This window comes from Bidens hawaiensis, unplaced genomic scaffold (genome assembly GCF_021521415.1).
Source record: "Bidens hawaiensis isolate Kalapana, Puna unplaced genomic scaffold, B.hawaiensis_p1.1 tig00007279_1, whole genome shotgun sequence".
NCBI classification, from domain to species: domain Eukaryota; kingdom Viridiplantae; phylum Streptophyta; class Magnoliopsida; order Asterales; family Asteraceae; genus Bidens; species Bidens hawaiensis.
Genome location: NW_027491504.1, coordinates 232,934 through 305,022, shown reverse-complemented (window position 1 = coordinate 305,022; position 72,089 = coordinate 232,934). Strand labels below are relative to the sequence as shown.

Genomic DNA, 72,089 nt, shown 5'->3' with positions numbered 1-72,089 from the left:
TACCCTTCACTCGAAAAATATAAAAAAAATAAATAATAAATAAAAAAAAATAAAAAAAACTGCCATAATACACATACGTATTACTGTGCGATACCGTTGTATTACACATGTGTATTACTATGTACTTTTAAGTTCAATATTGTTTAATTGCATATATTCAATATTTGTGTATTGTATATGTGTAGTATTGTTGTATTATATAGAAAAAAATATAATAATAAAATAAAAGTCGATTTAGTGCACATGTGCATTAATGTTGTATTACACATACGTACTAGTGTGTATTTGATGTGCGTATTAGTCTTATATTGCATATATGCAATAGTGTGTATCAAATATGTGCAATAGTGTTGTATTCTATGCAATACAACACTTGTGCATATATGTAATGCATACCATTACACATGTGCACTACACCGACGAGGTTACCGACAAGTTTTTTTTTTTTAACCAACAACATATAAGAAAAATGGAAAAAAAAAGAAACTTCAAAAAAAAAATTTAAAAGTTAAAAATAGTTTTTTAGAAGTTTTTAGGAGTTTTTTAGTTTTCTGTTTAAGAGGAGTTTTTACTAGACAAAAAGAAAAGGTTTGGTGGAGAGTTGTTGTATTTTGAAGAGTTATCTTTTTTGTGTGTGTGAAGAAATGGGATAGTGACCCTTTTATAGGGTCCTCATTTCTCCAAGATTTACAAAATAAACGTACTGAGTATGTAATACACTGGCTAAAAGTAAAACAAAAAGACATACACAATCCTAATAATAATATAGAATATTAGCCCTACAATCTCCCTTTAAGATTGAGTATGTCGAGGAACCTTCGTCAAATTCTTTCATTCGTCTTTATTTCTTGAAATTAGTACTTGTCTTGATCTAAGAGCTTGAACCAGATTGGATGTAACATTTGTTACTTTTCAAACCCGAAAACCCGACCCATGTTAAATTTTTGGTTTTGTTTATGAATATAAAATAATATAATATATAACATATATATATATATATATATATATATATATATATTAATGTTACTTAATCTCAAGTTTCATTCGCGTATTTTATGTGACATCGTAGTCTTTAAATCGAACCGTTTCTTCGTCTCATTATATTCGTGTTCGTTCTTTTTGTTTTATTATTTCGTTCATTTAACGAACTTCCGAGATTTTAAAGTCTTTATTTAATCGAGTTGCAACTAATTTATTTCTCAAAGTTTAAGGTCTAAATGGTAAATAAAATTTACAACTCAGATTTAAAGAAGCTTGTAACTGCAGGGGGCAAAGTGAAAGTTTACTTAAATTATAATATTAAATTAATATAACCCAACCCCAGCCCTTTCCCCCTTCTCGGTTTTCCCACGCACTCCAGCGACTCCAAAACAGTCCGTAAAACTCGTTTTGTTCTGTAACAGCTCTAGCTTTCAACAGATTACGGTAATCATCAACTATTATGCGATCAACGGCCTAAATCTACCCGTGAAACTCGCCGGAAATTCGGCCAAATTAATTAACAACTAATCGACTTTCGTTTAAATTTTTAGTATAAATAGCATCCTAGAACTCGTCTAAGCTCACTCGCAACTTCAAATTATCATAATCCACACTCTATATCGCTAACTAATCTGTCAAATAACCGTTTTCCGGCCAACCACGTTTCTCCGTCAATCTGCAACTAATCCGGGTAATTTTTATATGGATTCTGTTAGTTTTGTAGCGTCTATTAAAACCCCTAACATACAATTTCATCAAACAAGGAGTGGGTTAATCAATTGGGTTTCTAGGGTTTTATGAAGAAGAAGATGAAATCTGATTATTTTATATATATAATATCTTTCCACACATAAACAAAGTTATCAAGTTGGTCTAGTGGTTTGGTCATGAAAGTGTGATGCATCAGTCCCGGGTTCGAATCCGGGTCTGTGCACAATATGGTTTATTTCTTTTTAAAGCATCTGTATATTAATTATATAAATACTTATAAATCATTTTAAAACAATAAAAAATTATTTTTAATCAAATAAAAATCATTTTTGTCACATAAAAATTATTACAAATTAATTTTACCAAAGTTCATCCAAAAACCCAACTTTTCACACTCGTAATGCTTCGTAAGAAACCGATAAGATAATTTATTATTATTATTATTATTATTATTATTATTATTATTATTATTATAATACACTAAAGTAAGCGTATTCGAGATAATTTTGACCAATAAAGTTCGCATTCCATAAATATTAAAGTTCTTCTATTAATAAATAAATAATATTTAAATAATACATTTTGTTAAATTATTTATTAATATCAAATGTAAACTTTAAGTCGCTAAAAATATTTTCGTTAAAACATTAATTATAAAGTCGATTTATAATCTTTAGCTCAAGTTTTCCAATCATGTAAGCGTCGTGTCCTTGCCACTAAAATAATAATATCATAACAATAACCAAGTGTTCGTTAAAACATAAATATTAATATTAGAATACAAAATCCTTAAATTAATAAAATATAAGATGTAGTAATATTTAAATTGTTTACGTTTTTAGTTCCACTTTATAAAGTTAACATACATTATATTTAACGCTTTAACTATCCTGAATCCGTTATAAACTCATTCTATCATGTCTAGTTCGTTCATTTCGATTAGATGTATATTTTTACATACTTTAAAATTAGGGTAACTCGTCGGGACTTATCGTGAAACTAACAAGCTTGTTTAAGTCGTCCAACCATTGACGCTTTCCTATATTCCAAGTGAGTTTTCATAACCCCTTTTTACTTTTACACGTTTTAGGGTGTAGCACGTCCAAACTTGGTTTTCTTGTGTCAAACTAAAATTCACATACGTGTCTTGTATGTATTTGTTTTGTATCATATTGCTTGTAAACTATGTGATTATGTGTTAATTGTTTACTGTTTTTTTTTTGTGGATACACATACTCATAGCGGGAGGGTCCGACCGGACGTACCTGTGCAGTCCATTTGTCAATGGCGGTATCATACACATACTTATAGCGGGAGGGTCCGATGGGGCGTACCTGTGCCGTCCATTTTTAAATGGCGGTATCATTATTCTATACTCCAAGTAGCGCGGCGAACGGGGGTTCTTTAGTAGATTTGACTTTTGTCAAGCGAACGGGAATATCATGTATTTACTTTTATTTGCTTTATGATTTAGGCAATACATCTCGACTTGTGAATTTTACACTTTTCGTATTATATATATGCAAAAACTATATGAATTCTCACCAACATTATTGTTGACAAAATATATTATTTTCAACGTGCTGCAGGTTGAAGTTTAAGGATCGAAGAATAGAATAGTTGGACCATTAGGTTACAAGAGACGAAAATTCAAAGTTTATTGTATTAATATTTGATTGTGTACTTGTGATGTATTGAAATGAATTAAATATAATTATTGTCGCTTTAATAGCGTTACGAGCTTGTGAGTGATCTGTACGTCACACCCGGGCGTATTCCACTTTAGCCGAGGTGTTACATTGGATTTTGGACAATTCTTTATTTTCCGTTATTATAGACTTGAATTTCAATCTTATTTTCTGGGAATGATCGGCAACAGCAAATTTTAGAAACCTCAGATGCAAGAGGCTCGATCTAATTTTCTTTTATTAACTTTCTTGAGCCAACTAGTTTCTTTCCTTGTCTTCAGACTCAATCATTTCATTTTTGGGTTCAACCATCAACTTTCACGTTCTCGTTTTCTTTTAAGCGTTTCAGCATCTGCAACTTCAGTTTTTGCATCCAAGCAGACTTGATCTTGATCTACCTGTCCATGTACAACTGCACAAGATAAGATTCATTCACAGACCCTCTCAAGGGTCAAAGAAGAATTTTCTTTTTCAAATGTGCCCTTGGTTTGAAGTGTTTGCAGAATGCCTCTGAAATTTTTATTTTATCTTGATTTTTCATAAAATACCAATTACAGCCCCTTAACTTGTAAATGATTTGTTTAACTCCTAGATTTCCAATGAATTTTTGTATGAACAACCTTGACAACAAAACACATGATTTTGAATAGAATAAGGTTTAATAAAATATGTACGAAAGCAATAAAAACTTAAAATATTTTTGGCATTTTCATATATTTTAAAATTACGAAAAAATGAACATAATATTTTGAAGTTGAAACATAAAACAAAACAAAAATAAGATAGGATATGAAATTAATATTATATGTCAATAATATTTACAAAATTTTCTAATGTCTTTAACATTTTTGTGAGAAAGATCACAATATGGAATCATATTGATCGGTAACATCCTAGATCACACTGCTTTTTCAATATTTTTATGCTTGGAACCCAAAGTTGATTGTAGATATATTTTGTCCACTTTAAACTTAACAAGTATTTTGATGTCAAAGTGATATATTAAGGTATGCATTAAGCACAATACTTATGTGGTCCCCATTCAATCTAACAAATTACAGACTCCGGTATACATCGGGCATAATTTGTGTATATCACCTCAACTTGACTTAAATCTTTCTTATCTGATCACAATACACTTTTGACACTTTGGATGCTTTACTTTGTATACATGACTCTATCTAGAAAGATTAAAATACAGGAGAAGTTCATGGCCTTAACAATCAGGTCGGATAATATCATATTATCGCGCAGAGAAAGTCCAAGGCTTGAACAAAAAGAAAGAAGGCAAAACAAAGAAGAAGATTCAGGACCTTAACAATCAAATCTATGACTACAAACATAAAAAGTCCAAGTCTTGAATCAAAATAAAGAAGAAATAAATTAGAAGTTAAAAATCCTAAGACGGACTTCTTGATAGGTATCATTGAATCAGATCTTTTCTTGACTCAACAAAATTAACATTGATGCTTGATTACATAAGACAACTATGATCAGGTAAAGAGAGGCTTGGGTATGACGTTTTATTTCACAACATTTGGTGTAAATGAATCTAACTGCATAGTTGAATAAGTGACCTCTTTTGATCTTTCTTTTTTATTTTTATTTTTTTACCGTTAATGGACCTAAAAACGGTTTCTGAAGTAACTACTTGGTGACCTTCATAAGCCACCACCCAATAAGTTGGTCTACTGAAATTTAATTCATAAACCTCAAGGCCAAATATTAGAGTAGTATTGACTTTTTGTTGACCTTATTGATAGTTAAAGTTTGGTTTTTAGAAGACGAAAAACTAAACTTATACTGTATTCTTGAGTTTTTTATTTAAGGGTTTGGAAAAGAAAAGATAAGAAAATTTTCCTTGTTTCATTCTTAAGTTTTTTTTATTAAAAGAAAAGAAAGATAATGGAAAGAAAATTTAAGCTTTTTTTCCTCCAAAAATTTCCTGCCAAATATGGCCGGATTGTGTAGAAAAAGTTTATATATTATTAATTTACCCATCTTTTCCTTTCCATCTAACTAAAGAATGAGGGCATAATTGTAAAGTTATAATTTTTTTTTCTTATCTTTTTCTTCCTATCTAACTCAAGAATGTAATTAACACTTTCTTTTCTTTTATTTTAACTCGAGAATATCTTTTAAGTATATAATTTCTTTTCCTTTCTTCCCTTATCCAATCTTATCATTTCTTTTCCTTGTATTTTAAACCCGAGAATGCAGTGTTTCCCTAATCTTCAAGTTCTTAACTTGCTAGGTTTTAGTGGACTTAAGGATCCTAAGATCCTCCTTCTCAACCTCATGTTTTATGAACTAAAACGTACATATGTTGTATGTAGTTGCTTATTTGTCTTATGTTCGTCTTTCTTGCTTCCTAGTTTGTACCATAGCTCTCAATCAGGACAGATCTTATATGAAAGCATGAGGAATTAACCTTAAGGACTTGTCTTGTTTTATCTGGCCGGTTTTCATAAAAACCGTTTGTTATAATTATTATCTATATTTTTTTATATGCCTTTTCCATTCAGGATGGGAAGAAAAGGATTCAAATTTTGTGCATATTTCTTGTAACTAATTGACATGCCATTAAAATTTCTATTTGTTGCTTGTGTGTGGATTGTGACTTGTGAGAGGGTTTTAATATGTATCGAAGATGATGGCGTTGGTAGAGATGTTTACCGGTATGGATCATTGAAGTAAAGATGGGGTTTAATTTGCATGATCGGGGTTCCTCAAGTTCACAACTTTCATAATTTTGGTCGCATGAAGAAAACCGACCAGACCAAATTTCATGGGAACCGGATTATTCACCAAAACCCTCCGATTACTTGTCATTTTTTAAATGTATGAATGGTTTCACAAATTTGACCAAATTTCATGGGAACCGGATTATTCACCAAAACCCTCCGATTACTTGTCATTTTTTAAATGTATGAATGGTTTCACCAAATTTGACCAAATTTCATGGGAACCGGATTATTCACCAAAACCCTCCGATTACTTGTCATTTTTTAAATGTATGAATGGTTTCACCAAATTTCGAATGTATGTGATTTTACGCATTCTTGTTTCTTGACTTCACTCTTGATTATGGTACATACGTTGAGTCAAATTATTAAGTATCTTCAAGGGGATACTTAAATCAATCCCACTGTTAATATGATTAATAAATATTAAGCAATAAGCTTCTGTTTGTTTTTGCTTAAAAGGTCTGCAAGGGGCTTACGTTTGCAGAGGTGCAGACATAAGCTTCTGAAGGCTGTTTGTTTTTTTTTACGAAAAAGGATTTGAATTGCTTTTATGGTCTTAAAAAATAAGATATTGTTCAACTTCTTCACACATCTTCGCACTTTTTCACACTTCTTAACATCCTACCAACACCCAATGTCCAACACTACCACCACCACCACCCACCGTCTGCCGCCACCACCCACCCACCACCACCGTCCGCCACCACCACCCGTCGTCCGCCACCACCACCACCGTCCACCACCCATCACGATTCACCACCCACCACTACCACCATCCATCACCACCACCACCCACCGCCCGTCGCCGCCACCACCCACCACCACCGTCCGTCGCCGCCATCACCCACCACTCACCACCACCACTGTCTGCCATCACCGTCCATCACCACCACCACCCCACCATTGGCCACAACCACCGTCCACTACCACCACCCACCACCACCATCCGCCCCGCCACCACCCACCGTCCACCACCACCGTCCATCACCACCACCACCCACCGTCAGTCACAACCATCATCCACACCCACCACCCACCGTCGGCCACCACCACCATCCACACCCACCACAACCGTCCATCACCACCACCGCACCGTCCACCATCACCGTTCAGCTTATACAGACGATATCCAGTTTATAGGTAACTAATTTTCAGGTTATATAGACGATATCCAGTTTATAAAACAAACAGTATTATATTTTCAGATTGCAGACATTCAGACAACATATTCAATTGCAGACATAAAATCAGATGAAATAAGATTGCAGACAGTTTTTGTCTTTAAAAACAAATAACACCTAAAACTTCTAGAATGCATGTCTGGTTAGGTTGACCCAAAACACTTTATATAACCCAAAACACTTTATGTGTAAACCATTGTTAATGTGATTAATAAATATAAAGCAATAAGCAAATAAAACTACTAGAATGAAATGTCAAACTTGAAAGTTTAAACACAACAATAACAATATACAATATAATACAGACCTAAGTCTTATACAATTACTTAATAGTGTTAATTTTTTTATTTTTTTAAAATCTGATGTAAATATTTTACCTTTGGTTTTGCTAAATAGACTCGTGGGTGTACACCCCTAATGGGAAATACATGAAGATATTTATATCTTATAGCCTTCGATTGCAATTCATTGCAGATCGTACTATCAGTTTGTTATTTTTTGTGTAGTTTAGCTCGATACATTGAAATAATAAGCATTAATTAATAGTGTTGGTTTTTTTTTTGTTAAAATATGATGCTAATATTTACCTTCGGTTTTGCTAAACAGATAATTGAAAATGCATGAAGATATTTATGTCTTATACTCTTCTATTAAAGAAGTAGATATTGCAAACTGTATGATCTGTTTGTTATCTTTAGTGTTGGTTAGCTTGATATCTTGAAATTAGGGGTAAAAAAAAGAAGTAGATATTGCAAACTGTATGATCTGTTTGTTATCTTTAGTGTTGGTTAGCTTGATATCTTGAAATTAGGGGTGTTCTTCTGGTTAGTTTTTCGGGTTTCGGGTTTTTCGGGTCGGGTTATTTGAGTTTCAAAGTTCAAATTTTAGACCCGAAACTCAACCCAAATCTCTCATGGTTTCTTCGGGTTCGGGTAGGTTTAATCAAGTTTCGAGTATCTAAAAAACAAACAAAGATTCAAAAAACTACAACACAAAAACAAAAGCTAACATGTTCTTTTTCACTTGTAACGTAACAACCAATAACAAGACATCGTGAAATGTTTTTCTTCAATAAAACATGTGAAGACGGATTTGCGTAATTATTTGGGTGACGATAGTGTGAATGATTCTTATACTTGTTATATTAAAAAAATGAGCTCTTTTTTAAATTCGCGATTGAAGATATCATTTTCAAAACATAAAAGCGCGTAGGGAAGAATTATAATGTAATATCTTTTTATTAAGGGGAAAGTGAATATGGAGCTGTCACACATGCAAGCTTACATGCGAAACTCTCCAAAACTACGTCATTTTAAATAAAAGAAATTAAAGATTAAATTTCACAAATAAAAGTTACCTAAATTAATTGATAGTGTTTCCTAAATTATCTCGTCTGCCTTAATTCATTCACCTAGTTTCATATCTTTTTTGCAAATCCATTACTGGCCTACTCCAAGTAACCAGGCAACCAGATACTAGTGGTTTCATATTGTCATAAGATGATTTGCTTCAACAATTCTCCATGTATATATTTATAAAATTAATTTATAAAATCATATGCAATTTGTGGCGTTGGGTACATCATTGCATACTGAATATGTACTCCAATTCAATTTTTGGTTTTGGCTATATACAAAGCTAATTATTTTAAAATGTGAAGTTATACACAAAAACGTATGTGCTCCGATTCAAATGTATATTACAGATGCCGGATTACAAGATGATTTCATCTTGGTGAAAATAGGTGTAGGTTTAGAAATGAGGAACAAAGATGAGATAACTTAGGAAACAGTTTTATAAAATTTAATTTTTAAGGGGTAGCGGCGCAGCTTGTTGTCCGTTTGCCTTCTGTTTTGATGTAATCCAATAAATAATTTATAATTTAGTTTATGAGATATGTGATTATTTAAAAAAAAAATTAAGTATATTTGATCAAAACGACGTAGTTTTGAAGAGTTTCGCATATAAGCTTGCATGTGTGACAGGCCCATATTCACTTTCCCCTTTTATTAATATGACTTTGTATTTTATTGATTGTTAACAATATATTTTTGTTACGATAGTGATATTGCATTTTATTTATCTAAATTCTGACCCAATGATCGACCCGACCCATTTGTGCCCGAAAACTTTGACGCCGGAAAAAAAATCAAGCACCAAAAAATCCCGAACCCATAAGAAATAGTTCCTAGCTCCGCCACTGGAATTCCCACTAGTTCATTTTAAAAGAACAAATATTTATATATGTTAATTTTCCATTAGAGATGACGAGATGAAGTCAGGCCTTGATATGGGATGAACGTTATGATATGTAATTTTTAAGGTATACGAATGAAATATAATAATTTTAATATATATAATAAATAATACGTAAAAACATATGTTGGGTTACTTAGGTATATAATCAGGTAAATGAGGCTATGTTATCAAGTAATCGAGCCTGGTAATGATCGAGTATATTACAAATACCATACCCGCCCCAAACCTGGAAAAAAATTAAAAAGTAATCCAAACCCGTCCCATACTTTAATAGAACAGGTATTACCATCCCCAAATGTTTCAGGTTTTGGATTTTCTCATCGTGTTTGGGGTTTCATTACCATCGGGTTATTGTACTTTTCCCCCTTTTGATTTTTCATTTTATAAAGTAATTTTATTATTTTTATTATTATTATTATACGGGTCATGTTCACCCAAAACAATTTTCTGTGTAGAGCATTTATCTTTTAACATATAATTGATATGCCAAATGTGATTAAGATCCGGGCCGACCCTAGGGTAGCGCGAGCCGGATAACCGGTCGAGGCACGTAAATTTTGGGGGAAAGATTTCATTTATATATATATATTTTTTAATTTTATTATAGTGGTAGAAGTGTTTCTAGAGGAGGGGAGTTGCAGAGACAAATCGAAGAAGATGGCTGTTGGAGAAAAATAATACCTTTTTGTTCAATCCCTGTATTCTTTTTTCTATACTGACACGTGTCAGCAGTGAACAATCAATCACTTTAAATACATATTTTTTTCCCTTTAATTCAAAGTCTAAATTTATTTTAAGTTTTTATTTGTTACTAAGATGTAAATTTATTTTTAGTTTATTAATTACGAAATGGAGTAAATAATTTGATTGACTAATAGTTTTTTATTTTTATTTTTTTTTCTAATTCTATATGATTATTTATATTTTCTATCAAACTATTAACTTTACCGCCTATAATAAATTTATACAACTTATTCTATTTTTTTTATTAAAGATACATGTTTACTTCTTTCAAAATATTTTTATATGTTAAGAAAAACACTAAACAAAAGTTGGGTTCTGTACTCTCTTTTAAACACCAATGAAATCAATACTTGAAGAAGTTAGAAAAACCTTAAAAGAATAAATTATTGGTGATCTTGTTTTTGCGTAAACCAGACAATGATTATTAACATGCCTAATAAATAAGAGAAAGTAAAAAAGCAATACCTAATCATATGGTCTTGATGCTTACATGTAGCATTGTTGTGTTCGTGACCCTCTAGTTAAAATGCTCTAGTTCCGACACTTACCCAAATTTTAGACCATGTAATTTCAGAATTATTATGTGTATTTAGTTGCCCAATCAGGCCTCTCATAAATCCAAAAATGAACTTGATTTTTTTCTTTTTGGAATTATGCTATTTATTCGGTGAATATTTTTTTATGTGCAATATTTTTCGGCCCCCTCAATTCAAATGTTCAAGTTCTGCCACTATAGGTATGGATGTTAATCATTTTAAATATATTCACCCTAAAAAAATTTTATATCCAAACCTCTTTAAGCTATACGGGCCTTTTTTTTCTGGCCCGACCAGGATACATAAATCCTCGGGGCCGGCCCTAATTAAAATTTATTACATCCATTCTAATTTATTTTCTTGATTATGCAACTTAAAAGGTTTTCTCATTAAAAATACACTTCGAATTTCAATAATTCACATTGGGCTCGAGGGTAGTAGTACACAAACTGGTTAATGGTCAACAGTCAAATAACCGGTTAGACCGTTAAATCAGGTCGGGTACTAACCAATTTTGAGACAAGAAACCCCTACCTGGTATAACCGAACCTTTTAATAACTTGGTAAAAACCAGTTTTAAAAATGTAATAATAAAAACCAAATAATTGGTTTGGTTAACCGGTTTGTAACTGGTTTTGAAGATCAATAATATAAACTGGTTTCTTTAGTGGTGGACCGATTACTAACCAGTTAGAATTTCGGGTTGTAACCGATTAACCGGTTTGGCCTTGCACCCCTACCCGAGGCCCGAGGATATGGAGCTAGGTGATTTTATGCCATGAGATGGGCTGATGCCTCTACTTCTAGGGCCCATATGTGCAATATATATGAGAAGGCACACTTGCCTTGGGCTTGACTTGTATCCAGGCCCAATAAAAAATGCCAGTATTTTAATAGTGTCCCTTTAATAGTTTTTTGTTTTGAATTTGAGGATGCCTTTTATCCCTGTTATATCGATTTAACTACTTTGGGTTTGTATGGTTGGGGTACCATAAGTTGGCTTTTTGTGTCTATGTGCCAAATATGGTTATTGTTTACTTTCAGTCGTATTTTGAGCAGGGCGGGTTAGGAATCTAGTTTGGGGCAGTATTTTGTCTAGTGACATTACTCATGTAGAATTGTCGCACGCGGCATCATTATTTTGTCATGTTTGGTCACGTAATTTTGGGCCCCAAAGTTTTCTTCGGGTGATGGCCTTAGGTCTCCTTGAGGGAATGCCCTCTAGTTTGTTATAATTTTTTTTTGTTGTTGTTTCTAACACATTTTTGAAGAAAACCTACGACTTTTGTCGGAAGAAACATAAAACAGGAATGAAAATCTGTATGCCAATGAAATGATACGCCGACTCGGCTTCAAGTTCTCAAAACGTTAAATCTTTCAAGGCGGTTTTTCTCGTTGTTGTTTCGAAATTGAAGCTGGTGAGTTGGTGGCTATCGGCCATGACATTCCTTCGTCAGACGAAGCTGATCATGAGAACGATGATGTGTACCTCATTGATGAGGATTTTGCTAAGGAGTGGCTGCCTAAGTTTCATTTTAGGCATAAATGAATACTGGAATATAGTAATTAGGGTTTATGTCGAGCCACGGGACTCAGCTAGGTTTCTAGGGTTCCTTGTGATCTCTATATATTGTAACATGAGTGTTTAATATAATCAATCAAGTCTTTTACCATTGTCTTACAATCTTTTAGGATTATGCACTTGTATTATATATATATATATAAGGAAGGGATATTTTGAGAACTATGTTGAGTTTTAAGAACTTAAGAACTCAATTCTTAGCCACACATTTTATTAAATGGATTGGATTGTGTGGTTGAGATTAAATCTGACTAAAAAGTCAAAGTAGGAAAGAAAATAAAGTTGTAGGTGATTACACTAATTTTTACGTCCGTTACACATGTGTAATAAGTCGACTCGGTACGTAAAAAATTCTGTAATTTTTTTACGTGTATGTAACTTACATATATTACACATGTGTAAAAAAAATTCGAAAAAAAAAATCGTTACACTGAGTTCTTTCGAGTTCTTAAAACTCAAAGGTTATTGTTTTCTTTAAAAAAATCGTTACACTGAGTTCTTAAAACCACAAGTTCGCTTTTTGTGTATATGTGCCAAATATGGTTATTGTTTTCTTTCGGTCGTATTTTGAGCAGGGCGGGCTAGGATTATAAATCTAGCTTGGGACAGTATCTTGTCTAGTGACATTACCCGTGTAGAATTGTCGCACACGACACCATTATTTTGTCATGTTTGGCCACGCAATTTTTGGGCCCCAATGTTTTGTTTGGGTGGTGGCCTTAGGTCTCCTTGAGGGAATGCTCTCTAGTTTGTTATCATTTTTTTTGTTGTTGTTTCTAATACATTTTAGAAGAAAACCTACAATTTTTGTCGGAAGCAACATAAAACAGTAATGAAAATCTGTATGCAAGTGTGTTTATGGCCACGTAAACTTTCCCGGTTCATACATTATTTACAGTACCATGCACACTCTCCCTGACTCTCTCCTTCTCCAAATATGCTCGCTGCCGAGTGGCTTCCAAGGCTTTCAGTTCTGTGTTTCCTTGCGTTCGATCAGGGCCTTCTTCATGTTATTTGTTAATCTTTTAGAGGATAAACGAACGTGAAGGTTCACGAACTCCTAGCCGAATGAAATTTCTTGTTTATGCTAGTTCATTTTGTTTGTCGGTTTTCGGTTAAGTTAAACTTGGGCTAAAATGTTTTACTTAGAAATACAAGGAAAAACGAAGACTACAAAACAACTATAAATTATTAAAAAAAATAAAAAATAAAAAAAACAGGTTCATGCTTTTAACATTCCCTTCCACTTCAATTCAAATTCACCATTTACAATTTGGTGAGTTATGTCAATTCCTTATTAAGAGTGTTAGTAGTTTGCTTGAGGAAAGATGAAACATGCAGAGTGAAGGAAAAATGAAAGCTTGTTACATTATTCATTAAACACATGGTGCTATATACAGCCATACATATCACAAACATGGGAATAAAAAAACATTAAAATACTAAGTTCTATTCCTAAATGTGCACTTCCTCAAACGAACACTTCCACTACAATTGGTGAACCTCTGCCCACTCTTCATTATTCAACTAGTAGAGGAAGCATCTACCTAGGGGTGCAAACGAGCAGAACCGAGCCCGAGCTCGACTGAGCTCACTCTCGGCTCGCTTAACATATACAGAGCTCGAGCTCGAGCTCGGCTTGTTTTGAGCTATATTTTCAAAGCTCGAGCTCGGCTCGTAAGTAGATTTTCAAGCTCGAGCTCGGCTGGTCAACTATTTATCAACTATTTATCAATTATTTTTTTTGTATAATTATAATTATTTTTATATATTTTTTTTCTATTATAATTTTATGTATAAAATAATATATATTATTAAGTTATTTTCATTTATTTTTTCATAAGATTATATATATTAATTTATAATTATTAAATATATATTTAAAAAATTATATAGATGAAAGCTCGTTTAGGCTCGCGAGCTGACTCGAGCACGATAAGTGAAGCTCGGGTCGGGCTTGTTTATTAAACGAGCTCACTTTTAGCCTCAAGCTTGGGCTCGGGCTCGATTAAGTTCGGCTCGATCGAGCTTTTTAACGAGCCGATCTCGAGTAGCTCGGCTCATTTGCACCCCTACATCTACCTGATCCAAATGAACCAGTAACCTACTGATCCGCATGGCCGATTTATTTTCTATGGCCTTTATGCTGTAGAAATGACCGACAACCATCCATCTGCAAGTAACATTGTAGCATGACCTCAATCACTGTCTACCTACGACTGCCCAATCTGCTATGATTCCTATCTTGAAGAAATTACCACATAATGCAGTCACGTTTTCAGTCATGGCTAGGGGGAAAAGCACTTCTTATGTAGCCATGACAAAAAATGTGACCACATTTTGTGGTCATTCCTTCAACATAAGATTCATAGCAAATTGGGCAGTCGTTGGTAGGCGACCGCGACAGTGGTTGAGGTTGTCCTACATGTTGATTGAGGTAATATTTATAGCCAGATAGTAACATCATATTTTAAACAAAAAGGAAAATTAAATAACACTATTAATTAATGCTCATTATTTCAATATATCGAGCTAACTAATATAAAAGATAACAAATTGATCGTTCGGTCTACAATAAACTACTTCTTTAATCGAAGACTATAAGACATAAATATCTTCATGTATTTTTGAATTAGGGGTGTGAACCCATAAATCTGTTTAGCAAACCTGAAGGTAATATTTACATAAGATTTTAAACAAAGAAAAAAATATTAAATTTTAATTAATGCTATTAATTAATGCTCATTATTCAATATGTCGAGCTAAACGACACAAAAGATAACAAAATTATATTCAAACCCATTCGAACCCATTGCAGACCATATGATCAGTTTGTTATCTTTTGTGTCGTTTAGCTTGAAATATCGAAATAATGAGCATTAATTAACAGCATTAATTTTTTTTGTTTGTTTAAAATCTGATGTAAATATTTTCTTTCGGATTTGCAAAACAGATTCATGGGTTTGCACCCATGATGGGAAATACATAAAGATATTTATGTCTTATAGCTTTCGATTACAGAAACAGTTCATTACACACCGTATGATCTAGGGCTGAGCACGGTTCGGTTCGGTTATTAGGCGAAACCCAAACCGAAACTGAAGTAATCGGTTAATTGTATATGCCAATCGTTCAGTTTTCCGATTTTCAGTTTTTAGGTTAATGTCGGTTTCGGTTCGGTAATTTTCGGTTTTTTTTTTCAATTATGTGTTGACATTGCAAAAAAAAAAAAAATGAAAACACATATTTTAAGCTTGTATATGAATGCGTTAGAGTACCACAGTCCACATATATATTGAATTCAAAAAACAAAAATAGACATGTGCTACGTGTAACTATACGAATACAAAGTTGCTAAATAGAGTTTAAAAATTAAAAAGCGTTAAAAGTTTAGTCCTGATCTTCATTCATCATCTTATTTATTTATCTTAAAATTTTAGTCAATTCCTCATCATCTTGATAATCTTATCATCATCAATTGGTTCGGTTCGGTTTTTTCGGTTTTTTAAAAATGGATAACCGAATCGAAACCGAAATTTCAGTTTTTCAAAAAAACAAAAAATTAACCGTCAGTTAATGCTTCGGTTTGGTTTTTTCGGTGCGGTTTTTCCAGTTTTGATTCGGTTAATTCGGTTTTCTGCTCACCCCTAGTATGATCATTTTTTTATCTTTTGTGTCGTTTAGCTCGACATATTGAATAATGAACATTAATTAATAGCTTTAATTAAAATTTACTTTTTTTTGTTTGTTTAAAATCTTACGTAAATATTACCTTCAGTTTTGCTAAATAGATTTATGGGTTCACACCCCTAATTCAAAAATACATGAAGATATTTATGTCTTATAGTATTCGATTAAAGAAGTAGTTTATTGTAGACCGAAGATCAATTTGTTATCTTTTATATTAGTTAGCTCGATATATTGAAATAATGAGCATTAATTAATAGTGTTATTTATTTTTCCTTTTTGTTTAAAATATGATGTTACTATCTGGCTATAAATATTACCAAAGAAGACGCATTGACACTACCCACACCCTCCCAATCAACATATAGGACAACCTCAACCACTGTTGCGGTCGCCTACCAACGACTGCCCAATTTGCTATGATTCTTATGTTGAAAGAATGACCACAAAATGTGGTCACATTTTTTGTCATGGCTACATAAGAAGTGCTTTTCCCCCTAGCCATGACTGAAAACGTGACTGCATTATGTGGTCATTTCTTCAAGATAGGAATCATAGCAGATTGGGCAGTCGTAAGTAGACAATGGTTGAGGTCATGCTACAATGTTACTTGCGGATGGATGGTTGTTGGTCATTTCTACAGCATAAAGGCCATAGAAAATAAATCGGCCATGCGAATCAGTAGGTTACAGAGTCATTTGGATCAGGTAGATGTAGGGGTGCAAACGAGCTGAGCTACTCGTGAGCTACTCGAGATCGGCTCGTTAAATAGCTCGATCGAGCCGAGCTTAATCGAGCCCGAGCCCGAGCTTGAGGCTAAAAGTGAGCTCGTTTAATAAACGAGCCCGAGCCCGAGCTTCACTTATCGAGCTCGAGCCAGCTCGCGAGCCTAAACGAGCTGTCATCTATACAATTTTTTAAAATATATATTTAATAATTATAAATTAATATATATAATCTTATGAAAAAATAAATGAAAATAACTTAATAATATATATTATTTTATACATAAAATTATAATAGAAAAAAATAAGTATAATTATATGAAAAAATAATTGATAAATAGTTAACCAGCCGAGCTCGAGCTTGAAAATCTACTCACGAACCGAGCTCGAGCTTTGAAAATATAGCTCAAAACAAGCCGAGCTTAAGCTCGAACTCTGTATATGTTAAACGAGCCGAGCGCGAGCCCAGTCGAGCTCGGGCTCGGTTCTGCTCGTTTGCACCCCTAGGTAGATGCTTCCTCTACTAGTTGAATAATGAAGAGTGGGCAGAGGTTCACCAATTGTAGTGGAAGTGTTCGTTTGAGGAAGTGCACATTTAGGAATAGAAATTAGTATTTTAATGTTTTTTTATTCCCATATTTGTGATATGTATGGCTGTATATAGCACCATGTGTTTAATGAATAATGTAACAAGCTTTCATTTTTCCTTCACTCTGCATGTTTCATCTTTCCTCAAGCAAACTACTAACACTCTTAATAAGGAATTGACATAACTCACCAAATTGTAAATGGTGAATTTGAATTGAAGTGGAAGGGAATGTTAAAAGCATGAACCTGTTTTTTTTATTTTTTATTTTTTTTAATAATTTATAGTTGTTTTGTAGTCTTCGTTTTTCCTTGTATTTCTAAGTAAAACATTTTAGCCCAAGTTTAACTTAACCGAAAACCGACAAACAAAATGAACTAGCATAAACAAGAAATTTCATTCGGCTAGGAGTTCGTGAACCTTCACGTTCGTTTATCCTCTAAAAGATTAACAAATAACATGAAGAAGGCCCTGATCGAACGCAAGGAAACACAGAACTGAAAGCCTTGGAAGCCACTCGGCAGCGAGCATATTTGGAGAAGGAGAGAGTCAGGGAGAGTGGGCATGGTACTGTAAATAATGTATGAACCGGGAAAGTTTACGTGGCCATAAACACACTTGCATACAGATTTTCATTACTGTTTTATGTTGCTTCCGACAAAAATTGTAGGTTTTCTTCTAAAATGTATTAGAAACAACAACAAAAAAAATGATAACAAACTAGAGAGCATTCCCTCAAGGAGACCTAAGGCCATCACCCAAACAAAACATTGGGGCCCAAAAATTGCGTGGCCAAACATGACAAAATAATGGTGTCGTGTGCGACAATTCTACACGGGTAATGTCACTAGACAAGATACTGTCCCAAGCTAGATTTATAATCCTAGCCTGACCTGCTCAAAATACGACCGAAAGAAAACAATAACCATATTTGGCACATATACACAAAAAGCGAACTTGTGGTACCCCAACCATACAAACTAACCCAAAGTAGCTAAATCGATATAACGGGGATAAAAGGCATCCTAAAAACAGGGCCGGCCGTGGGCAAACGAAAACAAGTTACGGCTTTAGGCCCATACTTAATTAAGGCCTCCAAGTCCCAAAAAAGTTATATATAGATATATTATAATGGGTAAAGTAAATTTAAAGTAATGTATTGGTGTGGTGGTAGGTTTGGTTGTTACTAAAATATAAGTCATGATTTCAAAACCTGTAGTAAGGAGTTTTTTCAATTTTCTTTCTTAACTATTGTCATAAAAAGGCCCCAAAATCTTATTTCGATTTAGGCCTCCACATTCATTGAGTCGGCTATGCTTAAACAAAAAACCATTAAAGGGACACTATTAAAATACTGGCACTTTGTATTAGGCCTGGATACAAGTCAAGCTATGTGGGCCTTCCAACTGGATCTTTTGGTAGCATAAATATTGCACATATGGGCCCTAGAAGTAGGGGCATCAGCCCATCTCATGGCATAAATCACCCAGCTCCATACCCTCGGGTCACGGGTAGGGTGTAAGGCCAAATCGGTTAATCGGTTCCAACCCGAAATCCTAACTGGTTAGCAATTGGTCCACCACTAATCGGTTTATACCCGCTAGTGTTCCATCTTTTAAGGCCATCTTTGTTTCAACCAAATCATTTGAAAGGTCAAATTTAATCGAGCGGTTAACGGGTTTTAACAAGCCAGCCCTCCTTGTAGTGTTTCTCGTGCTCTTTTTCAGGCTTGAGTCCTTGTCTGGAGATGTAAAGAATGACTATGCCTGCCGGTTATGTTATGTTATGTTATGTTATGTTATGTTATGCAGAAGCAACATAAAACAGTAATGGAAGTCTATATGCAAGTGTGTCATGGTCACCCATTTATGCAGCCATAATCTAGACTTTAAATAGAATAATCTATTTTTAAAAATATCAATCGCATGCTTATATTTCTTAGCGTGATTCTTATTAGGCTGATGGGTGTGGTTCACTGAAGGCCCTTGAAGGGTCCGACGTGGCAGCATCATAATGGAAGGGTCTTGAAGGAACACCGCCCATTGATACCCCTTCATGCGTGACAGGGTGCGCCTGACGGTTAAAAATGGAGAATGACTCATACCCTTAGCGTCACAAGGTTTGAGAGGTGAGGTTGAATGCTAGAGGAAAAACTGATTTAACACTGAGATGTCGCATGCGTGACGAAAAGCAGAATGAAGCATTCAAGTAACTTGACAAAATTGATAAAATAAGAAAACTTAACATATCAAATACACTATTATTATTTTTTTGGACAGAATTATAATTTTAATTCAACTTATAAATCAATATTTAAAAAACCAGTTAACAATTTCACCTTAATATCTCACAACTCTAATTTTTATGTTAATGAAAAGGAATATTGGTTTATATTGGTCCCAATTATACCATTTTGGTTGATGCCGGTCCCAACTTTCATTTTGGATGGCAACGGTCCCAACTTTCACCTTATTTTCTTCCATCAGTCTGCGACTAATTGAGTAGTAACTCCGTTAACTCCTTGCTACATGTCCATCCTAGTTGTCAAAAAGCTATGAAATGGAAACCTACGTGAAGACTAAGTCTATTTATGTTCTTTATACTTAACAATTTCATTCACACTTCAAAATCCCCAATTCTCTCTCAAGCCCTAATCACATTCTCACCTCCAATCGAATCATCAAAGCCATTACATTCTCAAGCCCTAATCACACTGCTCGCAATGAGTTCATCATCTTTTTGTACATATTGTTGTGATGAGAGAAAAGAGAATGACTGCTGACTATATGATGGGTTGGTTAATTTCACACGCTTAAAGGAGTTAAAAGTACATGGTTTTATCTTGTTTCATGTAAAATATATGTACTTTGATAGTCTGTTTGTGAATTGTAGGTGTTGCAGGTAAAGGACACAAAGATGCAGATTTAAGCATGTTTAAGGGCCAAGAGATTAAAGAAAATTTGAGTCAGACGTACCCTACAGCTACCTGGCCGTACCCTACGGCCCCTGCAGTTTCAACATGTGAACCTTCCAAGTTTGACCAAGTTTTTATGAGGAATAATGCCATATTAATGGAGATCTTTGACCACATGATTAGGGTTATGAGAGTAGATTTGAATATATTTTAATGATCTTTTTGATAATCATAAATCAATCTTTTCCATCATCATAATCTTCTCCATCAAGAATCAAGAGGAGAATCAAGAAGGGAGGTCTTTCATCATCAAGGTTCATCATCAATTGAAGATTTCATTATTGACAATTGTAAGAATTATGGTTAACATGCTAGGCTAAACTTTCTTTTAATCAACCTGGGTCTAGGGTTTATGTTTGCATATGACAATTTTGGTTTGTGTTTGTTGGATTTAAACTTTATATGCTTCATCATTACTGTTGAACAATTAGGGTTTATGTGGTATTTTTGTGTTTGAAGAACAAAGTTATTATTGTTGAATCTATTGTCAATTGTCCGTTTTTGGTGTTTACATAATCATATACTAGCAATTGGTTTACGGATTTCATATTGTTAGGTCCCGTTTTGTATGTATAAGTCTTTTGTATTGGTTTGTTTATGTATTTGGGCTTATTGGTCATTTTGTATGTAATTGGTCCTTGAGCCTTGTAAAAAGCCCATTGGGCATGATGAATATAAACATGCTTCTCATGCATGCTTCCCTATAAATAGGGAACATGCCATGAGAAACAAAGAACCTTTTGCCAAATTCTCTCTATCTTACTTTCTTGCTTTCTATCCTCTCTCACTCTCACTCTCCCTTAGCCGAAAATAAACTCTCAAGATCCGAGACCACAAAGGTGATTCGGTGTGATATTCCGCTAGCACCGGGTTTGGTTGATCCAAAGATTGTTGTTAGATCCACCCGCGTTTGGGACCTACAATTGGTATCAGAGCTTCGGCTCACTAGTTGAGGATTGGATCACAACCTTGGGTTTTGATCTTGAGAAAGTAGAAGAGAAAGTGTTCTTACAAGAAAAACTACAAAAACACAAAAAGATTCTGGTTTCCAGTTTCACAACATGACTTAGAAAGTGTTCTTGGTGAAAAACACTAGTATAATAGTTTAGATCTAAAAGTTTCGGGTTTAAATTTGTTAAAAATTGATAAGTTAAAATTTCGCATCGCATGGCATGAAAGTTAGTGTACCAACTCTTGACCAGATCTGACACGATTAGGTGAACAAATCCCCAAAAAGATTGTTTCTGGAAGGCTTGAACAATTTCGCTTCGCTTGAACAAAAATTTCGCTTCGCTTAAGGTTTTCGCATCGCACGTCATTTCGCATCGCGTTACTATTTCGCTTCGCGTGGAACAGTTTCGCTTCGCTTGACGTTTCGCATCGCGTCACAGATTCACTTCGCTTGAGTTTTTCGCTTTGCTTGGCATCTCATTTCGCTTCGCATAGAACCAGTTTCGCTTTGCATTACTGTTTCGCGCGAAATTCTTGTTTGGTTGAAATTTAAACTATTTAAGAACTTTTGGTGTTTGAGACTGTTTTAACCATGGCTAGTACTGATTCTGAGTTGTTGAAAGGGTACTTGTTGCTTGAGAACCAAGTGGGAACCAATACAAAACCTCGAAAGTTTATGACCTTAGATGATAACTTTGCCGACTTTAAATGGAGGTTCATGAACTTTATTTCATTGACTGATTCTGACTTGATGAGATGCTTTGAGGTAGGTCCTCATGTTCCCATGATGGTCACTGCAAATGGGGAACGACCATAACCCGTTGAAGATTTTGATCAAAATGATAGGAACTTAATAGAGCAAGATAAGAAAGCATATCTCACTTTGACTGTTTGTCTTTCAAATGAAATCACAGAGACTCTATGTGAACACACAACTGCCAAGGGTTTGAGGGAAGCACTGGTTGAAAAGGTAGAAGGTAATGCTGAGATAAGGGAAAATAAGAAAGCCCTTTTGAAGGAAGAGTTTAACATATTCAACCATCGTCCAGGTGAAAGTATGGGGGATTTGGTAAAGAGATTTGAAAAGTTGTTAGTAAGAATCAGAGCTGCATGTGTCAACATCATGAACTCTGAAATCAACCACAAATTGATGAATTCTTTGCCATATAGCTGGAGTACCAACATTGTGACAATCAAGAGAACTACCAACTTGAATGCAATGTCAAATACTGATTTGATATCCACTATCAAATCATTTGAGATGGATGAGCAGATGAGGATGAACAACCATCTAAGTTCTCTAAATCAAGCTAGGATGAACACTGCATCATCAATGCCTACTGCTTTCATAAGCAAAACCCAGCAAAACATGTATCCAGTAACTCTCCAAAAATACTCATTAGATGTCCCACCACAAAAGACAACATTTATCTCAACTGGAAATCAGTATGTGTCACCTGGTTCAAGCTCATTTCAGAAGGCTATTGATAGTGCAGTTGAGCAAGCTTTGAAAGCCCATTGGATTACCACTTCCTCAAAAACACAGCCAAGTAAAAGTTCCAGCTATTGTGAAGCACTTCCTCTGTTGAATGATTCCAACGTTGCACTAGTTCACGCTTTTCTGTCAAGTCATGAAGAATTAATGCAAGGAAATTTGTTGCCACCACAATTTGAGATAGGAGATCTAAAAGACATCAACAACAAGGATCTCGAGAAGATGGATATCAAATATCAGATGGCTATGGTAGTTCACAGAGCTACAAACTTCATGAAGACTTATGGAAAAGACAACTTCAAAGATTCTGACAGGAAAAGGATTGGGTTTGATAAAGAGAAGCTTCGGTGTTACAACTGTGGTGAGATGGGTCACTTTTCAAGAGAATGCACCAATCCTCCCAAACCAGCAGATGACATTCATGTAACTGAGGTGACTGATGAAGAGAACAGCAAGTCAGCTGGAAATAAGCATGAAGTGCACAAGCCAAGCAACACAGCTCCAAGAATTGGAGGTCATCCACACAAGGGCAACTCAAGCTCAAACTCTAGAGCCCTTGTCTCTCAAACAGAGGTCCAAACAACTGTGGATTGGGATGATCAATTTCAGGAGCTGAACAATCCTCTCAACATGGCTGGAATGGCTTTTTCCTCCAACAATGAAGCATCTTCATCTTCAAACACAGTTTCTGATGCATCACCAGTTGATGAGGTAAATCTTAATCTTTGTTCCCAAGCTTGCATTAACAAGGTTACATATTATAGACACCATCAAAATGAAGTATTGAAAGAAAATGCAAAACTTCGAGAGTTAAATGCTGAGTATGTAAAAGCCGACAAGATTTATGTTGAGAAGATTGAAACTCATCGTGATGATTTAGCAAATCTTAGAATTAAAATTTTTCAAGCTAATCAAGAAGTAATATACTATAAAAACATTGTTTCTAAATTAAAAGATGAAATTGAAAGTCTGAAACTTGATGCTTCTGATAAAAGGAAACAAGAAAAAATAGTCTAAAGATTTGAAACATCATCCGAGAAGTTGGATGATATTATTGGAGCACAGAGAAGTACTAAAATAAAGGTTACAAGCAATCAAATCCACCCACATCACCTTATCTGTCAAATCACACATACTTCAGTGATCAAGATGTCTATAAATGCAACCAAAGAAAGTGTTGTTTTGTTTGTGAAAATCCGTCTCATATTGCAAGACATTGTAAGAACTGGCACAAGCAGCAAAAAGATTTAAACAGTGCGTTTGGTCAGGCATTTCCTAAGGTTGATCCCAAACCTAAGAAAATGACTCACCAAATTCACTCCTCTGCCAGTAAGACAAAATCAAAAAGGACTGAGAAACCAAAGAAACCATTTTGGCTAACCCAAAGAGGAAAAGGTTAGCAAAGGGTTCGGAAGCTGAAAAGCCAAAGGGCCCTTCAAATGTTTTTAACAAGAGACACACTGAGGACTTTGTTGAATCTACTGTTAATTGTCCGTTTTTGGTGTTTACATAATCATATACTAGCAATTGGTTTACGGATTTCATATTATATAACTTGATTTTTACTAAGACAAATTCCTAGCACGTGTTCCTTGCCCGATTATACATCGAAAGGTCAATACGGCCGGAATCCCTGTTTTGCAATTATCCTTTGTTACACTTATTTACCAAATTATTTCTAAGTAATTTCCAATTAACAAACCGAATTAAAATATAATTTGCTACATAGCTCGAAGCCCAGGGTGGTCAACTTTTCCCAATTCTTGTTTACATCACTCAACTAAAGTTACTTAGCTATTATTTGACACTCGTTTTACATTTACAAGCATTTGCAATCTAAATCATATTTGGTCTATACGACTTACATAAAGCTTCATAATAATTAATCAACTAAATTTAGATCACCGAGCACAAACTCTTCGTGGTTCGACACTCTTCTTACCCTAACTAGTTTATGGTATCTAGGACACACATTTTCTCTATCTTTGACTGGTATGATGACGATCGATCACTATATTACTTTCTAACTTGATCTGCAACATTTCTATGCAGAAGACATCTGCTAGTGCTCCTGGTTCCTGAGCATATTTTTTGCGAATATCTTCGTTTCTAAGAACCAGCAGTTACAGCGGAGGTAGCCCTAACAACGCGCGATGTACCTAACTCTTGCAGCAGGTTCACTTGGTGGCGTGCATACCGCGCACCCATAACTGTTTTCTTGCGAGCAGATGTACAAGATGATGATGAACTCATTGCCGGCAGAGTGTGATTAGGGCTTGAGAGTGTAATGGATTCGATGATTTGATTGGAGGTCAGAATGTGATTAGGGCTTGAGAGAGAATTAGAGATTTTGAAGTGTGAATGAAATTGTTAAGTATAAAGAATATAAACAAACTTAATCTCCACGTGGGCTGCAAGTCATAACTTTTTGACAACTAGGATGAGCATGTCAGCAAGGAGTTAATGGAGTTACTACTCGCGGACTGATGGAAGAAAAGAATGTGAAAGTTGGGACCTGTGACAGCCAAAATGAAAGTTGAGACCGACATCGACCAAAATGGGATAGTTGGGACCAATAAAAACCGATATTCCTTAATAAAAATGTGAGGTTTCGGTGAGTCTATCTCAGCCCGACTCTTCTAAGCCCAAACTCATTTAGATTAATTTACAAAAGATCTAGCTCAACACATTTCAAACTCTACTTCTAATGTTTGAGTGCAACTCGTGAGTAGTTTTTCAACCTAAAGCTCAGTTAAGCCTTTATTATTACTAATAATTAACTTATATACATTATAATTATTAATGTTTATAGTTTTCATTTTTATTGATAGCATATTATTTTAGTAAAGTAGGTTTGGTGAATAATGTGAATTTCATCTAAAAAAACTTTTTTCTTATGCATATCTAAATAGGGGTGTGCAAGAAACCGAAAAAAAATCCAAACCAAAATAAAAAAACCGATGGTTTTCTATTATGTTTTTCTAAAACCCGAACTAAGGTTCACTTTTGGATTTGCATGTAATAATAACCGAACCGAATTTCTATATTTTCATTTTACATAATTTATAAGAATTTAATAATATGTAACTCAAATACTTTTGGTCAAATGTATAATAGTCTATTAGCTAACAATTAACAAAATTAACTATACTTATTATTTTCGGCCAACATTCTATTTGGCCTAAAAATTTCAAGTTCAAGTGGCAAAAACCGAAACCAAAATGAAAACCGAAAAAACCGAAACCAAACGGTTTCAAAAATTCAAAAATTAAAGTTTTGTTTGGTTTAACCCAAAACCGCACCAGGCACGCTGATTAATTTTGGCAAATCAAACAATTAATCAATCAATGGTTAAATCGGGCCAAAATCAGGATTAATTAGACTTAATTAGTTTTTTCTGATGAGGTTCTGGCCAAAATCGGTAGTTTCCGACGAAAATTTAGCAAACATCAGCGGTTTCCAGCCAATTTCTGGCCAAAATATGTTTAAAACTAAAAATTGAATGTGCATGTATAAAATTGAAAATTACATATAAAAAATTGTGATTGTATATATAAAACTAAAAATAATAAATTAAAGTTCGATCCGATTAATCCCAAGTAATCCCGATTAATCCTGATTAATCACTAGTCTATAGGAATTGCAAAAAAAGCCCGAGTCCGATGGGTATACCCGAAAACCAATGGGAATGGGATTGAAATTTAAAATTTTTCATAGGTATGAGTTGGGTATGGAATTCGATGATACCCGGCCCGATTACCCGAATCGTATACCCGAAAATTGCTTCGTATTTTGTAGGCTATGAAGTATATACTTAAAAAAACTATATAAAAATTATAATTATATTATTTATTTATTGTAACGTTTATATATGAAGTGTATTATACTTTAATTTGTAATAATTGTAGTATAAAAGAATTATAATGATAAAAAAAATGTACTTGAAAGTTCTAACGGGTATACCCGATACCCGACAAGCAATTACCTGACAAATACCCAACGGGTAATTAATGGGCCGGGCATGAAACACTGTTTTATAAACTAGTATGGGCATGGAATTACCAATACCCGACTCACCCCACCAATTATTGACTAGCGATTTGTACATCACGCATTGGTGAGGGGTATTTGTGTAAAGTGGGTCACCTTTTATTTGCATACAAAATGTAACGCCCGTAAATTTCGTTAATCGGCTCGATCGTTTATAAATGTTAGTAAAAATGCTGGGGTTTCATCTTTCTAATTTAGAGCCTTGTAATGCGTTTTAAAAGTCCGTTTATCCATCCTTTTTCCCAAAAAATCCCCTCTCATAACTTAAAGTATTATATTAATATGTAGCACCCGACATTTTTCGTTTAACGGCATGCACGTTGTAGAGTTTGTATATTTATCGGGTTTGAACCGGCTTACTTCGGGGACCTCCTTGTCATACCTGTAAGTTGAATTAATTGACTTTTCATTCAAGTTGCTACACCTTCCAACTTAAGGGGCAAGAGTGTAACATTCTTTATTATAATAAAAAAAAACAAAAGAAAACCCTAACCCTCCCTTGATGGTCCGATCGGCAGCTGTGCAGCCCCTCCCACCTTCGTTTTTTTTCTTTTTCCGGCCAAGATTAATGTGTAAAACTTCAATCCAAGGTTAGTCTAATGTCCATGCAAGTCTTCTTCACCATTAAACCCTTGGTTGAACATGTTAAGGTTGAGTTTTGATTATAACAATTTCTGACAGATTCGTACTCGTTTATTGTTCGGTCTGTAAATCGATTAAAAGTTAGTGTTTTTGATCGATTCTGGTTTCCATAATTTTCTACTTTGAGTCTAGTTTCCAGAAAGGTATAATATGTAATTTTGGACGAGATTTGAATGGTTTTTATGAATTTATAAGATCGAGTGTCAAAGCTGATGCGGGACGACGGATTCTGGTCTGTCTTCCCGACATCATACCTCTTTTTCAACAATTCCAAATTAGTTGGTTCCACTTCTGGAACTTAATATTTTGAGTTACGAATCAAACCCAATTGGAATCGTTTAATTTGGTTCGGTAATGATTTTTATAAAAATAAAGCCATTTTGTTGCGCACTGAAATAGCCGAACGTACCTTTCTATGTTGGAGGAATTTTTTTAAATTTCGTGTCCAATAGAAAAATATAATAAAAATATCTTTATAAACCTAAGACATTTATTAAACTCTGGTAAAAATTTTATAATTTATTTTTATGGTTTTCCTATGTAATAAAATATATCTTTGCATGCTAAAATATGCATGCTATACTCGTATTGATCGATAAGTTCGTTTTAAGCTTATCGAGTGGCTGTCCTTTTGAGCACTTTTGGGGATGTTTTGATTGAGGTTCTTGCTCCATAAACTTCTTAGGTATGTCCAATATAAATACTTTAATATCGTGTCCTTTGGTGTTCGTTTGATTGGTCAACTAGTTGTAGATTAAAAACTAGTTTTCGGTTGTCTAGAATAGTGTTTTGTTGCGTTTAATGCGAGGGATGAAGTAAGTGATGACCAATTCAGTTTGGATAGCTTCGGTTTAACGTACGGGCTGTTGGAAAATGATTTTTATAAGTATTGGTGTAACATTTGTCAATTTCGGGTTTTGTTTGTATTCGTTTTTGTATTTGTTTATTATGTAAACTGACCCGATTTGTAAACCGAAGCTTATGTTATAATCAAAATGATGGATTTATGTTACAATATTGTTTCTCACTTGTTGGGTCTTGAAAACATCCTACCTTTATTTTTATTTTTATTTATTTTTATTATTATTATTATTATTTTTGTTGTTTTGTGTTCTTGTCTTGATCCATTTTGCATGAAAACTCTTGTGTCTCACACCCATATTTGACCACCAACATTACCCTATATATACACCACATTTCCTCTTCATTTTCCCTTGCTACAACTCCAAAAAAAAAAAAAAAAAAAAAAACTCTCTCAAACATCAAAGATTCAAGGTTATCTTCTTAAGTGTTCTTGAAGGTTTTTAGTCTTTCATCTTAATTAGTTTATGTAGCCTTATTAATACTTGTTTATGGTTATGCAACATATATATAATATACACCCCTTGTTTACCTTTGGTAGTTACTTCTCCGATTCCGGTCGGTGAGGTTTCGGACCTCATAAGGCAAGGCTTCATGGAGGACTTCGTGTCCTCGATATATATACATCTATATAACTTGTTCATACATATTAATCTTGCTTATTTTAGTTTGTTGGTCATGTTTACAAGTTCCATGGTTATGGGTTTATAAGAGTCTATGCTTTGGTTTAACCGTAAATAGCTCTAAACCGTAAACCAAACTTTGTTACTAGTTTTGTTAAATAATTGTTTAAACATACTTATTGTTAGATCTAAGTTTCTAAAATCATTTTTACAAATTCTATGGTTATGGGTTTGTAGAATCTTACCTCGGTCTTAACCCGAAACACAATCCGAACCGAAAACCGAACTTTTGTTTAAAGACTTTATTGTTAACTTTTGGTTGTAAAACTTAAAAGTATTTTTTTTATTTGTACATTATTATACAAGTTCTTTAGTGTTTGGACATGTGGAAACCAAACCGATTCTTACTCACTTAAGACACACAAGTGTGTTTTTTTTAGCCATCAAGACTTGTATATTTATTTAAAAATAGTTACAAATTGATTTTTAAATATTTTCTTAAGTACTTGGAAATGTTGGATCCAACTTGATCTCATAACAAAGTTTGGACCGACAAAACCGAACACTCGCTTAACGTGCGTTGTTAGTTCTAAAACAATGGAACTACATACTTGGTTAAGTCTTATTAAATTTATTGAGTTATCTCATAACATTCAATATTTTGGAAAGTTGACTTTGGGTTTGACCAATTATCAAGACCCGAACCGACAACCCGAACACTCGATAAAAAAAAACCGTTTTAGTATCTTTATTCCAAAGGGATTTGCATTCTTGCATTTTACCCACCTTATTACTTAATATAGGTTGAGTAAATATTAAGGTTAGATACTTTAACTCGGTTTCGAGCAAACTTACATTTTTAAAGGGTTATTATTATAAATTCTTAAATAGTTACATTTTAAACCTTGAACTTTAATTATTTACATTTCTCAACATTTATTTTGTTTAAAGACCTTCAAGACAACCTTTCTAAATTCAAGACTTCTTTTCTTTTTAGGCATTGTGCGTTAAACTCGTCGTTTTGACAAATCTCCAAATTATCATCTTTCAAGTTTACTACTTGAAGGTGAGTACTTCATACCCCATTTTCCATCTTTTATTTTGGGGTGACATTTCATACTTATTCAACAAAATGCTTTATATTTGAATCTTAAACCACAAACGTAGTTGTATACTTTACCTAAATAATTGCTCGATTTGGTGTTCTATGCTGATATGCCTATGTGTTTATCACTTTTGGTTGGTGGAACTATAAAATCCTAGACTATTTGGCATCCCCTTATAGCAAGGTGTCGTTAACGTAATGCAATTAACGATAACTATAAAATCCTAGACTATTTGGCATCCCCTTATAGCTAGGTGTCGCTAATGTGTTTAGCGATATCTATTTATCCAAATTACCACTTTTATTTATCGTTTCGTATGCAAGTTTTGTGGCTATCTTTATTATATACTAATATGATTAAACTTATGAATTGCTCACCAACCTTTGTGTTGACAAACTTTATTTTATGAAATGTTGCAGGTTTGCATCTTGGTTGATTTATGATTGTGAAGAGAACGACATCAAATACCTTAGGATATTAGTAAAAATGAACACTATCAAATTTGCCATATTTTGTGATATCTTGTTTATGGTTATTTTATGGATAATTGTTATGTGACATTTTCGATATTGTGAAATGAAATGAGTTTATTAAATACTGTCACTTTAATTAGTGTCATGTGCTTATGGACAATCGTTACTCCTCGGCATGTTCCGACGCCTTTGGTCGGGGTGTGACAATTGGGGCTGAATTGGTTGTCGGTTACTCAAACGGGTCGGTACAACGCGCATTCGCGTTTATTGATTGGTTGGTGCGTTGTGCTTGCGAGTTACCGACCCATTTGACTCGTGTAGCGTTGTGTGGACTTGTTGGCTGTGAATTTATCATATTAGGTCCACACGGGGCTGAGTTGGTTGCTAATTTCCTAAACAACTCGTAAACGCGCGTGTTGGTGTCACCTAGTGCTTCCGAGGGTAATTTGGGAATTCTTTATTCCCGGGAGTATCTAAGGGTCACGTTGGTGAATGTAAGGCCTCGGGGGTTGTTATGATTGAGTTTGTTGAGGTCGAGGCTTTAGGTAACTCGAACCATGTTAGAACGTCTCGTAGGATAAACGAGTCGGTACGGTTTGGGTTAGTAATCTTTGTGTGCAATCCGGCAGGCTTGTGATTGTGGATTGACTTGGGGATTCTCTAGCTCGTTGTTGACTGTGTGCCTCGTATCAGGTGAGTTCATGATGCCCTTTCTAATCTTTTTACGTTTTGGGCTAGCATACACACCATATTACAATTTTATCCGATTTTACTCGTTTAAACTATTTGGATGGTATTACATGGCCTTATTCGTGTTTAGGCATTTATGAATCTATGTTTTAATTATATTCTATGGCTTAGGATATTTTAGACTCATTGTGGTCGTATATTCCTTAAAGTTACATATATTATTTATGGTCTAGGCTCGAGGATACTATTAGGCCTAGTATTAATTTCTAGATTATCCATTATTTATGGATTGAATGTAATGATATGGTTTGGTTGAATGTTTGAATTAGATGTTGTTAAGTGTGTATGTGAATGTGTATGTGTGGGTAAACTATGACCGGGTCAAATATATTACTCGGGGAAGACCCGGGGTGAGGAGGCCCGTGTTGCATCTTTATGTCCCGGCGGGTCAAATATATTACTTGGGGATCACTCGGGGTGAGGAGGCCTGCTGTTCTGTAAACCGTGGTCGGGTCAAATATATTACTTGGGGAAGACCTGGGGTGAGGAGGCCCGTATCACGTGTTTAGGTATGTTAAACCGTGACCGAGTCAAATATATTACTTGGGGATGACCCGAGGTGAGGAGGCTCGCGTTGCGTGATTTTTGGTTTTGTTAAACCTCGACCGGGTCAAATATATTACTTGGGGAAGACCCGGGGTGAGGAGGCCCGTGTTGCGTGTTTGATCAAGAAAAGATATTTATTATTTTATTTATTTATGATTTGATCGAGAAGAGTTATTTATTATTTTATTGACTTATGATTTGCCCGAGGAAAGTTATATATCTATTTACTTATGATTTTCTCCTACATTTTATACCTATGGAATTAAATTGTTTAATGAATGTTACTTATTGAAAACTTGAACTCACTCAGCTCAAGCTGACTTTGTGTGTATGTTAGATTGACTTTCAAGTTGAGGATTGGAGATTACTGCTTGGACGTGCTAGAGACTACTCGGACGGTTGAAGGCACATCTAGTCGAAGAATTAATAACGCAAACTATTTCTTTTAATTCATTACTATAAGCATTTAAATTTTGGTTTTGGGCACTTTTCCTGGTTTTTGGGATTTTTGATGTTTATAATTCCGCTGTTTATTACTCTGAACTGATTTTAATAAGATGAATACAGTTTTTAATAAACTAAACTTGTTTTTTTGACTTTAATGTTTGTGACTAAATTCGTGACGCTTATGAAATTCCGCTGTTTATTTACTCTGAAATTGTTTTAAATAAACAAAATGTATCGGTTTTAAATTATTGGGAAATTTTGAATATGATTACCAACTGTAGGACTCCCGAGGTTCGGTGTCTTACACAAAAGGAAGCCAACTTCCGTATATAAACCCTAAACCCCTAATTATCTTCTTCTTCTACTTCTTCTCCGCTGTAAACCCTAAATAATAAAACCTCCAATAATAATAATAATAACCAGCAACCATGATCCAAAGTTCGAAGACGCAGATGAAACAATCGATGTGGCGGCTGATGATTCGTCAATACTCGGCGTTGATAAGACCAGTGCTGATTATAACTTTGATTCCTACTCTCACTTTGGTAATTAATTAACAGTTTTATGTTACTCGAATCGAGCCGAGCTTAAACGAGTCTATTATTTATATAGTTTCTATTTTGTATTTAAATTGTTAAATATATGTTTATATAAGGAAAATTGGTTTTAAATAATCCCAACTATCACCTATTGGCAAATAACATGCTCAATTTTGCACTTGGATGGTGGCGGTCCTAACTAAAGGGGTATTTGTTTTTAACGGGCCGCGACAAACGGATGTTAACCCCGTTAGTGATTTGCTGACGTGGACCTGCAACTCGCCTCCATTCTCCCTAATATCGTTACACCGTCTCTCTCTCTATCTTCCCCTCATACGAAACCTAACCGACGTGTTGCCGTTGTTGTCTCCGGCGAAGTCCACCCTCGTCAATCGTGCGTCATTCGAGGTAATTGACACTTCATTCGACTCGTTTTGACCCCTTTAATAAAAGCCCTGTGCTTATTTTGTAGATCGTGTAACATTGATTTCGAATTTTTGAAGATAAGATCGGGTTTGGTATTTAGGGATTGGCCATGGAAGAAGATGTAATGTACTTCATTTTCAAATTTCCGATGTGTTTTGAAGAGGGAGGGAGACGGTGTGATGATATTAGGGAGAATGGAGTCGAGTTGCAGGGTTCTGGCAGGTTTCCGGCCGGAGAAGAAGGTCCACGTCAGCAAATCACTAACGGGGTTAACATCCATTAGTCGTGGCCCGTTAAAAACAAATACTTCTTTAGTTAGGACCGCCACCAGCCAAGTGCAAAGTTGGCCTGTTATTTTCCAATAGGTGATAGTTGGGATTATTTAAAACCAATTTTCCTTTATATAATAGTATTTGTTATATTATATATAAAGTTATGAGAAAATAACTAAATAGTATATATATTATGTTATATATAGAGATTATTATTATTAGTAAATAAAAGGGAATATCTCACATAACAGTGACCAAGTTTTAAAAAGTGTTAAAATTGCACATCTTATAGACTTGTGTACGGTAAGGATTGCCATTTACCAGTTGAAATTTCACAAAGAGCATATTGGGCCACTAAACAAGTTAATACTAGTTATGATGATGCAGGTAAAGCTAGGAAGTTGGTCTTGTGCGAGATTGAGGAGTTAAGGGACGAGGCATACGAGTGTGCATCGGCATACAAGTCGAAGATGAATAAGGTACACGATGCAAATATCCGGTTTAAGAATTTTGAAGTTGGTCAGAGAGTTTGGCTTTACAACACAAGGATGAAACTCTTCCTAGGCAAGCTAAAGAGTAAGTGGGTGGGCCTGTACTTTATTGTTGGAGTAGGAAACCATGGTCAATACGAGATAGAAGATTTTTATGACCATGTGAGGCAGGTTGTGAATGGCTATAGGTTGAAGCCATATTTGGAGATAGAAGATATTCATAACATGGGTAAGGAATCGGTGAATTTCATTGTAACCTCACCGATTTATGAAGATACTTGATGGTCAATTACACGTGTTTCCAGGTTCATGTATATTTTGTTCTATTTGAAATTTGTGGGTGTAGTTCACTATAAACCCTCATGAGACCCCACTCGTCCACCCGGGCTACCGGGGGGTTTAAAGGGCTTGTTGCATATGCTAAATGCAACCGTGATTCCTACAAAAATGAGTTAGGTCTTTTAACATTTTAACTCGTTAACAAAATTTATTATGAAACTACATACTTCGGCTCAGTAATTAGTTTTTCTAAAAGAAACTCATTTTTGCAAAAGTCTGACCTACGTATTACACGGTGAGAAGCTTGCTGCTACACGTCTTGAGATTTTGCAGATTCAGTTTTAGTCTTTGGAGAAGACGAGTGTTCACGAACCACGTTTCGCACCGCATAGTCATATATCTCAGGTGCTTTCGGTTTCATAATCTATTATGTTATTTTAGTTTGAGTATTAAAAGTGTAATTGTAGATTTATTTGTTAGAACCATCACATTAGAGCCCCGGTTTTTAAATTGATAAGCATTCAATTTTAACCCCGTCCATCAAATGTTTGTTAATTGTTTTAAAATTTAACATTGAGGACAATGTCAACCTCAAGTGTGGGGATGGGGGAAAATTGAAATTTTAGCCCAATAGTACCTCGAAGAGTGTTTGGAAACAAAGTTGTTAACTGTTAGTTATTGCTATTAATGCCAAGTTAGAGGTTTCTGTACATGGTTGGTTTTTCAGCTTCTCGATAGTTTTCCTAACAAATTTTTTCAAAAAGAGAAGTTGAAAATGGAGTCATTTAGGCTGGGATAAAGAGTCAAAGGGGACGGGAATACATGTTTCATATCGGCAGCCCTTATTTCCTTACATATTGTGAGTTAGCCCCTTATACTTAATACACATACTATATAATAGATATAAAGCATGTCTTGTCATTATTTGAGCGAAACCGCTATGTTTCACAGAACTAGAACTTGCTTGTTATATGTTTATCAATATCTTAATACCACCACTTATATGGAGATTGGGACTGTAGAAAACCCGTATTCGTATATACATTTCCCCACTAAATAAAATTCCTTACCCGACATTATCCCTTAGGAGCCTATTTGGACCTTATTACTTTTCATTTCCTAAACCCACATTACACACCATATTAGCCTTGACCTTTATTTTATTGTTACCCATGTGATGAAATCCAGTTCGTTATCGAATTGTATATAGTCAAGAGAGTTGTAAAGATATGTTCAGTGTATTGTTTATCATTTAGTTACATAAGAAACACCAAAAATGAGTTATTAGTTGGTTGTATTCAGTTGTAAATAGTAGTTCGATTGTATTTGAGTATCTGTTTGTTTGGTTGTTTAACTGGATTTCATCCACCTTAGTCATTAAATATGCCTAATCTGCACTCAAACCTAAGCCTCAACAAAACCCTTATTCCGAGTCTTTATGCAACCGATGGGTAATGGCTGGAGATAAGACTGACCTGCAAGCATATTAAGTTGTGACTCATATTTGGTATTTGAGGGCAGAGATATATACTAGCACATCTTTTGCTAGTCCATATCTTAAACCAAGAGAAGCGTTGATAGTGTGAGGGATATGAACATGTATGCCTTAACTGGAAACAAAGTACACTCGTCTGGGCGGCTCTATTATTTTTATAGCATCATTTAAATATATTTGTTGGTTGCCAATCTAAAAAGTGTTAGTATAGGAAACTGGGTAAGCAAGTGACAAGTGTGGAGGTTGATGTTTGCTTTAGAGTTTGCTTGAGGGCAAGCAAATGACAAGTGTGGGGATGTGATGAGTGGGTGTTTGGTTGTAAATAATTGTTACTAATCTTGTATTTTTAGTTTAAATAAATGTTAGAATGCAATTACTTTTGACTCGTTTTTGTATTAAGTTATGAATAAACGAGCTTAAATACAACAACTATAACAACAACGAAACCAGCATCTAGCTATGTTTAAAAGCCACCACGTTACTAAAATAAAAGAATGAATAATATAATTTTATTTTTATTTGTGGCAGGGAGCATTCATGTATTTATGTGGGTCCCGGAGAATGATTATTCAAATATATTGTATTTGATGAACGTGAATGCACAACGATCGCATGGGTTTAGTGACAATATTTTGGGCCAAAAACCATAATTGTTGGGCTACCACTAAAATAAAATATGAGACAAGGGCCCATAAGAATTAGGAGTTTTGTACGAGTATGGCATAAAGGGTTTTAGGAGACGGCTGATTGAAGATTATTATATTTAGGAAGACGACACAGGAGAAAGGAGAGGTACAGCAGCCGATGGCAAAAGGTTATGCACACATGAAAAACACCATATTCATTCACCTTCTAAATTCAAATCTATGGCCTGTTAATAAAAACACCATATTCATTCACCTTCTAAATTCAAATCCATGGCCTATTAATAAAAAAACATTTCGGAGGGTTATGCACGAGGCACTACAAGTCATGTAACATTTCGGATTTTTTGTATATGTATTCATATTCGTTTACCCTACTCAGGAATGTAATTCGGATCTTTCATATTAATAAAAACTAGTATTTATTAGTATTTAACTTGGTTTAGCCTATTTTATATCCCCATAACCTTCAAACTCGTCAAACTATGCTTAAAACCTTTAAAATCGCTTAAAACGGCTAAAAATCGCATTTATAGAAGTACATGGACTCTTTTTGCCAAACATAAAGAAACTTAAGCCCCAAGTTAAGTCTTATAATTTCATAATAATCCAAATTCGTTTTCTTGTTGTCATGGTCGAAATCTTGAAGTTATTTGGCTTGATTTTGTAATTAATTGCTTATTTCGTTTCCTAATCGAGTTGATTACTTTATAAATGCATTACACTCTCAATATTTAATCAAAACACATCTCTAAACCCTAAAAACTGTTGATTTCCAGCCATCCTCCCCATATCCCACAAAATTCCCTTCTTCATTGTCGGTTTCTTTAAGATTATTCAAGTTCTTCAAGCCACCATTGACTTTCAAGCTTCAAGACTTTTTGACCTCGTTTATCTTCTTGTTCCTTAATCTTTCCGGGTAAGTTGTCTTATGATAAAACGTGTATTTTCATCTCGTAAACAAAAGCCCTCCAATTTCTGAGATTGAGGGAGTCTCGGGGTCAAATTGATCCCGGCTCATTTTATAGCATAATAGTCAAAATATTCAACTATGCGATTTCTCTATCTTTTGGTCAAAACTAGCTTTTGGGTCAGAAGACTTTTATGTTTATTTTAAAATTTTTAATGCACTGGTCAGAACCCGACTCATAACTCGAAGTTTGGATTTTGAACAGTACCAACTCGCTTAAATATTAAAAGCCTCATAACTTGAATTCTGCACATCCGTTTGGTCTGATTCTAGCGGCTATGTTCTCGTTTTAATTCTAGCTTTGTGCCTAAAAGTTCCACGTCAGTTCATGTCGGATCAGTCAGCGCGTTAAAAGCTCAGAATTCGTTTATTATACATATTTTATTGTTTAGCTCACCAACCATTAAGGTGAGTAATCACTCCCCTATTTTATTGCTTTTAAAACCTTTTTGGGGACTTTATGCTTACTTATTTATATTTTCATACTACATATTATCCATACTAGCAAATCATGATTATTGTGTTGTTGATCAATTAAATGCTTATTTGCTATTTGCTTACTTGCTTATTTGTTTAATTCTAGCATTCAGAGATGTTTATCATTTATTCTAGCATAGTAATTGATAATGCCTTAGTAGCTAAAGCCCGATTCGCATGGCAATGATCAAATGACACAAACTACTTACATTTATTTAATTGTTGATACTCACAATACAGGTTTGCTCATTTATATGCATATTACCATATTATTAAAACTGGTGATTTTCTCACTCAACCTCGTGTTGACAAACTATGTTATTTATGCATATTGCAGGTTATCATCTAGTTTGAACCTAAGGTAAAGAAGCATTTAGAGATGCCTTAAGTTATCTTAATAAAAGACGAATGTGTTTGCTTTTATTATTTTGGATTATTTGGTTATTTTTGATTTGTAATTGTTTGAACCTTGTGTACTTGGTTGAATTTTTAATAAATAAATTAGATATTGTCATATTAAATTGCATGATAGTGTCTTGTGAGCCATAAACCAATGGTTCGCACCCCAGCATTCCGCCGTAGGTTGGAGTGTGGCAAGTCATATTTGAAGATAGTACATTATTATTTGACACAAGGAACCATGCGCTTCAAGATTAAGTGATGAATTGTTAACAACAAAAGTCTCGCGTAAACTTTCTCAGAAGATCGGAACTCATCACCTAAAGGATGTATAAATGAGAGGAAGTATTATCCGTGTTGCACTTTTTTTCCCTAAGCTATGGATTTGTCCTAATGGGTTTTCCTAGCAAGGTTTTTAGCGAGGCAACATCATCAAGCATATAATACGCCATCTTATTTCATCATGTGGATAGTCAAGGGGGAGTGTTATGAATGCATCATAATGTAGTGACTCTTCACATTCACAACCTCTATATTTTATTATTTTTGTATTATTGCTATGGCCCTATAACAGTGGCTGTTTTATTTGGTATTTAATATTTCAATGATTAAGAACTTCTCCTCTTTCTCAACTTCTCATTTTCTCTCTACTATATGATAACATACATATTTAGTGTAGTTAATAGGCTGTTGTTTCACAACAAATTCAACTTTTTAATAAATCAATATTTAAAAGACCTTTTAAACAACATCTTAATATCTATAATAATAATAATTTGCATGTTAATAAAAACGTGAGGTTTTAGTGAGTTTATCTTAGCTCGACTCGTCTAAGCTCAAACTCGATTAGATTAATTTGCAAAAGATCTAGTTCAACTCATTTCAACCCTATTTCTAAAGTTTGAGTTCAACCCGTGAGTAGTTTTTTTAACCTCAAACTCTGTTAAGACTTTATTATTACTAATTAAGTTACATAGAGTAATTCTTACATAATAATGATAAATATTTATGGTTTTCATTTTTATTGATAACATAAATATATATTATTTGAGTAAAGTAGGCTTGGTGAATAATGAGGACTTCATCTAAAAAAACCTTTTTCTTGTGCGTATCTAAATAGGGGTGTGCAAGAAACCAAAAAACAGATCCGAAACCGGAAAAAATCCAAACCGACGATTTTGTATAATGTTTTTGTAAAAACCGAACTAACGTTTACTTTTGGCTTTGCCTGTAATAAAAACCAAACCGAACGGAACCGAATTTCTATGTTTTTATTTTTATTTTTATTTTACATAATTTATAAGAATTTAATATGTAACTCATAGTTTTGGCCTAATATATAATTGTCTATTAGCTAACAATTAACAAAATTAACTCTACCTAAATTCATTATTTTCAACCAACTTTCTTTTCGGCCTTTAAGTTCAAATGGCAAAAACCGAAACCAAAAAATAAAACAAAAAAATTAATATTGAGATTGACCAATGAGGTGGCGTCCTCCGTTAAAACTCGATCGTTGGTAAAACCCACCCGTTATCGATCCCCGACATTGAGTCGGTCAATTTCCGCAAATTCGGTTGGTTTCCATCACGGTGCCGGAACTAAAAAAATCAGCATTTGTTTGGTTTTCATTATGGTACTAGAACTAAAACAAAACACGATAAGTTTACGCAAATCCGATCATTTTCCGTTGCCTTCGGTCGATTTTTGTTACCATACCATAACTATAACAAAACAAAAACAAATTTAGTGTGTTCTGTCGATTTTTGTTACGCACACCTTTTATTTATTTATTTGCGTACAAAAGGAAGGCGACTTCCGTAAACCCTAAACCCCTAAATAATTTTCTTCTTCTTCTTCTCCGCTGCATCTTCATCTTCTTCTTCTTCTTCTTCTTCTTCTTCTTCTTCTTCTTCTTCTTCTTATTATTATTATCCAAAACCCTAAATAATAATAATAATAATAATAATAATAATAACCAGCAGCGATGAATCCAGAGTTCGAAGACGCAGATGAAACAATCGTCGTGGCGGCTGATGATTCGTCAATACTCGGTGGTGATAAGACCAGTGCTGATTATTACTTCGATTCCTACTCTCACTTTGGTAATTAATTAACAGTTTTATGTTACTCTGTGCTGTTGTGTGTTTGTAATTGAAAATATATAATGTCACAGTTGAGGTTGTTAAAAGCTCGAATGGAGCTGAGCTTAAACGAGTCTGTTATTTATGTAAGAGTATTTGTTATATTATATATAAAGTTATGAGAAAATAACTAAATAGTATATGCTAGTATTAAGCCCTCGCGTTGCCACGGGGGCATAAAACCATACCAAGTAGCAACCACCAACACCAAAAAAACTCGTATAATAAGAATAAAAAATGACAGTATAAAACCGAACGAAAAGTAGCTGAAAAACGTTAACCAAGCAAGTTAAATGTAAAAGACAGAAAGCAATAACTAAGTCGATCTTGAACCCACACGTTGCGACGGGTCCGTTAAACGGGGAAAAAGATGTTAGGAATGTTGAACCACACACGCACAATGCGACGTGTAACTCTCAAAATTTATATCAAAAACGTAAAATTAAAAATTGGTAAAAATAAAAAGTATTGAGAAAAAAAGTTGAAAGTAAAATATGTTGAGGTTAAATTGTAAAAGATGTAAAAGTTTTGGGTTAAAAGTCAAAATATTAAAGATGAAAAAAAGGGAAAAAAAACAAAAAGTGGGTACAACTTATGATGCATACATAAGTTGCTATTTGGATATATATATGTATATAATTATGTTATATATAAAGATTATTATTAGTAAAAATATAAAAGTAGTTAAAAATGTTTATAATTTAGTTAATAAAAAATGTCTATCCAGCCGAGCTTGAGCTTTAGCAAAAGAGCTCAAATCGATCCAAGCTCGAGCTCTTGCAAGTCTGAACGAGCCGAGCTCGAGCCTAGTTGAGCTCGGGTTTGGCTTGGCTCGTTTGCACCCCTAGTTTTATGTTTGTCAGGTTTTAGTGTTTGAAATCAATTGAAAAACAAGCTATGGCGATTGAAGTAGCTAAAAGTTGTATTTATGCTTCGATTATTATTTTGATTCATACTCTCATTTTGGTAAATAATTATTTAATTATTAACGGTTTTATGTTACTCTGTGTATTGTTATGTGACTGTTAATGGAAAATACATAATGTGATATTTGAAGTAGTTTCTTAGGGTTTTGGATTTAGTTGATAAATGAGTTGTGTTGATTTGAAGTAGCTAAAGATTGTTTTTTTATGTAGTGGTACTTGAGATTGGATAGTTAAAAGCTTGACTTGAGCTTGAAAAACGAGCTCGATCCTGGGCTTCACTTATCTAGCAAGCTCGCGAGCCTAAACGAGCCTCTTATTTATATATATTTTATTTATTTTATTGAATATATGTTGATATGATGGTATTTATTATATCTAAATTTATGATAAATAACTATCAATCAATCAATCAATCATGCCCAGTAAAATCCCACCGACAGCAAAGCTATAAGTAGGGTCTGGGGAGGGTGGGATGTAGGCACACCGTACCTCTATCCAAAGGAATAAAGAGGTGGCTTCCAGAGAGACCCTCGGCTCTAGGTACAAGTGTATGAAGCAAAATAAAGGAAATCAAAGTTTAACAGTTATATAAAAACTACTACTAATTATAATAATATTAATAATAAGATCACAGTTTAACAGCTATATAAAAGCTAATAATAATTATAAAAATAATAATAATATATGTAAGGGAAATACCATTATGGTATGTGACCTAAATAAGTTAAGTCTAAGCCCTAAGGTATTCAATTCTCTCTAAAAATCCTTAACTTTAATTCTACTTCTCCACGAATTCCTATCCTCAACCATGTCCTTAACTTTAAAACTACTACTAATTATAATAATATTAATAATAAGATCACAGTTTAACAGCTATATAAAAGCTAATAATAATTATAAAAATAATAATAATATATGTAAGGGAAATACCATTATGGTATGTGACCTAAATAAGTTAAGTCTAAGCCCTAAGGTATTCAATTCTCTCTAAAAATCCTTAACTTTAATTCTACTTCTCCACGAATTCCTATCCTCAACCATGTCCTCGGAGAGGTTTAGGTCTATCAAATCCTGCCTAATCTTCTCATCCCAAGTCAATTTCGGTCGTCCTCTACCCCTCCTCCCCTCTATAGTAATGTTTTCTACGGATCTAACAGGATTCGTCGTCTGTCTTCTCTTTACATGTCCAAACCATCTCAATCTCCACTCTCTTATCTTGTCTGCTATGTTCGCCACCCCTAATCTCTCGCGAAACACAACGTTTCTTATTCGGTCTAGCCTTGTGTGCCCACACATCCAACGTAGCATTCTCATTTCTGCTACCTCCATCTTCCGCACTTGTGCCTTCTTGATAAATAACTAAATAATGTATATTATGCTACATATAAAGATTTTTATTAGAAATATGTATATATAAATAATTTGTTTAAATAATTACAAATGTTTGTAGATTAGTTAGTAAATAGTTGACTAGCTCGAGCCATGTTCAAGCTTTAGAAAAACAGCTCATATCGGCCCGAGCTTGAGCTTTCGTGAGTCAAACAAGCTGAGCTTGTGCCTAGTCAAGCTTGGGCTCGGCTTGTTTGCATCCCTAGTTTTGTATTAGTTCTTGTTAAAATGAAAGGAAAGCATATGATATTTGATATTTCAGTTGTATCAGTTTCTTAGGATTTGAAATCAACTGATAAACGAGTTATGCTGATTGAAGTAGCTAAAGATTGCTGTTTTATGTTTGCTCATGTTGAAATGAAAGGAAACCATATAATGTCTCAGTTGTATCAGTTTCTTAGGGGTTGTATTCAGTTAATAAATGAGTTATGTTGATTTGAAGTAGCTAAAAGTTTTAGTTTTTTGGTGGTGCAAACGAGCCTCGTGATCTACGTGGGATCGGCTTGTTAAAAGCTCGAACTTGATCCCGAGCTTAACTTACTGAGTCAGCTCGCGGGCATAAACGACTCTAGTATTTATATATTTTTTATTTTAATTTATTAAATATGTGTTTATATAATAGTATTTATCATATATAAAGTTATGAGAAAAGGACTAAATAATATATATAAAAAATTTTCTTAAAAAGGTTTTATGAAAATAGTTAAAAAAGTGTTTATAAATTAATTAATAAATAATAAACGAGTAGAGCCTGAACTTAGTTGAGCTCGAGAGAATTTATATTGAGTCGAGCTCGAGCTTTAGAAACAGTGCTCAAATCGTCGGCTCGTATGCACCCTTAGTTTTATGATTTTTCATGTTTATATGACAGGAATTTTACAATATTTTAGTTGTGTTGGTTTCTTAGGGGTTAAAATTAGTTGATGAATGAGTTATGCTGATTGAAGCAGCTAAAAGTTGTTATTTTTTGTATTAAAATGGAAGGAAGTCATAAATATCTCAGCTGTGTTAGTTTTTTAGGGTTTGAAATCAATTGATAAACGAGTTATGCTGATTAAAAGAGCTAATGATTGTTGTTTTATGTTTGTTTATGTTAAAATGAAAGAAAAATTGTAAAATATCTCAGTTCTGTCATTTTCTTAGGGTTTGAAATCAATTGACAACGAGTTATGCTGATTTAATTAGCTAAAATTTGTTGTTTTATGTTGTTTATTTAAAAATAAAAGGAATTCATTTAGTATCTCAGTTGATTCAGTTCTTTAGGCTTTGAAATCAGTTGATAAGCGTGTTAAGCTGATTGATGGAGCTAACAATTGTTGCTTTATGTTTTATTCATGTAAAAATGAAAGGAAATCATACAATTTATCAGCTGTGTTCTTTTCGTAGTTTATGAAATCAAATGATATTTTGGTAGTTTATAATTGCTATAGTTTATAATCGTGTTTTAACATGTACTTCATGCATTAAAGTTGCTTGTCATTCTTATGATAATGAATATCATTAATTTCTTAAAAATCAATAATCCAATTTGATGAGTTGCTTGATTGCATCAGCAATTGGTTTTCAGTATTTTTTCAACTGCTCTTTGATATTTTCTTTATTTTTGTTGATTTGATTCTATAATATCGTCTGACATTTTTATGTTTTTGTTTTTATGGCTGCAGGTATTCATGAGGAAATGCTGAAGGATGTGGTGAGAACCAAGACTTATCAAAATGTAATCTACAAGAACAAATTCTTATTCAAAGACAAGATTGTTCTTGATGTTGGTGCTGGCACGGGAATATTATCCCTTTTCTGTGCAAAAGCTGGAGCAAAACACGTTTACGCAGTATGTATCTTTTTGTGTCTGTCATATGATTCATATTAAAACTCAAATGATAGACACTGATATGTTTGACTGTGTTTTTGTTTGCAGATTGAGTGCTCACAGATGGCTGACATGGCAAAAGAGATTGTTAAAGCAAACGGTTTTTCAGATGGTATTAACATCTTTTAATTTGAAGTTCTTACATTTTTTTTAAAGAGTAAATTGCGGTTTTCATCGATGTGTTTCATCCAAATCTGCGGTTTTAGCCTAATAGTTCCAAATTTGCGGTTTTCGTCCCTGTGGTTTCATTTCACTTGCAATTAAACCCGAATTCACTAATTCCGTTAAGTCTGGTCGTTAAACCCATCCGCGTGTCCTTCACATGAGGGGCGGTTTTGTCATTTTTCTCTCCAAATAAACGCCAGTCCTAATTCGCAAGCCCCCCCGCACGTGAGGGGCTGGGGTGTATTTTGGGAAAAAAGGACAAAACTGCCCCTCACATGAAGGACATGCTGATGGGTTTAACGACCAGATTTGATTGAATTAGTGAATTCGGGTTTAATTGCAAGTGAAATGAAACCACTGGGACGAAAATCACAAATTTGAAACTATTGGACTAACTTCCTCTCACGTGAAGGACACGCTGATGGGTTTAACGACCAGACTTAACAAGATTAGTGAATTCAGGTTTAATTGCAAGTGAAATGAAACCACAAGGACGAAAATCGCAAATTTGAAACTATTAGACTAAAATCGCAGTTCGCTCTTTTTTAAATGTTAGATTGACTAGTCAACTAATTCTTTGTCTTCTGCCATTTTGTCACAGTTATAACTGTTTTGAAGGGAAAAGTTGAAGAAATCGACCTTCCGGTTCCACAAGTGGATATTATTATTTCAGAATGGATGGGCTATTTTCTGTTATATGAGAACATGTTAAATACAGTTTTGTATGCTCGCGATAAGTGGCTGGTAAGTTTTACTTAATTCTTTTCGGTTTTTAATTTGTTAATTTGTTTTGAAACTTTTGTTTGTTTTTTATAGGTTAACAATGGGATTGTGTTACCTGATAATGCATCACTCCATTTGACAGCAATTGAGGATTCTGTATACAAGGAGGACAAGATTGAATGTAAGCAACTACCGTTGACATAAGCTAACCTTATGTTGACTGACAAATATACGAGTTTGACTTTGCTGACTTTTGTTTGTTATGGTCTCAGTTTGGAAAAACGTGTACGGTTTTGACATGAGCTGCATCAGGAAGCAGTCTATGATGGAACCTCTTGTTGACACAGTTGACCAGAATCAGATTGTTACAAATAGTCAGTTACTTAAGGTGAGATATATCTCAACATATTTAACTGATTTCACTTGTTGGCTATGCAGTCGATATCGCCGATATATCACCAATATATCAGTGATATATCAGTGGATATATCCAGTGATAGATCGGTTATCGGTTCCTTGGTGAAATATCAGTCAAAATATCGGTCAGAATATCGGCACCGATAATATCAGCAATATTGAGCGATATGGGACTGATATATCACCGATGTTCCCGATATCAGTGTTTTAAGTCTTAATTATCAACTTTTAGTGTTCAATGTAAGCGTTTTAAGTCTCAATAAATTCTTACTTGCTACGATTGTTTGTGTTTTGCAAGTTGCAAAAGGTTAATTTGTTAATGGTAGGGGACTATACTGACTTATTAGTGTTAAATATATATGAATTTCACGTGATATTAAAATTACTGATATCCCATCGATATCTCACTGCGATAACCGATATCCGATATTTTTCCGCATTAAATGCTTAGCTTGTTGGAGATTTAAACATTTGCCAAATCAACTTTTTGTAAGTGTCTAAATTGTCATGTTTGAAATCATACAGAACATGAATATCTCCAAGATGACTTCTGGGGATGCATCATTTACAGCCCCGTTCAAGCTTGTGGCTGAACGTGATGATTACATTCACGCTCTTGTAGCTTACTTTGATGTCTCTTTTAGCGTGTGCCACAAAATGACAGGCTTCTCTACAGGTTAGTTATTTTCTTTACATTTTCTAAATGTGGGTGTTGGGTTCCGGGTCAGGTTGCGTTGACCCATAAACAATTATTACAATATTAATATAAGTTTTCAAATAAAACAATTAGAAGGGTGGTATACAGTAAAAATACATTTTGGGTTACTTTTTAAGTGGCAATTTCTGACTCAGACTCGAAATTAATCAAGTTTTGTGTTGGCAAATCTAACTCTTTAATAAAACGGGCTGTGTTCAGGCGTACCTACTTTACTAACCGGTGGCGTTTGAGTTGACCTGTTTAGCCTGTTTAGTTAAACAGGTCAACCCTTGTTTAGTGAAACAGGTCTACCTACTAACCCGTTTAACTCAATTTCTACAACCCACCAGCCCGATTAACAAGTTTTCTTGATTATAATCCGCCAACTTGCTTGACACGTTTAGTTTAGTTAAGCAGGTTAAACATGTTGTGCGACATTGAGATGAGTTTTTGACACAAATAAAATATGGGTCGTGTTCAGGTTGACAATTCAACCCGCCAACCTGACACGATTGACATCTTACTTTCAACCCGTTCGAGATAATATGCAACCAAACAACTCATTAATATATAAACGGGCAAAATTTCAAAATTTATTTTTACTGAGTCAAAATTTTTACTTTGTTGCGTTGCTTTTCATAATTTAGGACCAAGGTCAAAGAATACGCATTGGAAACAAACAGTGTTGTATCTTGAAGACGTGTTAACCATATGCCAAGGAGAGTTCGTGGTTGGAACCATGACCGTGACACAAAACAAGAAAAACCCCCGAGATGTTGACATCACTCTCAAATACTCATTAAACGGTTGTCGTTGCAATGTCTCCAGAACCCAAGAGTACAAAATGCGTTGATGCAAAAAAACGAGTTTGGTAACGTGTTTTGATTTTGTCGGGGGGGGGGGGGGGGGGGTCACTGGGTGTTGGGGTCGTTTTGCAAGTTGATTGCAACATCTCGGTTTATGCGTTAAGTTTTGTATCCTAAACTGGTTATTTTTATTCATGATTTTGTGACATTTTTATTGGGTTTAGCATGCTAGCGAGCCGAGTTACCCTTGTTTCGTTAAAAGCTTGACTTGAGTTGGAGCTGAATGACTTATGAGCTAAGCTCGTTATTAATATTATTAAAATTTTCATTTATGATCAATTTAGTTTAAGCTATATATATGACCTGCAACTCATAGTTTGATAATGCGTTGATAAACGATTCGAGCTTTGGTTCGTTTGAGCCAAGCTTAGGCTTGTTTAAGGTTTCTATCAAAATATATAAAACTAATTAAAAACATATATAAATTAGTAAATAAATAATAAACGAGCTTAGCCCGAGCTTGAAAAAAAACTCGCAATTTGTGCTTGAGTTCTCAAGTCAAAACAAACCGAGTTCGAGCTCGGCTCGTTTACACCCCTGTAGCGATATAGTATATAGACAATGCTGACGTGTCATACGGCCCGTATGATAATAGGAGCCATATGGTAAGATGAAAAGTGAACCATTTAATAGCCAAATGAGCGGTATTAGAATAAAACTACTATATAGGTCATATGAATTATGAAGGTTAAAATCATAGGCTAAGTATAACTTAATTTAGTTTATTATTTATTTTTTCTTTTTACTACCAAGAGGCAAAAATAAATTTGAAAAACATGAACGGCTATACTATTAATATCAGACAAATTGATGGAGAGAAAAAATGGAAAAAGGAGGAAAAACCGCTACTTATATGCCACAAATGGTGGCTACTTATAAGAATTGGAGAGAAAACAATACCGTCGATTGTGGAGAGTAATAATAATTAAAAAAGAAGTTATAAGGGTTTGTTAGGTTTCGTCGGACGGACACAGAAGCCGCAGCCATGGCTGATTCTGTTCATTCTATTGCCGCCGATTTGCCAACGCTCCATTTTGGCGGCAAGGTTAACACGCATTTAAAACTTGATTATTACCTGCCAACCTGTTTGAACGTGCCGTGTTCTGGTTGCATGATTTTAAGTGTATGCGTGATAGGGTTGATGCTTTTGACACGAGTATAATTATGGGTCGTATTCGGTTGAGCAATTCATCTGACAGCCCGACATGATTGACACCCATTTTTGAGATAATGTGTAACCAAACCAGCTCGTTAATAAATAAACGGGCCAGAATTTATTTTCAATTTAAAAAAAAAAACTAAAATTTTGATCATGATGCATTGTTTTAACCAAAAACTAACGGTTTTTTAAAAGTTCAAAATTTTGAAGTTTCATTTTTTGATTCAGTTTTAGCCTAAACCGACTCAAACCAAACGGTGCACTGCACACCCCTATACATATTGTTGATTGTTTTATTGAATGGTCTGGGTTACTTTTTTTAGAAAAAATTTCAATGTTTAGATTACATCGAAACAGACAATAGTTTGTTTTAAAAAGTAATTATCACGACTTTAAGAAGGCGGGTTAGACGTTTTCAAAAAACATATAAACGAAATTCGTTTATATATAGAACCTGCACATGTGTAAATCATGTGTTAGTATATATTCTACGCATGTGTTGGTAAACGTTTAAAAATGAATATATATATATGAACATAATACTTTAATGGTTTTTTTTTATGTAGATAACATATATGTTTGTAACTTTGTATAAAAAAGGAAAAAGGTATTAAAAAAATATGAACCACTGATACTAAAAACTCAAAAAGTAAAAATTTAGATTTATTTTTTCTAGTTCTCACAATATTTTTCTGATTATGCAAATCCCTCATTTATAGTTTTATCCTCAATAGTTAATGTAATTACTTTGCCCAAATAGTTAACAAATCATAATTATAATCATAATCAGCCAAATTTATACCGGGAAACTAGAACAAGGATATTTATGTCCCACTTTCGTCCCACCTATGCTACATTGTTTTGTTGTGCATAACGTAGGTGGGACATACAACGCGGGACAACAAACGATTCAGTTGTTTGTCCCGCGTGGATTTTGATGTTCCACAAAAATTTCATAATATTTTTTGTGTGTTTGGAATGTCAATACAGGAACATATCATTCAGACTGGCTGCGGTTCTGTGTCTGTTACTGTGTATGGAGATCAAAAAAAGCCACCATTGATTACTTATCCGGATATAGGCCTAACCCGTAACAACCGACTCCAAATTCTAAATTTTTCTTTTAAAAAATATTTTAATGTCGGTTTTTGATACGTGTTTTGTGTTTGCAGACAAGTCTTGCTTTGAAGGACTCTTCGTCTCGCCCGAATCGGCTTCCTTGTTACGCCACAACTTCTGCATTTATCACATTACTCCACCTGGTCATGAGGTTTGTTAGTGTGGACTTTTTGTTTCAGACCATGAAGCACCAAATACTTTCTTATACGGATTAAAGTAGGGGTCGGTTTTGGTTGTTGGGTTTTCGGTTGGTTTCAGTTTTCTCGGTTTGCCATTTGGACTTGAAATTTTTTGGAAAAAAAAGGAGGCCCAAAAAATGAATTTGGGCCTAAAATTTTTTATGTTAATTAATTATTACACATTTGGGCATGAAACTATGTGCCTATTTTTATTTTTTTTTGGTTAATTAATTGATTATTAGACATACGGGGCAAAATTAGGGGTTGGTTGTGGGCTGAAACACTGGTTTTTGGGTGATTTTTGAAACCGTTTGCTTTTTTCGGTTTTTATAATGAGTTCCGTTCGGTTTTGACATTTGAGCTTGAAAATTATAGGAAAAAAAAGTGGCCCGAAATAATGCACTTGGGCCTAAATTTTGTTATGTTAATTGATGAGAGAACTCCTGTTTTGATCCATGTGATTTGTTGATTTTAACTGTTTTGGTACAATCGACAAACCTTTGAATAATTTGAGTCATTAAAGTTTCATATTGTAATAGTTTCAGTCCAATTGATTAATAAAGTCATACTTCTCCGTTAAACCCCATCCAGGTTTTTGTCAATTTATAATTCTTTTAAATCCCCTTTCCCTTTCAACTTGATAAAAACTATAATAATTGTTAATTAATATTGTAATGTTATATATAATGTTAACAAATAGTAAACGAATAATAATAATTGTTATATTTTATGTTAATAATTGTTATATATTATGTTATTATTATAATAATTGTTAACAAATAGTAAACGACCTGAGCCCAAGTCGAGCTCTAGCTTGAATAACTACTCACGAGCCAAGCTGTAGCTTTAGAAATGGAGATCATTCAAAACGAGTCAAGCTCAAGCTCGAGCCCTGTGTAAGTTAAACGAGCCATGCTCGGGCTCGGCTTGTTTGCACCCCTATAATATGCAGGTCTGTTATCTTGTGTATAATGCCTATAGGGATGCAAACAAGCCGAGCTCCACTCGTTTAACTTACACAGGGCTCGAGCTCGGCTCGTTTCAGTGTTTACAGATTCGGTTCAGTGTTTGGTACATGAAAAACCAAAGCTTTGAAAAGGGCCAAAAGGGTCGGGGAGGAACGCTTCTTTGCCTAGCGTTTTTTTTTATTAAATTAATGCGCGCGTCAAATAAGATCACAAAAACTATATTATTATAATATTAAAAGATCATTTTTTTGCATAAAGAGATTTAGGAGGTTGTACACATTGAAGATAGTCAAAATACACTATTGGCAGCTTTTGACCCGTTTGACCCATTTACCTTTTGACTTATTATTTGACTTGACCCATTTAGCCCGCTTAGTCCGTTTAATATAAACCATAAGTAAACGGGCCGCTTATACATATTATCAACATAAATTTTTTTGTGGGATTTACACAAAAGTTTTTGCAGAGAGGAGCTGCGTCGATATCTTTAGACAAGCCTGCGCCTTCTGTTGTTGATCTTTGTGATCAAATTCTTGTGATCCTTAATCATTTTAGGTAATAATAAACATTAAATATTGGTTTAACTGTTACACAATAAACTTATTATGTGATGGTATGTTTTTCAGGCTTGGTTCAGTGATGTGTATGGGTGCAATGGCGGGCGCCTACATCCTCACATTATTTTCGGTATTATTTAGTTATAAATTTTTGGATGGGTCGATTTTGATTATTAGTGCATAAAACCTTCTAAATCATTTGTTTTCTCGAAAAAGTTAGATTATTATTCAAATAAGAGTGAACTGCGGTTTTGTCCAAATCTGCGGTTTTAGTCCAATAGTTTCAAATTTGCGATTTTCGTCCCTGTGGTTTCATTTCACTTGCAATTAAACCCGAATTCACTTATCCCATTAAGTCTGGTCGTTAAACCCATCAGCGTCTCCTTCATGTGAGGGGTAGTTTTGTCCTTTTTCCCCCCAAAATACACCCCAGCCCCTCACGTGAGGGGGCTTGCGAATTAGGACTGGGGTTTATTCGGGGAGAAAAATGACAAAACTGTCCCTCACATGAAGGACACGTTGATGGGTTTAACGACCAGACTTAGACTTAACAGGATTAGTGAATTCAGGTTTAATTGCAAGTGAAATGAAACCACAGGGACTAAAATCGCAAATTTAAAACTATTTGACTAAAACCGCAAATTTGGACAAACCACAGGGACGAAAACCGCAGTTTACTCTTCAAATAATAGTGTTTATAATATATGCGTCAAAAAGTGATGTTATTGGACTGATTTGTTTGATCATGTTTGACCAATTATTATTATTAATATTATTTTTTTTGCAGATAACATATAGTGAAAGAGTAACTGGTTTGATACTTGTTTCTCCTATATGCAGAGCAGCTACTTGGAATGAATGGATTTACAATAAAGTTAGTTCTTTCATTATTGTTTAATTAAGTAATAAAATAAACTAATTTCATAATCAGTTTTTAGGGGTGCTTGGCTCGTTTAACTTAAACGGAGTCGAGCTCGGCTCGTGAATAGATTTTCAAGCTTGAGCTCGGGTCGTTTACTATTTATCAGTTATTTTTTAAATAATTATAATTTTTTCTATTATAATTTTATGTATAAAAAATATATATTATTTAGTTATTTTATTTATTTTTTGATAACATTATACATTTTATGTAATAATTATTAAAAAATGATATAACTGGCAGGCTCGTTTAGGCTCGCGAACTGGTTCAAGCTCGATAAGTGAAGCTCAGGCTCAGGCTCATTTATTAAACGAGCTTACTTTTATGCTCGAACTCGGGCTCGATTAAGCTCGACTTGATCAAGCTTTTTAACGAGCCGATCTCAAGTAGCTCGCAAGCAGCTTGGCTTATTTGCACCCCTAATCAGTTTTAGCACGCTATTATTTTAAGTAAATTTACCAAAATGGCTACAAAATTACCCTTTTTCACCTCGACCCGTCTATTTTTCGCACTTCTAGATGTGCATTTTTTAAAGTGACGATTGCGGTTTGAAGAATCCAATGTTTAGTTAAATTTACATCTTTCTAACCAAAGTTTTCGTTCATAGATCATGTCGAAATTGCTTTATTATTGCGGTATGTGTGACATAATAAAGGAGTTACTGATTTACAGATACTTCAGTAAGGTATATATTCGAACTTCCTACTTTTATGCTACTTTCTCTCTAACGGGCCGGGCCTAGCCCGAATATAATTTTGATCACAAATTTCTATGGATGAAATCAGGGAGTATGTGGAAATCTAGAAGTCCCCGAATCGGAAATGGTTCGAGCATGCAAGAAGGTTAGTTTGAAATTACCTAATCGCCCTTGGATAACGAGCTTAGCTTCAGTAAGTAGTGATAAGAGGAATGGGTAAATAGATAATTACCTTAATGCTTTGTTTTCTCTTTTATTATAGTTATTGGACGAGAGAGATAGCATTAACGTGATGCGTTATCTTCAAGCACTTGACAGGTGACAGTTATGACACATTTACTTATGTTTTATCTGTAATGGGTCAAACAGGTCAAAAGTCGTTCCAACTTTATTGTTTTTAATACATGCAACATGCCAAATCGCTTTATTTAAAAGAATATAATATTATTGTAATAATATATATCTTTAGTCATAGCACGTAAATTAATAATAATAATAATAATAATTTTTGGACAAAAGTATTTCGGGTTAGTCCAACCTAGGGGTGCAAACAAAACGAGCCGAGCCGAGCCCTAGCTCGACTAGCTCGTGCTCGGCCCGTTTAACTTACATGGAGCTCGAGCTCGAGCTCAGCTTGCCTGCTATTTATTAATTCTTTTTCATATATTTATTATATATTTTTTCTCAATTATAATTTTATCTATAAAATAATATATGTTATTTAGTTATTTTTATTTATATTTTCATAACATTATATATACTAATTAATAATTATTAAATATATATTTTAAAAAATTATATAAACGACAGGCTCATTCATGCTCGCGAGCCGGCTCGATCTTGATAAGTGAAGCTCAGGCTCGGGCTCGTTAATTAAAAAAGCTTATTTTTAGACTCAAGCTCGGGCTCAGTTAAGCTCGGCTTGATCGAGCTTTTTAACGAGCTGATCTCGAGTAGCTCATTTTAAACCTCTATAATGTAACTCTTTACATTTTTGTTTATATTTTTTTTTATTTATTTTTATGTGTAGGAGACATGACATCACAAAAGATATAGAGACCCTAGAATGCAAAACTATTATTTTTGTTGGTGACATGTCTCCATTTCTTGATGAAGCCCTTCATATGAAAACAATATTGGGTAAAAAGTGTTTCAATTTGGTTGAGGTATGTTTATCTGGTGAAATAGACTATTATTAGTAATATATATATATATATATATCCTTATTTGCCGGTTTGAGATCCAAACGGTTTCAGTTCAGTCTGGTTTGAAATTTTGAAACAAGCCGTGTAAACTGAACTGACCATTTGACATTTATTATTGCTTTTTATTTTTTGAATTTGTAGATATATATACATATATATATATATATATATATTGCTTTTTATGTTTTGAATTTGTGTGTGTGTTTATATATATCATATTCATGAATCGTCTTTTTTTTCTTTTTAAAAAATTAAATATCTTGAAAAAAAAATCAGTTCAGACAGTCAAAACGGCAAACAGGTAAAACCAACTAAAATGGTTATTTTCAAAACTGACCAAACTATACCGTTATATAGGTACATCCATGTGGATCAATGGTGCCGGAAGAACAACCTCATGCAATGTTGATCCCTCTTGAATATTTTCTAAAGAGATTTGGATTGTATAGACCATGCCAGTTCAATGATAGCTCACGGAGCCCACTTGAGCTGTGTTGTGTTGATCCTGGGCTTCTTTACCCAAAACGAATGGGCCGATTAAAACACGGGTATCTTCTCCCCAACCGCGTGCCAACAAGAGCTAGCAAAGGCTTTCTTCCTATGGAAGGGTAGACATATACATACCAACAGTGGCGAAGCTTGGACGAAAACACCAGGGTGGCCAGATTCAATACGTATAAAAATTTTCATAAACACCAGTGGCCGGGCTCAAAGTTTTCAGATGAAAACGGATAAATTTATACTATGTATAAAAATTTTCGAACGAAAACCCGTAAATTCACACTATTGATAGAAAATAGGGTTGTTTGAGGACACCCGGGCCCCTACGTATGCTTCGCCAATGCATACCAAGGGAAAGGATATATAATCTTTTGAGTGATTACCATTAATTTATTTGTAGTCTCTTCTATAAATCTTTTTCTTTGTATTTTGTAACAATGAAATTAAAAAATATTGCCTTTCCGTATACATTATTAGCCCAGTTTTAAGTATAGGACTATGAAATTCGTATAAGCATTTGTACGTGGTGAACGAAAGATAGTCACATGTAGCAGGAGAAAGAAAGAGAAACCACTAAAAAGTTATATTTAAAGCAATAAGTTTACTTAAAACTGTTTTTGTATTAATATCCTCAAAACTAGATACTTTATGCTAGCATATGAGGTGACTTAATTGAAAAACTTAACATCTGTTATTGTAAACAACAAAAATCGAGCAAAACATGCATATAAAGAATAAAGAGTAAAAGTTATTTTTGAAAATGATACATTTTCATAATTTAGCTAATTCAAAAGGACAATATTATAATTTTCTCTATTAGAATGATATATGAAATAAAAAAATTCTAAAAAGATACATATGAAATTAACCTTATAACTAAATGCAACAATAACATATAAAATCACAAAATAATAATAATAATCTTTTGCTAAGGAATTATATAAGAAAAATACAAGTTTTATATGGTAGCATTATGATTTTCGCTTTAAATTTTGTGTTGGTAGCTCTTTCGTGTCTTCAACTGGCCTAAAACTTGGACTGTAAATTCTCAATTACGTCGTTACTGTTTTGGAAGGCCTTGGCAAGAATATCAGTAGATATATCAGGTTTCGAACCAAAAACCGCATTTGCAATCGTGACAATACCAGGGTCCTGACTGCTCAAAGTCGAAACCGCAAGCGCATTTGTGTTCCCAAGGTTTCTTTGAAAATGTACAAGTCTCATTGGAAAAACAAAAACGTCACTTTTGTGCAAGATTTTAGTGATAAAACGGTTTTCAGGGTTTGATGTGACAAATCCGACCTCAAGAGTGCCTTCCAAGACGGTGAAGAGCTCAGTGGCTCGGGTTGAGCCCCCAGGGGTCGTGGTCCACACGAGCCATTGCGATTCCTAAAGTGTTGAGCCCTGGCAACTCGTGCACGAAAACTGTGCTCACCTTGGACCCAACTGGATTTGAGGTGTTTCCCCTCATGCGTAGCCCACCAAAGTAGAAGTCGTCGGCTTGAACTAAACTCGGGTCCTTGCATACGAACCCATTCACCAACACTATCATAAAACACGAAATGGGCTGATTAAGTAACTATACATAGCGGATTAATTAGTGTGATAAACAAGGCCGGCTATGAGACAGGGACAGGTGGTCGATCGACCCTGGCCCAATACCCTGATAGGCCCGATTTTTTTTAAATTATATATATTTTTTTGAAAAAATAATTATGTATTTTTAATGTTCAAACCCAATTACTCAACTAATTTAAAGCCCAAATTTTTTTTCGCCTTCAGTCCAAAATTTTTTCATGATTCTCGGAGACGACAATGATAATAAACACATTTAGTTTTTAATGTAATAAGTAACATAAACTATAACAGAATTTATACAATTTTTACATAAGTTTAAAAATTAGACTTTTAAAATATACCTTTTTGATTACATACACTTTATAAAATAATCAAAATCATTATATTCTTAAACAAATAATAAGCTCGTTTAGACTCGTGATGACTCTGAGCCCATTCATGCTCTACGTGAAGGTCAGCGGTTAGACTTGAGCTCCTTTATTAAATACACTTTAATTCCGGCTCAAGTTCAAGTTGATCAAGTTTGTTTTAAACTTTAAAAAAGCTTTTCTCGAGTAGCCCATGGACGGTTTTGATATGTTTGCACCCTTAATAACTAAATGTGTAAAACCGCCACCTCTAATCAAAACCTAAACGAACTAGAAATACAAATTAAGAAAATGATACCATACCTTTGGAGTTCGGGTCTGCGACACAAAAGTCTTGAAGCGGACTAGGGTCCGTTGCCAAGGCTACTGAAGAAACAAGAATGAGAAGCAAGAGCGAGCCAAGAACTCCAGCCATTGATGGGTTAAATTTGTTGTGGATGAAATGGTTAATGATGCAAGGTTGAGTTGCTTATATAATAAAAGGAAGTGAGAGTAAGTCGTTAATTATGGCCGTCTTGTAAATCATTGAAATAGTCATTTAACGTAGGTAACATATATAGTTTTGTAGTTCAAATATTATGTTTGTCTGGTTATTATTTTATAAGCAAACATGTTTCTAAATTTGTGTAGGTATCTTTAAGGTAAAGTTAAAAAAAAATTGAGACAAAAATAAGAAGTGTGAGAATGCTTTATGATCACACAAAAAAACTTTTAAAAAAATAATATAAAATCATAACTGAATATATATATAAAAAACGAAAAAAAATTAAAAAACCAAAATGTTTCCCCTGCCATTCACGCTATAAAAAAAACGACGAAAAAACACAATGCCGAGAAAAAGACACAATACCGAAAATGAACAAACAACACAATAATAAACATAAAAACGACGCAATAGATCGCAAAATATAACACAATACCGAACAAAATATGACATAATATTGAGTAATATGACACAATATCAAGAAAAAAACACAATGTCAAAAAAAAAGACACAATCAATGACGAAAATAAACACAAAACACAATGATAAACAAAAAGAAGCAATGCGTCTTTTTCGAGGGTCTTTTTTTTTTGAGAACGAAAAAAACGTTGGAAACATTTTTGTGTTTTTACATTTTCGTTTTTGTATTAAAATTTGAGTTGTGATTTTTTTAATTAATTTTTCATTATTTTTAGGGGTTTTTTTTGTGACTACAAATCATAATCATTTTTGTCCACTTTTGTAGAATAACTTGACCATAACTTTACAATTATTAAATCGATAATTAAAACAAGCAAACGTATCTAGTAAAGTCTTACTTATAAAAATAAATAAATATTTTTTTTTTAACAAAGCAACTTAGATTTAATAATCTATTATGATAATTTGACCGGTGACACTCTTAATTTTCACTTTAGTTCTCAAATAGAATCTCACTCTAATCGAAAAGTAACTTCGATTGCCTCTAACAAACAACTGAATGATTTTCCCGTAATCAAAACGTTGCAAATTGTCTTGAAACGACATAAATTAAGTCAACGATGTCACTAATTATATTGTCAATATGGATTATTATTGACCAATGACTTATAGTGGCCCCTATACCGCCTCATTCACCGTTTCACAGTCAAACCTTTATCTGTGTTCAAGATGAGCGCTAAATGGGAATTGAACCCCAAATGGCGCTAGTGTGTTAACAGGCTCAAGGGCTCTTTTTATGGGGCCAAAGTTACATAAACCAAAGCCAATTTTATATAAAATAAAAATCAAATAATAATTGGGTTATTTAAATCATTACTTGTTTCTTTTATGGAAAAGTTAATGACAACTTTTTCAAACCTACAACATTTTCACTTTTTAGTTAAAACACTAAACACAGTCTTAGATTAGTAGCAAGCCGATTGCTAACTTTCAGTTGATCTGTCACCATTGATCAATCGCTACAACAAAAACAACAAATAGAAAACCTTTTCTTCACATATTTCATCAAGTATTTTACTGGTGAAAGTTTAGGAGAAAAAATCAAAAGAAAACATTGATGTTTGACAAGCCAAAAAGTCAACAGACCCCTCTTTTTCACACGTGATTTCAGATAACATGCTTCATTAAATTTTGTGAAATGTAACCAAACACAGTTAATTGGTCGGATTGATTTAAGGATGCAACGTACTGACAAGATCGTTGCTGACTTGCTGTGTGTTTGAATGGGTTATTTAGTATTATATGATGTTACTATGTTATACTATGTTATTTAGATATGGTCTAAATATATAGTGATAATGATCTTTACTTGATTTGTTCATGTTTAAGTAATAATAATACTTGTATTAACATGTCAACATAATTGATCCAATGACTTGGCCAAACAAATTAGTGCTAACTGGTCTTAGTTATTTTCATTATTAATTTACTACAAATTATAATATGTTTACACGTACAATATATAAATGTCTAAAGCATATACACCAAATATTTTAGCAAAGTGCCACAATCTAATCTACCTATTCTAATAAAATAAAATAAATATGAACACTTGTCATGTTTTGGTTAATTCTTATAATTTTTCCTTCTAAAACTAATATATCCTAATATATGCAATAAATCAATAATTATTCACTTTCCTTTTACACTATATTTATATAATATCTATATATTTTTATAAATATAAATATTAACATATTATTTTACTATATATTTCAAAATACTTGATGAATTCCAAAAATCAACAACAAATCATGTTTCTCAAATGAAAATTGTTTCGGGTTTTTTTTGTGGAACTTAAATTTGATTTTATGGGTTAAAAGTTGGTAAATAGATTGTTTGGTACATTTGGGTCAAAAATGAAAATTTTGAGTATTTTTAAAAGTTTGAGAATGCAAAATAAATTTATCGTCAAATTTGTTATGGGTTCAAAGTGTTACTTTAAAATGTCAAAAGTATAAAAGTTAGAATTTTAAACATGATTCGGGTTTCAAATTTATTTTTAAGGACATTTTTTCAAATAATTAAAAGGTTTGGGATTTGGCAAACTGACTATTTCCCCCTCATCTATTAAAATTTAAGAAAACATTGCGAACACTTTTGATATGTCACCCCCATGCCTATCAATGCTTAACTTTTATCAAATTTGAAATATTTATGTCAACATTAATTTTTCCTTCCATAGTGATCAGAACATTGCATGGGAAGCATGACATGCTAAACTATGCTCAAATGAAACAAAATATTCACAAAATTGAATGAGTTAACATGTTGTTTTTTATGTTGTCATTATGATAAAGTCAAGAAGCTGGCCCTCTGAAACTTATCAAAATCTTTTTCATGGTGTAACTCAGAAAAACATAGTTCTTGAAGAACATCCATTGTTACAATTTAATGTTCCACTTTCCTTTGATTGGTGGTAAATTGATAAATATATCAGTAAAGGTAACGCTCCTTTTGTATTTAGGTGAGTGGTTAGAACTACTATCGTATGACAAGTCTTATTTCCGAAATTGATTCATAACCAAAATTCTTTCAATTATACATATATGACACCGAGAATGAATTTTTCAAAATAGAAAGAAGCATTCTCGGCTACGTTTTTACATGGACATTTTTTTATTAAGTTCATTTAAAAAAATCATTTTGTGATATAAATAAAATCAATTTATGTACACATTGTATAGATACAAGCATAGGTGTAATACATTTTTTTTTCATATACGCTATGTAATTATTTATTTTACTTATAATTTTATCATTTGAGTTATCCCGTGTGTGACACGGGCTCTAAAACTAGTATAATATATACTTTAAAAATATCATTTTAACCATTAATTGGTGTGGAAAAGTAGTTTTATTTGAAGCATTTAGAATAAGATTTCGGGGAATTCTAGGGACACCTTCTTTTAGCTAAAACACCCATCAATACGTCCCTTATAAAGCTATAAGAGGCGTATTGGGTTCCCGTATACCCCCTGTATAGTCCTATATGGGACGTATAGGGGACCTGATATGCCCCGTATAGCTCTATACAGGGCATATAGGGGAGGTGTCTGGGTGTCCTTAATAGGACCCCAAAATTTCATATAATGGATCATCGGGGAACGTTCAAGCCAAACTCTGAAGCTAGTGTAGGCCGGTTAAGATAACATAGTTTGACCTTAGTAGACAACAGGGCTCTCCAACTTAGAGAGTACTGTTTACTAAACACAAAAAAGAAGGTCATCGTTATAAAAAAAAACTATGAAATCTTTACAAAATATATTTGATATAACAAAATATACAAACCTTTTGATAAATAAAAATGTCACCAATAACACACACACACATACATACATACATACATACACATATATATATATGGAAAAATTAAAATGTAAAGGGAGATAAAAATAAGAAGTGTGAGAAAGATTTGTGGTCACATAAAAAAAACCTATAAAAAAATTCTAAAAAATTAATAAAAAAATCATAAATCAAAATATAAATAAAAAACGAAAAAATAAAAAAAAACAAAAATGTTTCCGTTGTCATTCTCGTTCAAAAAAAAAGACACAATGCAGAAACAAAAGACACAATGACGAAAATGAACAAAAGACACAATTATAACTAAAAAAAGGCACAATAAATCGCAAAATATAACACAACGCCGAACAAAATATAACACAATATAAGAAAAGACACAATGTTAAGAAAAAAAGACACAATCAATGACGAAAATAAACACAAAACACAATGATAAACAAAAAGACACGATGATCTTTTTCTCTTAACATCGTGGGCTTTTTTTAGAACGAGAAAGACGGTGGAAACGCTTTTGTGTTTTTACTTTTTTGTTTTTTTTATTAAATTTTAAGTTATGATTATTTATTTATTTTTTTAAAATCTTTTTTGAATGGTTTTTTTTTTTTGTATGGCTATAAATCCTTCTTGTCCTTCTTATTTTGTCTCACCTTGTAGAATAATTTGCCCCCAAAGTCCTATCCTATTAATCACGATTAATCTTGATTAATCCCGGTTAATCGCCGGCCCCACCGACCGACCGACTAGTGACTAGCAATTTTTATGATACACCCAGTTCAGGTACATGAAGAAACAGAGAGAATGGAATCATGGGTTCCATTGATGAAGATATTCATGAACTCAGTGACCCCTGAAACTGAAGCATCTTTATGGCTTCAATCTTCATTCAATTCTTCATCAATTAATAATATCTCATCATTTGCTTCCTTCTTGTCTCTTCTAATGCAACCCATTGAAGCCAATCTTATTAATAACACTTCATCTTTAATCCCATCTAAACAAAGGTTAAACCCCCAACTCCAGTTTGTTATTTTTTGATACAGTAATTAGTTTATGTTAATTAGAGGGTGATTGGCTGTAAGATTAAACTAGTGTTTTTTTATTTTTTATTTTTTTTTTATTGTAAGTGTTCGGGTAAAGAGATTATGGTTACACTCAGTGTTGTAAAAATTGCTAGTCGGGCGATGGGTATGGGACCAGCGATTAGCGATTAATCAGGATTAATTGGATCGGACTTTAATATATATTTTTCAGTTTTATACACGCACACATTTTTATATGTGATTTTCAGTTTTATACATACAAAAACATAGTTTGGCCGGAAATTGGCTGAAATCTCGTTAGAAACCACTGGTTTTTGCTGGAATATGCCGGAAACTCGCCGGAAATCGCTGATTTTGGTCGGAAACTCGCTGGAAACCGCCGATTTTGACTGGATTTGACCGTTGACCGATTAATTGGCCGACTAGCCTAAAATTATTAAGTGAAGTGGGGACTAGCGATTAATCGGGGATTAATCGGTGCCTAGTCGGGATTTTTGCAACACTGGTTACACTGATCTGATTTTGAGTTAGAGAGAGAGAGAGATGCAATTGAACCGAACGTTCGATGAACTGGTCGGCTGGAAGTTCGGTTATTTAATAAATGAACGAACATGAATTCACAGTTTTGTTTGTTCATTTATGTTTGTGAACGTCCTTTATGTTCATAAACGTTAGTTTATGCTTGCTTTTTTTATGTTTGCTCATTTACGTTCGTTGTTCGTTTGTGTTTATGTTTGTTTAGTCCGTTTAAATTTAAATAAATACACAAGTTATAGATAGGCATGTAAACAAACTGTTTGGCATGATGTTTGTTTATTTAGTAAATGAACGAGCACGAACAAATTTATTGTTCATTTAATCAAACGAACGAATATGAACTTACATTCGTTCATTTATGTCCATAAACGTCCTTTTATGCTACATTCGTCTGTGTTCGATTATTTGCGTTCATTTGTTTATGTTTGCTTATTTTTGTTCGTTTAGATTTTAATAAATACACAAATAGTTATATTTATGTAAATATAAAAGGGGCTCGCTTGGTAGTATTATGATGGATATTCTGAGTGAATCATGTAAATTTAAAACACTAATTTAGAAGTGTTTTTGGATGAATTTAAAACACTGATCGTTTATGTTCGTTTGTGTTTGCTTACATCTGTGTACTGTTCATTTAGGTTTTAAACAAAGGAACACGAATGTGAACAAAAAGAATTGTTTGATTATATGCTAGTGTTCGTGTTCGGTTAAAGTTAAATGAATGAACACGAACATGCCCCCGTTCGTGTTCGTGTGAACATGCCTCTGTTCGTGTTCGTTTGTTTTGTTTACAGGCCTAGTTATAGAGCTTCAAAGCGAGTCAGTGTATATTGGAATATGCTGGCAACTTTCTATGTATTATATTCTCAAACAACAAACAGAAACATGAAGTAAAGGAAACATGTTAAAAAGAAAAAAGAAAAAAAAAACGCACGAGTAGTATAAGTAAAAGTTTACATCAAGTAAAACACAGACAGTAGGAGACCGTTGGCTTTTATTTGTTATCGGTTATCAGTGACCGTTGACCATCGCCTTCATGGACTCGAATCTCGGCCCTTTATCGTCAAACTTAGTAGACGAATAAAGTTTCAGATAATCTTGAAACGTATATTGACTCGGGTACGACAGTTTCTTAGCTGGCGAGATCACAGCATCGCCAGCTGGATTATAAAATGTAGCAATCGAAAGCCTACTTCCGTCTTTATCAGTCGTAACTCGGTGAAGGGCACTTTTGTAAATTCCATTACTCAAAACCTCCACTTGATCACCTGTGTTAACAAATATGGTATTATTTTTAGAAGGTGGAATGTGGTTTTAATATAATTTGGCAGTTCAAAAAAATCAAAACAAATACATATGTATTAAAAGAAAATGATATGATTGGCTAGACAACTCACAAGCTGCTGCCTCTGGAAATCGAGAAGCGACCATGACTCCTCGCTTATGATGGCATATGGGAAATCGAGAAGCGACCATTACGCCTCGCTGATGATGGCATATGTCACTTGTTTCGTTCTGTCATGTATATAAACACAACTTTTAGTATATGCGATATTCTCCCACCACCCAAAATATGTACATCCTAAAATGTCGTTGCTCGTCTCCTGCAACACCCCGAAAAAAGACGTTACCTTGCCTTTTTTAACTAACGGGGCACTAACAAAGTGTCAATCTCATCATGCTTTTTGTTTATAACAGTGGCGGAGCCAAAAAAAAATTTTTCTGTGGGTTCGGCATTTTTCGGTGCTCGGTTTTCTTCTGGCGCCAAAGTTTTTGGCCAACGGGTGGGGCCCAAAGTCATATATAATAAAAAAGATATTGCCTTATAACTGTTTCCTACACATATTCATGCTTTGAAAACGATTCATAACATCTTCAATCGCGACTCAAAAAAAAGAACTCATTTTCAATACAACAAATGCACACATCATATATATAGTCATCACCCATCTAATTACGCAAAATTAAAGAAAGATTCGTCGTGAGGTCTGGATTGATTGAAGGCTCATCAAAGAAAGAGTTAGTCGACCAACCATTGTCATCTGGTTGAAGTGCGGCAGGTAAGGCGATGATTGAAACCTTGAGGCGAACTGGCAATGGCGACAAGGCGATGGTCGTTTGGTCGATAGAAACAAAATTTATCGGTCGCTGAGGCGATGGATGTTGTTTTTGTTTTTTTTTTATTTAATTTTCACTTAGGTATTATGTTTAAGAATGCTAATTGGGTTGGGTTTACTGGACAATTATATGAATAATTTGGACATTTTTTAATAATCTATATATGGGTTATTATTGGCCCATTTATAATGTTTGTTAACAATTTTTAAAGTTTTTTTGATTTTATAAAAAAAGATTCATTACTAAAATAATTAATGGGTTCTAATACTTTTTTTTAGAATGACACTGAATTCGCTCGTCGAAAAAGTATGGGTTCGCTCAATGGCTCGATACTATAGGTTATATATAACACCAAAAAAAGATCGGGTTCGGCCAAACCCGATGACCATAGGGTGGCTCCGCCACTGGTTTAGTATACATGCAAAATGGTATATACATAAGTTGATTGTTAATGATGCTTTTTCATATTTAGACCAAGGTTACAAAAGTCGTTAAGTGGATCCTATGCGGCCGACTAGGGAGTTAGGAATACTCGGTCTAGGCTGGAATTACTCTGGGATTACTTGTTGAGTACTCGACGCCTAGACGCAATTTTTACAACCATGATTCATGATTTAGACACAATGATGAAACAACTTTTTGAATTGCCTACCTAACAAACAGTGAAACCACTACTACACCACCAAACACTTGAAGCTATTTCATTGGTCGACATTTCATGTTTATCTTTTATTTTAACATACATTGCTTTTGCCCAACATAAGAAGTATGTATAGGGTCTACAATTTTAAGGTGCTTTTCAAGTTTTCTCTGTTCCCTTGAATGCTACAAATGCTACACAGACCATTTCTTTGATTGCATTTCTTTGATTGCAAATTCATAGTAAACTAGGTGCAAACCTGTTGACGACTAGAGGTGGACAAATAAACCGGTTAACTGAACCGACCTGAAAACTGAACCGAAACCGAACCGGTTTGAAACCGATTATGTAGAAACCGGTTTGGAACTGATTGAAACCGATGATGTAGAAACCGGTTTGGAACTGATTGAAACCGTAGGTTCAGAACTTGTTTGTAATTTTCTCTACCAAAACCGGTTCCAAACCGATTGACCAAACCAAAACCGGCCAAAACCCGAACCAAAACCGATCGTAACATTGTAAGAAACCAGTTTCAACCCAAACCGAAACCGGTAATAAACCGGTTTTGACTTTTGTTGACCAAACCGAACTGGTTTTAACCCAAACCGGTTTTGAGTTTTAAACCGGTTTATGCACCTCTATTGACGACACGAGTTCGTTTGGGATCGGTTAAGTTTCTAAGTTCGTTACAGCATTGGTACTAAATAAAAAATTAGTTCAATCTGTATACTCCGAAAACGACACACGTAAAACTTAAAGCCATGCAATTAATCAAAGAAGAATCAAAATAATGTCTTGAATCAATGACAATGTACCACCAATATCTCGCATTTCGGCGAAATATGTTTCATAACCAACCGCGCCATCTCTTCCTGCGCCACCACCGCCTCTTCCTTCTCTACCAGCACCATCGCCACTATCCTCTCAAACCCACCACTGCCACCCACCATATACGCCACCAACGCCGCCTGCACCGGCATCATACTCGGGTTACGCCGCCGACTCCATATACGACCCTTTATACACTCTCCCCTCGCGATCCAACAACGCCACACCCAACGGACACCCGCTGTACGGCGCGTGCGACCCACGCGCCGCCGCTAAACCACCTTACCACCACCGTCGCCGTAGCCACCACCGCTGCACACCACCGTTTCCGCCGCCGCCGCCTTACCACCACCGTTGCCAACAACGTCGCCGTAACCTCCGCAACCATTGTCACCGCCCTGCCTGACCATAACCGCCACCACCGTCATTGCCTGACCACCACCACCGTACCATTGCCATCACTACCAATGCTACTATCACTTGAGCACCGCCACCCCTGCCGCCTGACCGCCACCTCCCCCACCATTTTCGTTGCCGGAGCTATCACCGCCGCCATTCTAGTTTTTTTTTTTGTTTTGTTTTTCTTTTTTGAAGAATTTTGAGATAGAAGTATTTTTATTATTTCTATTTCATTTCTATAAACCAGACAACGTAAACTAATAATTCATTTTAGTTTCAAAGGTTAACCAAACAAGACAAAGGAATGTAATGGTCAATTTCATTCTCTTGTCAATTCTATTCATTCTCCCATTCAATTTCCCCTTTATTCAGGGTATGTTTGGTATTAGGTAATAGAAAGAATAATGGAATGCAATGGAATGAAGGTGGGAATGGAATAGAATGGACTAATGAAAGAAATAGATTATTGACATTCCAATGTTATAATGTTATGTTTGGTTAACCTATTGAAATAAAATGAATCATTACTTTGTGATGTTTAGTATGTAGAAAAAAATGAATGAATGAAATACAATTCATTAAAAATGACAAAAATACCCATGTCTCAAAATAAAGAGAATTTACCAATTTTTGAACAGGCCGAACCAAACCAAACCAAACCTTGTTTGTGTTCGTTCGTTAAGTTTTTTACTAGACAAGCAGACGGTACGAACATGAAATCGGACAAAAATTCGTGTTTGTTGGTTCGCTAACACTATAAACAGACACAAGCGATTGTTAACGAACAAAAACAAACACAAACTAACACGATTACACATTAATCTGAATAAAAACAACATTTTTAATTCTGAACATTCAACATAATCAAGGTAGCCCAATACCAAAACATCATTCTCTTACAATTATTAAAGAAAATAAGCAGGTCTAAAAAATGTATAACACAAATTGAGATCAACAGATTACATGAATCCAATACTTATCAAACTTTCTTTATCATCTCCTCAGCCATACTCTTTATGGAGCCCTTCTCAGTATGAAATAAATTAGGCCAACCGAACACAAAAGAGGTAAATCAAATTATTTTGGCAGTTAATCACCGTAGAGAAGGATAGTCTCAGTTGCGGAATCATCTTGGAATACATGATTTCAGTCTAGCATGCAACCAAACGCTTCTAATTTTCATTCCATGTGAATGGGTTATTCCATTCCTTTCTGATTACCTCATACCAAACACTTCCTAAGTTCATCTAAAAATGTTAGAGCAATGTTTGGTATTGAGTTTGAAAATAATAAAAAACCAGCAAGTTAAGAAAATGTGTATCAATCACAAAAGTATTTCTTATTTTAGCTTTTTAAAGTGGTTAAAAGTTGTTTTCTAAAAGTTACAAATCCTGGCTTTTTAAAAAAACTAATAAGTGAATAAGTTGTTTTGAAACCCAATCCCAAACACGCTCTTACAAGAGGTTACTTGCTAAATGCTAATGTCTATTTTTCTGAATATTATAAATATATAATAATATATTTAAAAGTTTAGGTTTTACAATTCAAAAAGAGGGTAGCGGCGCAGCTTGTTGTCCGCTTACCTTCTGTTTTGATATAATAAAAAAACTTTTGGTAATTTTCTGCTTAATATAAAAAAATTAGTGAATGTTTACACAAAAAAAAAAGTTATTATTATTATTAGAAGCTGTTGAAATATACGTTACTTCAATTTAGAGGTGCATAAAAAATATGAATCTGGAACCGGGTTTTTAATACCTGGATTTTTACTACTCGTACCCGTATCTAATCATATTCGAAGGGCACGTATAGGGTATGTATTTCAATACTAAAATCCGGACCTGATTTGTACCCTGTAATACCCAAAAATCAGAGTTGATTTGTACCCTTACTCGGAACCAGGTTTTTCCAATACCCTAGACCGGCTATTTCAAATATCGAATCTATACTCGAAATTACCTGAAAAATACCACAAAAATACTCCAAAAGAGTGAAGTCCCTTAAAAAAACCCAATTTGTACCCGAAAAATATCCAAAAATAGGGCATTCAATACGATAAAATAATAAAAAAGACACCATCATTTGAAATTAAAAAACACACAATATAAATATAATGGTCCTTACGAATTAAAAAAAATACTTATAGTTGTTCCTTACGAGTCTTCATCTTTTGAAATCGTTACATAATATAAAATACAATAGTTCGGCCGAATGCGCGAACTACCGGAGGAAGGAGGGGTGGCGCCTGCGTAATCGTGGTGGAGAGGGGAGAGAGGCAGAGAGCAACGTTGTTTATTTATTTAAAAGTTTTGGTTTATGAAACCCTAAAAAGCTCCATAGAAAAAAATCAAAATAAAAAAAACTTCTTTAAAATGGTTTTGAACATGCAACCTTCAATTAACAAACCAAAAGACGTATCTACCATACCAACAACTTATATTCAAATTAAGATGGTTACTTTCTAATTTATAAGATGGTTCACTATATTATTTTTCAGTACACTATTGTTTCGAAATTTGGATGGTTTATAGCAACCACCCATTTACTAGGTGGATCCGTCCATGTGCTCGTGGAGTATTAAAAGAAAAGAGATGTAAGAGAGACGTAACATAGTTTCATCATGTTGAGATGAATAAGATGAGATTCATTGTTCGTGACAGAAGCAAGTGTTCAATGATATTAGTATACGTATCAGAATACATATGTAAGTATATCTAAGCTTTTAGATACACATTGGGCTTTTAATTAAATGCTCCAGCTTAATACTTTTTATTGGTAACCTCTTAAGAGGTCATGACATTATTTAAGGAATAAATAATAAGATTAAATCATTTTCACACTACAACCCGGATTGCAACCTCAACCTAGGTCACAACCCACTTTTTAATTAAATATTATTTTGTTTTTTTCTTTTAAATAATTTGTTTTTTTATATAATTTGAGTTTTATTTAATAATTTATATTATTTGACTTATTTCAACAATCTAAAAACATAGTCTTGTTTAGTTTATTTTTATAAATATTTCGATGTCAATTTTATTAGAAACGGAACACTTTTAAAAATATGTATTTTTTAATATTATGATATGTAAAATTTTGTTTTTTTAATAGTTGTAAAAATTCAAGGTTTTTTTAATAGAATTATGATATTATCTTTTTTAATGATTTTTATACTTAAAATAATATTGTTTAAAATATAAATATTTTTATTAATTTTACTAAATTTTATAGAATAAATTAAAAACTAATAAGATATATACATTAAAATAATTTGTTTGGGTTGGGTTGGGTTGTGAATAAAAGTGAAAAGTTGAGTTGGGTTGGGTTGTGTAAGCGGAAGAGAGAGAATTTATTTTTTATTAAAAAGTTGAGTTGCGTTGGGTTAGGTTGGGAATAAAAGTAGTCGGGTGATGCACTAGTGCATGTTAACTACTTTTATTGGTGACCTCTTAGAAGGTCATGACACTATTTAAGGAATAAATAAAAAGATTAAATCATTTTCATACTAAAACCCAGGTTCCCCAACCTATGTCACAACCCATTTTTAATTAAATATTCTTTTGTTTTTTTCTTTCAAACAATTTGTTTTTTTATATAATTTGAGTTTTATTTAATAATTTATATTATTTGACTTATTTCAAAAATCTAAAAACATATTCTTGTTTAGTTTATTTTTATGAATATTTCGATATCAATTTTATTAGAAATGAAGCACTTTTAAAAATATGTATTTTTTAATATTATTATATATAAAATTTTATTTTTTTAATAGTTGTAAAAATTCAAGGTTTTTTTTAATAGAATTACGATATTATCTTTTTTAACGATTTTTATACTTAAAATTATTGTTTAAAAAATAAATATTTTTATTAATTTTATTAAATTTTATAGAATAAATAAAAAGATAATAAGATATATGTATTAAAATAATTGGTTTGGTTGGATTGGGTTGTGAATAAAAATAAAAAGCTGGGTTGGGTTGTGTAGGTGGAAGAGAGAGAAATTAATTTTTTATTAAAAAGTTGAGTTGGGTTGGATTGGATTGGATTGGATTGGATTGTGAATAAAAATAGAAAAAAGAAGAGAAAAGATTTAAATTTGTACATTTAGACTTTAGTTGGTACATCCCCACATCACTCACAAGCTTTATGTTTCCCATGCACAATGTTGGTCCAAAAATAGCCGAATTTGTTTGCATTCACACTATTTAGTAAACATACACTTTTTAACTTTTTTTTTACTTTTACACATTGATATAACGTTCAATATATATTAATCCCGTGTATATTTTATTTAGTATTTTATTAGTTTTGTTCGGTTTTAAGTAAGATTTGTATACTACTAACATGGTTTTATGTTTTAGGTTTCGGGTTTTAATTTCGATGAAAAGAGGGCGAAAAAAGAGCAAAAACAAGCCGAATCGGAGAACCGAGCCATCAGGAAACGAAGCGGACCAGACCAGGCGCCCCCCCCTCTTGCCGGAGCGCCACACGACGGGGAAGAAGAAGCCCGCCGCGCGGCGCGGCGGCCCCTAGTTCCAGAATCTTCCAAAGTTTAACCGTCTTACTTATTTTTGGACCCATGTTTCCTATATAAAGACCCCTAAACTCACCCTTAAGCATACCCTAAAATTCCAGAAGAATTTGGTGAGTTCCGAGGCGTCCGATGTCAGTTTTTGGCAGCTTTGGAGTTGAGGAATCAGCCGGCGAAGTGCTTAATATTCAATGACGAAGACTCCGGGTTTTGTCGCATTTATTCTTCCGTTCTTATTTATTTTCGCCATGATTTCGTTTATTATTTTTTTGTTTGATTTTAAAATGCTAGGCTAAACATTATAGACTGTCTAGGCTTATGATGAACCTATTTTGACGTTGTGTTTTGATTTTGGATTTATTTATCGTTATAGTTTTATGATTTAGTAAAAGGTTTACTTATATTAAATTGATGCGGATGGATATTTAGGATTGTTTGATTAATTGTTATTATTTCATAGTTGCCTTGATTATTGCTTGTCATTATGATAGGTTGCTATTAGGTCAATTACTTTGTGCTCTTGATTATTTTATGATTAATTTACAATAAGATCATAGGAATAGTAATTATTAATTAAATAAACCTAAGTGTGCTACTAACCTAAATAGCTATAAGGTGCTAGGTAATTGATAGGTCTTTGTTGATCAGGATTGCTAGATTTAGTTCTTCGTAAGGAGTCCGTCTAGGTTTGATTGATTAATTTTGTCTATCGAGTCAATTGGATATATTAGACTGCCTTTGATTTCCGCGCTGTAACGTAGGATTCCGTATAAAGGAACTAAGTTATAAATAATTAGGTGACCGTAAGGAAACTTGATTTTTAATACCGGTGTGCGTTAAAGCTTATTAGAAACCCATAGGTGTCTCTTGAGAAGGGTCAGGGGTCATGTTCGGGTTTTCTCTTAGGTGTCTATTTTGCGATCCCAGTCCATAACTA

The 72,089-nt window shown here is 33.8% G+C and overlaps 1 protein-coding gene and 2 pseudogenes across 2 annotated transcripts; 2 read left to right on the top strand and 1 right to left on the bottom strand.

The window, feature by feature from the left end:
* Positions 1-40,324: 40,324 nt before the first annotated feature.
* LOC143634941 (protein arginine N-methyltransferase 1-like) lies at positions 40,325-47,560 on the top strand. Its single transcript, XM_077102891.1, has 8 exons — positions 40,325-40,442; positions 44,461-44,627; positions 44,715-44,778; positions 45,433-45,575; positions 45,648-45,735; positions 45,827-45,942; positions 46,497-46,647; positions 47,316-47,560. Exons 1-8 carry the CDS (start codon positions 40,325-40,327, stop codon positions 47,519-47,521), a joined length of 1,053 nt encoding a protein of 350 aa, XP_076959006.1. The 3' UTR covers positions 47,522-47,560.
* Positions 47,561-48,519: 959 nt separating this feature from the next.
* Positions 48,520-54,924, top strand: LOC143634935 (pollen-specific protein SF21-like; annotated as a pseudogene).
* Positions 54,925-55,802: 878 nt separating this feature from the next.
* Positions 55,803-57,214, bottom strand: LOC143634934 (putative germin-like protein 2-1; annotated as a pseudogene). The gene is made up of 2 exons (XR_013153963.1): positions 57,091-57,214; positions 55,803-56,386 (listed from the first exon to the last, which is right to left on the bottom strand). The product of XR_013153963.1 is annotated as a putative germin-like protein 2-1 (transcript).
* Between the last annotated feature and the right edge of the window lie 14,875 nt (positions 57,215-72,089).

Coding starts and splice junctions, on each gene's coding strand:
- LOC143634941 (XM_077102891.1), top strand. CDS start 40,325: ATGAATCCAGAGTTCGAAGACGCAGATGAAACAATCGTCGTGGCGGCT. Junction 40,443..44,460: donor CGATTCCTACTCTCACTTTG/GTAATTAATTAA, acceptor TTATGGCTGCAG/GTATTCATGAGGAAATGCTG. Junction 44,779..45,432: donor AGCAAACGGTTTTTCAGATG/GTATTAACATCT, acceptor ATTTTGTCACAG/TTATAACTGTTTTGAAGGGA.